This window comes from Lissotriton helveticus, chromosome 5_1, assembly GCF_964261635.1.
Source record: "Lissotriton helveticus chromosome 5_1, aLisHel1.1, whole genome shotgun sequence".
Classification (NCBI taxonomy): Eukaryota; Metazoa; Chordata; class Amphibia; order Caudata; family Salamandridae; genus Lissotriton; species Lissotriton helveticus.
The window spans coordinates 231317271-231389359 of record NC_136065.1 but is presented as its reverse complement, the minus strand read 5'-3'; the positions used below and the strand labels follow the sequence as shown (position 1 = coordinate 231389359).

The 72089-nt window shown below is 46.0% G+C and overlaps 1 protein-coding gene across 1 annotated transcript; it reads right to left on the bottom strand.

Annotated features, from left to right (window-relative positions):
* Positions 1-14081: 14081 nt before the first annotated feature.
* Positions 14082-56274, bottom strand: LOC144753071 (lipocalin-like). The gene is made up of 7 exons (XM_078640861.1): positions 55996-56274; positions 51099-51238; positions 48096-48172; positions 37048-37161; positions 36195-36296; positions 25894-25920; positions 14082-14271 (listed from the first exon to the last, which is right to left on the bottom strand). The coding sequence occupies exons 1-6, from the start codon at positions 56089-56091 to the stop codon at positions 25898-25900; spliced, it is 552 nt and encodes a 183-aa protein (XP_078496987.1). The 5' UTR covers positions 56092-56274; the 3' UTR covers positions 14082-14271; positions 25894-25897.
* Between the last annotated feature and the right edge of the window lie 15815 nt (positions 56275-72089).

The window sequence follows — 72089 nt, the reverse complement described above, 5'->3', positions numbered from 1 at the left end:
TATTATATACCCTGCAACAGCTTGGCATGCTAATTCATTATCAAGTGTACATATACAATTCATGGCATCCTTAAAGAAGAAAAGTTTCTTTGCCATAAAAATTGGCCATAAAAATGTTCGCCTAATATCTCGATAAACTTACAAAACAGCATAAAGTGCATCGTAGACTGCGTGGTTTTCCCATCACTTGGATATCTGCAAATTATTTTCTGCCATTTTTCGTGTTTTCGGAATGCCACCAGTTCATGAATTGTTCCCAGTCGTAGCCTAATCAGGTGAAATCTATCTTGCATATTTGTAACTTTGACTAGGTATTCAGGTAACCCAGACAATGTTATACTAGTCATATATCTTGACACACTTAACTTTTTCTCTTCTCTAATGTCTCTTTCTTGACTTTGTTTCTCCAAGTAAATCTTATTAGTTTCATTTTTGCCATATTGCAGTATTTCTATAGGTTTTATCAATGATAGATCTTTGTCAATTTCTTTCAGTAGCTTATCCATATACGCTAGCCATAGAATTTAATTATAATTTTCAAATGCTAAACAATCCTTGATTATATCCCTGGTAAACTTTGTTGCCTCCTTGCACCAAATGTTATACCAGGAACATAAAGATATAACTTGTATTAAATCAGCGACATATGGAGCATCTAATTTGTTGTTTAGGAGATACACAGAAGTAGACCTTGGTACAGTCAACATGCGGCAGAAAAAATAATTTTCGCAGGTTTGTAATGTAATTGCATTGGCATTGCTAACACAGGCCGAACCATAGGTTGCTACTGATGTGCATTTGCTTCTATATAATTTAAGCATGTCACGTATAGGTCTGCTACCTATCTTATTACACAATCTCAAGATAGCCTCCATAGTTTGAATTAGTTTAAGTCTTGTCTGGTCTATATGTTGGCCCCAATTACTGTTGTAGGAGAACAAAATGCCTAGACAGGAGAAACTTTGGACTTCAATCAACTTATGTTCCCTCACACAGTGGCTCTTTTTCTTAGCCTTACCCCATCCACAGACCATCACAAACATCTTGGTCAGTTTTAATTTTAGGTCTCTTTGCCCCATGTATGAGAAAAAAGCTGTTGTAGACCATTTGCAGTTCTAGATATTAAAAACTGCATTGTCTGCATACAGGAGCAGAGGGGTTTAGTGGGAGCCTATTTTCGGAGCGTTAGTGTTGAATTCTTGGAGGGTTTTGTCTATCCCATTAATGTATATTGAGAAAAGGAAGGGTGCAATGACACAGCCTTGTCTAATACCCCTATACACCGTAAGGCTTAGGGTGCACTCTCCCTCCCACCCATTCCTTATTCTGGATGTTAATCTTGCATATAGTTGTGACAAAAATGAAACAGTCAGTGGGGCGCCCATATCAGTCATTGTTTTCCACAATTTAGTATGGTTTACACAATCGACAGCTGAACGTAGGTCTGCAAAACATTGATGGATATGTTCTTCCTTGACCAACGTGTATTTACCAATAAGTAAATTCAGGTAATGCACTGTTCTACTATCCCCATCTCCCCCTAAAGCTATATTGAGAGTCTGTCAAGATGTTATTATCAGTGGCCCACGCATCCAATCTTCCAAGTACTATTCGCCCCATAATCTATACAGAGGAGTCCAGAAGGGATATGTGGCGGTAGCATCTCCCGTCCCCCCTATGGCCTTTTTTAAATATTGGGATGATTGTGCTGTCTGTCCACATGTTAGGAACGCAGCTTTTAGTGGCTGCGTTGTAGACCTTTGTTTATATAGGTGCCCATAGCATTGTGTGTTTTTCATGTGCATCAGCCAGAACCCCATCAGGTCCCGGGACCTTACCATATTTTATTTTATCGACTGTCAATCTGAACTCCTCTAGACCAATCTCTCATAGAGGTATGGGGTCTTTAGCGGCTAACTCTTTTATATTATTATGGGTGATAGTCCAGCAAGGGTGGCTGAGGAAATACCTCCTACACCCTGATGGACGGAGGGTTCCTGACATACTTGAAATCATGCCCTAAGGCGGTGAATGGTCCTGTTGAGGGAGCCTAACACAGAGAGTGTTTCTGCATAACCACACGTCCAATGTGGGGGAGAAAGATGACCCATATATTGGGGAACCAAGCCTTATCAATTCATAGGGGAGTAATACACCATCAACTATATGAGGTGCGGGAAATGCATCATAAATAACTCAACATTGAGGGGACATATGTGCGTGGGAGAGACGAAGGTCGAGGTTCTACTCAAACACAGAAACATAAAAGGCATCAAAAGAAACATTGGGAACCCATTTCAAGCACTTTGAAACATGATAGGCCAAACAATGGATCCCAGGGCTGTTGGCATGTACCGTCAGCCAGCTGGAGCTCTGATCTGGGACTCTAATCGCTTCTCATCCAAGTTCATGATCAGAGACTTGCACCCTCAAGTCAGCTGGAGCTCTGTGCCTGGACCTGGTCAGAGCTTCTTATCCCGGTGAAGCACAAGAGCCTTCCTAGGCCAGCGTGACACCCATACTAGGCACTTTGCAACAGAGGACAGGTCACAGCTTCTTATCTCTGCAAAGTAGGATAGCCCGCCCTGGGCCTGCAAAAGACTATCCTGGGTACTCTGAGACACAGCGGGCTGTTGCACATCCTCCAGGTCCCATGCCACCTCACCAGTCAGGTGATCCCCCCCTGAGCATTCTACGACATGGCAGGTCAGCACACCGGGACTGTAGCCTGGGGCCTTGGCAGAGCTGTCCCCCCCACCGAGAGCAGGGAATGGCAATTTTGTCGATTAATTTTGGCTTCCAGGACCCTTGCACTATCTGTCAACCAAATGGACAGGAGGTCACCCATACCCTTGCCATCCTAATACGGATGAAGTACACTTGCAATTCTTGCAATATATGCATAGTGAGTGACATGGGGGATATTTGAGCAAATGTATCTGACCTCCTGGAGCCCTGACTGGACCTGAAGCTTGAAATGAGCTCTCATTTGGAATTCCAGGGCAGCCCAGAATTCTGAACACTGCGTCACACCCATACATGATGTGTTTTGTTTATTTATTGTAAGTACAAAACATCACCAGTGATATTGGCATGGCACATTTTGTGTGGTAAATGTCTCACAAGCATAATTAGAAGTCCTGGGTTCAAGGAGATGATTCAAGCAGCAAGGCATGTCTCAAGCAGGAAGACAGGCCTCTAAAGAACATAGCAGGCCTCAGGCAGCTGTGCAGACCTCTGGTAGCAGCAGGGCAGTCCTCCGAAAAACAAGGCAGCCCTCAAGCAGCATGGCAGTCCTCTCAAGTAGAAGGCAGCCCTTATGAAGTTTTCCATTTATCTCCGGTGCTATCCTCTGAAGTGGGGAAAACTTCTAGTCCACCCCTACATCTGATTCTAGAAATGTCCATCTTTCACCTTTCTAAAAGTAGCATTTTCGGTCTAAAATCTGACTTTTTCATGAACGAGGATTTCAAATTACAATTCATTTGGGTCCAATATGATATTTCTACCTGCTCCCAATCAAACGTTAGCACTTATTAAATGTAATAAGATAACCCAATGTTATCCTACGTGAGAGGTAGGCCTCACAGTAGTAAAACATATTTGGGGGCTTTTCACTACCAGGACATTTAAAACTTAAAAGCAAATGTCCTACTTTTTAAATACTATGCACAGTGCCCTATGGGCTATTTAGGGCCCTCTTTAGGGGTGACTTATATGCATTAAAAAGGAAGGTTTATGCCTGGAAAAAGTTTATTTCGCTAGGTCAAATTGGCAGTTTAAAACTGCACTACGATGCAATTACAGGCCTGAGATATGTTTTAAAAGGTGGCTACTTTTACTTGTTGGCACAATGAGTGGTGCTGCCCAGTAGTAGCATTTAATTTACAGACACTTGGTACCGTAGTACCATATACGAGGGATTTACAAGTAAATTAGATGACCCAGTCATGTGTAAACCAATTGCACCATGTTTCAGGGGGAGAGCACAAGCACTTCAGCACTGTTTAGCAGTGTAAAGGTAGAGTTCTAAAGGCCAACAAAAACAGGTTCCTAACAGAGGAGGGGTAAAGGCAAACAATTTGGGAGTGAACCTGCAGAGAGTCCAACAGTTACATGTTGCTACAAACCAACGCAAATCGACATTTGAGTTGGTTTGTAAATCCCAAATAGGTTTTTGCATCGGATCCACATTAAAAAACAAACTCGATACAAAACCTGAGCATGGTTTTACTTACAGTGTTTTATGCAGAGTTTGAAGCAGCGGAGACCATTACCCATAAGCTGCTGGCTGGCGGAGTCCCGACCAATCACAATGCTGCTTGTAGTGTTGTGATTTGCCTAGGCGAAGGAGCCAGGCTGCCTGATACCTGTTTTTTAGTTTTTTAGTTTTAAATTAACCTCTCCCTCCCGCGCCAAATCCCCCTCCCCCACAGTCGAGCCATGCTTGCCACGACTGCGATACTACTCACAAGCCTCCCTATAAACTTAGAAAAATCAGGGGGCTTTGTTTTGACAGACTGCACTGTTTTACACATGCAATGCCGTTAGCTACTTCCCACATTTAGGTTCGGGTAAATTAGTCAGTTTCCAAATCATGATCTGATACTAGAGAGGACAGTAGTCAGCCATAATAAAACATGCACCACCTACAAAAAATACTCTGGGGAATACCAGAATATGCAAATACCACCTTTCTTTGTACTTTTTCAGATCAAAATCAGGATTTCCTGCAGTCACAATACATGAGAACTGCTCACACAGTTAGCAATTCTCCCATCAAGTGACCTGCGTGTGCCAGCGCTGCGTTTCACCTGCCATTCCCATAATAAAAGGGACGCACCAGCGGCGCAAAGGGCTTGTAAATAATCCCCTGTGCTTTTTAGGCTATGGTAGACTGATGTGGATCTAGTGAAAACAGCGAAATTGCCCAAGGATTCCTACCTACTTACTGTACATAAACAAAAAGCCTACCCCTTACTATTGACCAACAGAGCCCAATGAAATCTAGCGCTCTGCGGTACATTGTTGAGCAATTATCATAAGGGCCATATCAAAAGCAGCTGGAACCAATGATAATCCGTTGCCAAAAGTGAGTTATCCCACCTCGGTCATCCAAGTGTTTAAAAGGAGCCTCCTATTATTCAAACCAAGAAGCAGGAGTAGTCCTATTTAAGGAGATAAAATAGCACTGAAATTCAAAGTACTGTAACCATAATGGAAGAAATGGACCAGGAGATTTGTTGATTCTTTAAATAATACAAGAATGGAGTTGCTGTCTCTTGAATAGAGAAAATACTTGTACCTGAGAGGCATTTTTAGGTCTCGCCTACGCAGCGCGCATGCGCTGCATAGATGGGCCTTTAGCCGTTGCTCTGCTCATTTTCAAGCACACACTCGTGCTTGTGGCGGCATCCACCTTGCGGGAGTGGGCAGGGGCGCGCCACAAGCACGAGTGCAGTGCTTGAAAATGAGCAGACTACGTACCCAAGCGCGCGCGGCTCTCTCCTCGCCCACACGTCCCAACCACTCATTTTTTGGTTGCGCTTCTTGTTTAACTTTCAGCGCGAGGCGCCCGTGTTTGTGTTTAACTTGTTAGTTATGAAAATGTTGTCTTCATCCACAATAAGGTAACCCTCCTTTTCCCTTCCTAATAGTTTCCGGAGTGAGGATTTCTCTATTTCAGTCATGTCTCTTTTGAATCTCGAAGATGCGAAGATACTCCATCCACGTCAGTCCGGGGCGCAGTGAGCTCCGCCGTAGGTACCTCCCGGCCACTCACTTTTTGCTTGCGTTTCCTGTTTAACTTTCAGCGCCAGGCGCGCATGCTTGTGTTTAACTTGTTATTCCTGAAAATGTTGCCTTCATCCACAATAAGGTAAACCTCCTTTTCCCCTCCTGATAGTTTCCGGAGTGAGGATTTCTCTATTTCAGTCATGTCTCTTTTGAATCTCGAAGATGCCAAGATACTCCATCCACGTCAGTCGGGGTGCAGCGAGCTCCGCTGTAGGTACTCACATTAGATGACAGATTGGCTCGGTTTCTCATCCGCCAGCATGTCAGCAGCAAGGGCACGGCCCGACCATCTGTTTTCCATAAATTACAGTAATACGGGCACATGCTACTTGTAAATCACCAGCGAACCGGCTTCTCCTTGTGACACACTGCATGAACTTTGCTGTATATTCCAATAAACTCCCATAAACCACTTGATATAAACTCAGGATTATATTTCTGCAGGGGTTGGATTAGAACTCCCTCCTGCACACAAACACACACACGCTGCGACTGCTTACTTGATAGTTCTCTTGTGTGGCTTAACAGAGCGGTCGTTTATCTTTGCACAGCCTGCCACTTTACCAGGGTCTCGCGTGTCATGACTTTGACTGAAAGCCTTGCCTAATAGAGTGAAGAACCAGAAAGTGTGGCGCAAACGTACCATTTTAATAATTCGCCTACGACCCAGTGTGCAACTAGAGGCAAGAGAAACAAGCATTGGTATAGCCAATAAGTCTCGCCATTGGGACCTTATAAGTGTTTAGTTATCCAGCACAATATCCTTGGTGCAACAACATCGACTGTTGCATGGCTAAACACTTATAAGTTCCCAAAGGTGAGACCTATTGGCTATGCCAATGCTTGTTTATGTTGAGGACCTGAAGGAACTGTTGTTTATGAACCTTGTCCTTTTACTTCTCCTCTATGGGTCATAGAAATTGATTCAGTCGTGCAACAATGAAATACTCTTGAGACCTTTATCTCTGCAAAACTTTAAGAAGGGCAGATAGACTTTCTGTGAGAGCCCCGCTAAGGCTGAATTAAGTGGTAGCATGGGAAAACATAGAATGCAGAAACAGCATTGGCCAAAAGATAGACTCCAAGACGAATACTCCCCAAATCTCAGCCTTACATACACATCTCCTTACAGAAAATGTGAATTGGGCCTAATGCCTTTCGTAAGCACTTTACATGAAATATTCCAGGCCTGGAATTTGAATAGTAAATTAACCCAGTGCTAAAATATGCAGGCAGTGAGTCTGGCTGGATTTAGGAATTCAATGTATGTGTACAGTTTTAAGGGATATATTTATGGCAGGGCGAGATTTTGGCAGTCTAGATTTTGGAGTTTGTGTTTGCAAAAAATGGTTGCATGCTACAGGGTGCATGGTGCCTAGATATCTGGATACATATCGTGGATTTTATAAAACTTTAATCTGTAAGTTACATTTTATAATACTTAGGGCCATATTTATCAATCTTTCACGCAGCACAGTGCAGCAAGAAAGCTTGCACCAAAAGGGAAAGGGCAGACATACGCTGTATTTAACATGATACAGCGCATTCCTGTCCATTCCTTACGCTGGCGCACTTTTGGCTTCCTAGTGCCAATGCAGGCACTCTTGAGTCATGTTGCATGGGAGCTTGTGTTGTAGGCAGGATTGTTTTTGTGTAGGAAGCAAGACCTTCCTGCACGAAAACAATCCCGAGAGGCATTCCTCTTTCTATGGGTGCTGTAGAATGCAGTACACAAAGAAATAGGGACAACGCAGAGAACTAAAGATATTTCTCCTTGTTACGCCTCACCTGGGGTGACATAGCATTTTGACGCTTTCCCAGGTCTACCACTAATGGTAAATCTCAGAATGTGCCAAAATCCGTGGGTGAATGGGTAGGGACAGCCACGCTCCACCCATGGAACATCTTCCTGCCACAGAATAATGCAAGGCAGCGATTTAGCATCCCATACATGGTCACGCAAGGCGGGCTTGAGTGGCTTGATAAATCTCACTTAGGTTTTGCATAACCCTTGCACTCCATTGCGAGGCGCAAGGGCGACACAAAATCTTTAGAATCGCCCCTCAGTATCTAAACATTGTCAATGTCATCACACAGTTCTACCTTCCCTGGTTTACTCCTGGTCTTACTATCAGTGTGGAAGGACTGTCTAGAAGCCCAAACCATAAGAGTATAGATGCTTTGCTGATGTGGGCTTGCACTCACCCTCTCACTTCTCTCCCATCTGGCCCGCAGGCCTTTCTTGAACAATGTGGCTTGGCGACGTACTTTGGGGACCCATGAAGTCATTTTCCCAAATACCAGTATAAGAGATTAAGGTGTTATGATAGGTTTCCTTGATCTGCTAGGCACACACCCGTGTACCTACATCATCATAGGGGATCACCGGCTATCTCTTGCTTTCCATGAAAATGTATGGAACTCCTAGACATGCAGCATCAGTCATTCAGCAAAAGATGGCAGCATAGGATGATTTGCTGTAGGTGGCTGCTTTTACTTATGGCCTTATCAGGTATTAATTACAATGCTCTGGTTTTAACACCACTTAGACCGGCAAGAGTCTTATCTCATTTGTGCTTCTGTTTTTCACTTTCTGCAAGAGTCTGGTATTTTTCTGTTTTCCTTTTCCATGGTATCCTCCAATTTGATGGATAAAGCTAAAGCTAAAGCTCCACAAGGCAACCATCTACACAATCAGGACCTTCTCTGTTCATTTCTCAATGTACGGTCTGTAGTTATACACTGACACCAACTGCAAGCCCTTGAGTGGAGCTCTAGCCCAGGAATCTTCTTTGTGGCTGAGTCTTGGCTTACACCCACAGTGTAATTAATAGCCATTTCCAATCAGGTGTCCCCAGGGTATTTAACTCTACACGTAGAAGGGTGAATAGATACCCAAGAGTAGGGGTTTTATATAAAATACCTTTCCTGGTATCCTGAATTTAGGTATTGAGTTGAGAGTAAAATCTAGTTTTCGCAATTTCACCTAAACATTCTTTAACTTGTCTTTTGTGTTACCACCTTCCAGAAACAGAGAGCAGTTCTGTAGAAACTGGCCCCCTTGCCAGTTGACTAGAAAGTCAGGGAGGTCAGATCAAGTCATCATTAGGGTCTCCATCCCCTTGTAAGTACATCTTAGTTGTGGGAATCATGCCACCAGGTATCCAGAGGCAGCACCCTGAAGAACCACAATTTCAAAGGTGGTAGCTAGGACTACCCTAGGCATCTTTTCTAGGGTTGGATTTCCAAAGATAGTACTATCCGACTGTGGAACTAACTTGCCTCATCACACATGAGAGAGATGTGGGAACAAGCTTGGTGACATACCACTTGTCCACAGTATGCCATTTACAAACTAATGGGTTAGGGGTGTGATTTAACATAACCTTAAAGAGCATGAAGGGAACTCTACATGTGAAACCTCAGGAGGAAATGGTACTTATTTGCCTACTGTGAGATTCTGCAGAAGGGGGTTGAGTTTAGCCTCTTTCAGTTTGTTTACGCACCCAGTTAAGGGGACCGCTAACCTAGATCAGAGAGGGGTGAGAAGAAACTCATGAGTCACCACAAAAGTAGGTGAATGACTATGTGATTGGCCTCAAGAAGTTGGTGGTGCAGTACATGGGTCAGGCAAAGGAAAACCTTCAGGCTAGACAAGCGCAGATGAAGAAATGGTATGACCTGAAGTCAATGCTGACTGGGTACCATGAAGGTCTGAGGTGTCAGTGCTAAAGGCTATTTTTTCCAAGAGCACTGGAAGATGGGGCCTACAAAGTAAATGTAAATGTAAATGTACAGGAATTTATATAGCGCAAATCACCAAGCGGTTTCTAAGCGCTTGCTTAGGGAACCCGTCCTGGTATTCCCCTGTGAGATAACCCCAGCAGGGTATCCGCAAGGTGAAAGCCAGGCATCCCACCACGAGGGGCCGTTATGGAGATTAAGCAAGCTATTGCCCAGAGTCGCAGAGTGTGAACCCGTGAAACAAGTAGGCACCGGAGCGAGAATTGTCGAGTCCATGGACATTTTAGGACTCAAGACCCCGCCGAGCCGGGAATTGAACCCTGGTCCCGGGCTGACCTCTGCTTCCAGGTCTGCCTCCTCTAACCAGTGCGCCACACTTCTCCACAGTAGTGCAGACATTATCTTCCTAGTAGACACAAGTGCCACAAGAGAACCCAGGTGGGTGTTCCATGTGAACCTACTTACACCTTACCTCTGGAGAGATTACAGAGTGAACATCATGGCTATGTCAGAGGAGGTCAAGGAAAACAATAAGCCTTGTAGCCTAGTGCCAGGAAAAATAGGATTGTGAGAGAGGTACACTTGTCCCCAAGTTAATTCCTTATTCCGATAGAGTGTAAGGAGGGGTAGTAAAATGTGCCCGCATTTAATGCTGACTTTAGGGTTAACACCTGTCTGTGTCCATGAGATAGACAGAGGAGATAGTCTTCTTCTCAAAGGTAAAACGTATCCCATATGTCACCAAATACAGGAGCGCAGAGGTGGCCAAGATGTTGGACTTGGGAAGGATTGGGCATTTATGTAGACCTTGCACCAGATCAGAGGTGCTGGTGCCCAAGAAAGGTTCTAAAGAATGTTGTACTTTCTAGACTACTACAGCCTCAAATACTTCACCAAGACGGTTGTATATCTGGCTCTCAGATCTGATGAGCTTGTGGACCGGCTGGGTGCTGCAATGTACTTGAGCACCTTTGATCGGAACAGCGGTCACTGGCAGATCACTTCACCTTCAAGTGCCAAGGAGAATACTACATTTTCAAATCCAGAAGGATTATTCAAGTTTAGGGTGTGTCAGATGGCATTTGTAGAACTGAAAGAAGCACTCAGCAATGCACCTGTACTTAAAGCACCCGACCACAGTCAGCCCTTTAGAGGGGAGACGAATGCCTCAGATACTGGAGTTGGGGCAGTACTGGCTCAACTCAATGGCAAAGTGAGAGAGCATCCATTGCCGTTTATTAGCAGGAGGTTGTGACCCTAGGAACTGAAGTTGGCAGCCACTGGGGAAAAAAGGAGTGTGTTGCTATAGTGTGGGATTTGTGAAGATGCCGCCTGAAATGTTTGGTACTAAGTTTGTGGTACAAACAGATTACAAAGGGAGGGGTGGGGGGCCCAAATTACTGGAATGGTCAATCACAATAAAGGGCTGACATTTTACAGTTGAGAACAAGGCTGGATGGAACCACAGGTATGCAGACTGACTTTCTTGTCTATTTTTCGAGTCAAACAACCAGACTTGTCCAATGGTAGAGTAAGGTTCCAAGTAGTCAAAGTTGGGAGGGGTGTCTGTTGGGGTGGGAATGTTCCCTACATAATGTACAGTTGCGTCACTTGCCCTGCTGTGATCCTGTTTTTTTCAATTTTGGGGTCACGCACACACTAATTCCATGTTCCTGCACTGACCTAGGCCCAGTCTTTGACAATGCTAGGTTCTGGACCTATTCCTGAACCAGGAGGTATTCACTAAGCGTATCCTCCTAAGTGAGAGAGAACTACTGTCCCTGTCTCAGGTTTCATGCATGGAACGCAGTGGTTGCAGCATACAGAGTTAAGTGAATAATAGATCTGGCTTCTTTACTTGGGAGTTGTGAATGTGCACCTACGAGTCCATTCACCTACAATTCTGCTGTTCACAATAAACCCAGATTCCCAAACACAAAATGTATGTGTGTACATATTTGCTACAAGCAATAGTGTGCCATGCTGTGTTGTACATGTATGATAGAAGCAGTAGTCAGCTATGTAGAAGTGTTGTAGGATGCGGGTTCAATTTTGCGAGCCCACACCCTGAACGTGATTACAGGATGGGGGGAGAGCTTGCTTCACACAGCATATTTGGATTGCTGGCATCTCTTAGATGAGAGCGGAAGCACCAGGCACTAGGGTGAGGAAAGAGAAGAAAGACTTGTCGTTGTAGTGCCAAGGCCCTTCCTGATACAAAGGTTTGCAAAGGACTGGGATTGCAGCTGCCATTTGGTGGATGGTAGAGGGTACAGGGTGAGGTCTACAGGGAAAGGAGTTCTTTGAAGGGACACAGATCATAAATAGCTGGGTGCAGACTCTTCTCACCTCTTTGTATTTTTGTGAGGGGTACTCCATCTGTAGACTGTTCTACCGAACAGAGAATTCTTGCAGAATGGGACCAGGCCTGGGAGGCAGCCTGGGCAGGACATAAGAAAGGGGAACCGACTCGAACCGGTCCCAAGAAGCAGACCAGGAGTACACATCCTTCATCTGCAAAAGCATTAGAAAGATGTGAGCCATTGTTGTTCGTTCATGTGGCCTCTTCTACAGATGAGGCGGTGCTACGCAGCATATGCAGGGATTACAAAGCAGCCAAGGGCTTGTGTAGCATTGACGTACAACTTCCCAGAGGGGAGTGAATCTCACCTGGAGTCCGATCTGAAGGAGGAAATACTAACTGTCACAGGAACTAAAGGATCCTGCCTGTGAGCGAGGGAAGGAAGTGCCTACCCTGTGTGAGGAATGTAACATAGAAGATCTGCTGTAATTAACCCTGGTGAAGGGTCTATCTGACAGAGACCCATGAATCAAAAGCATTGAAAGAATCACTGAACTGCTGGGTCAGGCAGTGTGATCCTCATGACCAATCGCTGTCGAAGCCAACTGGCCCTTGAAGAAGTGTGCCTGTGTGGGGGGCACGACGTAAGCCCGACTAAAACTGGAATCGGCACCTGCTGGTGGTCCATGTGCCCCATAAGTACACTCTGTACCCGTGACACGGTCAAGTGTTTCATTGGTTTGGGACGGGGAACGACCTTTACAACGCGGTCAAAACACTGCAATACATTTACATTGTTGCTTTTACAACGCAAGTTGTTACCACGACTTGCACTTGAGGGCGCTCTAAACTGAGGAATAATGTGATTTACTATTCCAACACCTTCCCTACTGTACGTAGGCTGGAGTTGGAATAGTAAATCATACTATTCCTAAGTCCAGCACCCTACAGCGCAAGTTGTTGTAACGACTTGCGTTGTAGAAACAGCAATGTAATGTACCGCGATAAAAATGACCGCGTTGTAATATCATACATCCGTTTGGGACCAGTCCTGTAGAAAATGGACAGCGAGACTGTGGTCCGAACCTGCTGATAGCCTGAACTTGGTGAATTACTGATCGTGCCGGGGTGAACTGTGTGTAAACTACATTATCAGAAGGGAGACGGAGGGGGGTGCACAAGCTCCACCCACTAAATTAACTGCTAGACCCAGAACCTTCTGCAAAAGAGTAACCCTGTATCAGATGGGTGGTCCACTAGAGCCAGGGAGGGTCCGGTCAGCAGAGGCCCCAACAAGCACCAAGCCCAGCTCTAGAGAATCTGGTATTCAACTATAATTGATTGTGTAGTGGTTTTCTATATATATGTGTGTAACAAAGTACTTGTCTGTTCTACAAAGAGAAGCACTGGGCCGAAATTGATTTATTGTACTGTTGGAAGGGGGCAAGGGGGAGTGGTATTGATTCTTGAGACTGAGTAATCCCCACAGTAACCTCCCTGAAAAGCCTATGACTGCTCACCTCACTATCACTGAAAAGTCAAGAGTAGAAATGGTTGTACTAGGACCAGTTTGCAAAGCCACAGTAGGGCAGGCCTAGGACAGGTAAAATTATTCAACCCCCATAGTTGTGGCCCAGTAACCTCCGCCTGCCCCTTGGCCTCTTGAATGAGGATAGATAGGTAGATTAAATCAGATAGATAGATTAAATCAGATACATAAGAGAGATTAGATAGATTCACTTGGGCATTTTGTGCAACGTTCCTTCCACAAACCACATCTTAAAAATAATGTCATAAAACGATAAAAAAGAATATCACGAAAACCAGAGCATGACTGATATACGTGGTACTGGATGCTACTACCCCCCCCCCTAAAGAGGACTGCCAGTGTTCAGTTGTGTGTCTTTCTGGGTCATTGACAGGCTGCTTACATTAAGTTTACTATGCTCCAGTGTCTGAGTAGAAGACAATCTGACCAACAGAAGGCTGTTTGGCTAGCTCCAACTTACTTTGGTTCTTTCTGAAGGCGAAATGCACAGCTTAGATTTAGTTAACCTCCCTCCACTTACCATCAACATTCATTCACAGACCTAGCTTAGTCCCTACATTTTTGAGACGGGATTACCGGCTACCCTAGACGCGTATCCCATCTTTACTAACAGAGCTAAAACCATAATTCATAGGAGAAGCTACATATTGGTCTACACATTTCAAAGCACAACAAAAACCCACAGGTAAGTATTGTTTCTCTTTCACAATTTTATTCAATAAAAGCAATGCAAGAAAGGAATCCTTCTGCGATCTCCTGATGGACAAGTGTAGGCACTTCTGCAGTTCTAATGGTTTCTACACAGCAGAGTTGCAACTTTAGTAACTCTTGAACCTGGTTGGACTTCTTGGTATAGAGATATCCGGTATTACCTGGTTTCCTAAAAAAGAAACAGGAAATGAAGATTAGTGAACACATCCAACCTGTCCCTCTCGCGTGTTTGATACTTCATCTTCCAACAACTGTCTATTAGCAGAATTTGATCGCTCTTAAAAACTCATAATTTTAAAGGATGCAGCAAGCAGATTTAAAAGCTGTATGTTGGAGATTAGCAATTGGATGTCCAACAATTGTTTAAAACTAAATGCTCTTGCTGGGCAACAATTCATCTGTCTGGTCTACAACTTGGTGGCTCCAAGAGCTAGGAAATGTATATACTGCAGTCTCAAAAGCCAAAAACGCGGGCCTCACCTTTGATGAAAAATTAACATTTGATAAGCACATCTATCGTATGGCCTCTTCATCTTTCTTTGTCCTTAAAATCCATAGGAAGATTTTTCCCTTAATTCCGCAAGATATGCAGAAGCTGGTAGTCACAGCGCTAGTGCTCTCAAATTTGGATTACTGCAATGCATTATATATTAACCTGCAGCAGAGACTTACGAATAAACTACAAGTCCTGCAAAATACTGTGGCACGTAGGTTACTCAGGATTGGGCCTGGACGAAGCACTACGCTACGCTCGCTTAGTTTGCGAGGTTTGCGCAACTTCGCACTACGCGAGCTGAACACGCATAGCGTAGTGTAGTGCAGCAGTCATTTTTTGCTTGCTCGCGGTCCTAAATGTCAAGTTGGCGACCGCGAGCAAGCAAAATGACATCCTGGCGAGACTTTTTCCTCGTTCGACATCAGCAACATCAAGGTGCCGATCGCGATCATGGAAAATAAACCTCCCTGCGAGATTCTCAACGCGGGGAGGTCTGTTTTCTCATTGCGAGTGGTCGCGTATCCGCGCGACTGCTCGCAATGAGAAACTACCAGTCCGCGTTGAGAAAGCTGCCGATCGAGGAAAAATCTCCTCGAGCGGCAGAAAACTACAGCTCGCACTGTGCAAGATGCCGTTTTCAATGATTGCACAGTGCCGGATGCTTGTCCGCACTGTGCAATCATTGAAAACGGCATCTTGCACAGTGCGAACATGCAACTACGCAGTTCACGTAGTGCTATGTGTAGCTCGCATAGTGTGAAGTGCACTTCGCGTAGCTTCGCAAAGCACTACATCGCAAACTACGCCCAGCCCTACTCAGGATCCCCAAATCACTCAGGCTTTCAAACTCTGGCTCAGCTCCATTGGCTACCCATTAGGAACGCATTGATTTTAAATCACTTTGCATTGCTTTTTAAAGCCTTGAATGGCCTAGGTTCAGATTATTTTATACAGAAGTTCAACTGGTACCACCTGTCTTGAACCCTTTGGTCCTCTTTGGCCTAGAATGTGATAATTCCCAAGGCTAAGAGAGCTCATTGAGAGGCAGAAGTTTAATTCACTGAACAGCCAAAAGATGGAACTTTCTCCCTTTCCACTTGAAGAATTGTCCGAGCCTTCTCACTTTCAGGAAAGCCTTAAAGTTATCGGGGCATATTATCAACGGGCAGCGATAATTATCGCTGCCCGTGCTTAGCGATAATTTTTTTATCGCAGGCTATCTCTGGAATGTATCGCCCTGGTAGCGCGTTATTAACAACGTGTTTCTCCAGGGTGATAAAAATTCCAGAGATAACGAAGTTATCGCCGTTTTGCAGGGAACATCGCAGGTTTTCCAGCGATGTTCCCTGCAAAACGGCGATAACCTTGCTGATACGACCCTGTGGTCGCATCAGCATAATCCACCCCCTATGTAAAGCGTAGGTAAGTCTGGACTTTAGCAGACGTTAGTTTTTGGCGAAAACCATTCATTAGAGATACAAAGGGAGTCGTTGGGAAAAAGGGTGCTAACATGCAATTATGCATGTTAGCACCCACTTGTAAATAGGGCGATATGTTTATCTCCAAAGCCCTTGTAAATATGCCCCATGGCTTTTTAATCAATAGTTCCTCCTTAGCTTCCCTTCTAGGATTTCTTTTCACTATTTCCGTAACCCTGTTTTTCTCTACTCCTGCTGCAGGTAGTGTCTAGACACTGTCGGGCAGTAGCAAATTATATAAAAAATGATTTTCATTTCATAATGTTCAATGTATTTAAGGGACTTTTTCCAATGACCCAATTTAGCAGTAGTCAGAGGTAGCAACTAGTTTGTCCAACATCATAACCCGCAACCCCCAAGGGATATGGTGTGCTGTTCCAGACAACAGCTACAGTAGTGTTCACAGTGAGGACTAGCCATCAGGGCGAGCCAAGATTAGCCATCAAACTCAATACGTGCCCATCGACCCTATAACTCATACGTGCCTCCCTTATTGCCAAGTAATCTCTGATCTCGATATTGACCAGGATTCTCCCTGAAATGGATGCAAACACAGAGAATTACAAAAAGTTAAAGCCACCCTATTAACAGGTGCATTCAGAGATGCATGCATGATGTGTATTAGTTATTGTCCCTCCCCAACCAATATGTGCCATTGCTCAAGTGTATTGAATCCCTGGTTGAAGGCAGCAAAGCCTAGCAGTAAGCTTGTTCAATAAAAATGGGAAGAATCAATTAATGGACTCCGCACAGGGCTAAGGTGATGCAATGATAAGCATATTTGGAGGACTTTAGTTTCCATTAAGATACTCTGTATGATTCACCCTCCCAAGCCCCATATCTGCCTCTTAGGTTCAAAAAGCGTCTTCTCTATAATATGAAGTATTTATGTGAACAATATTCTTCCTAAAACGTCTTGGATAGCAATGTAAGACAATGTGACAGTAGCCATCACTACGCCGAACCGTGCATTAAGAATGTTCTATCTTACACCCTACCAGTCACGGCCAGCACTGATCGGGGTGGCGGAGCAAGGGGGTGGGGGTTAAGGAGGATAAAAATATTAATAATAAAAAAACTTACGGTACCCCCAAGCCTCTCATCATCCCACTGCACCGCCAGAACTGAACATGAAGCACACCCAGGCTCCCTAAGCCAATCACAATGCTGTAATGCAGCGTTGTGATTGGTCTGAGCACTGCGATTCGTAGCTCAGCCAGGGAATGGAAGCCTGGGCTTGTTCTCCTACCAGGTTGTAATACAGCCTGAGTGGAGAACATGCTAAGTGAGTATGAATGTTTGGTCGGCCCCAGACGACCGGCCAAACAGTCATGCGCACTTGCAAAGTATGCTCACCACTCCCCCTGCTCCTGTGTCAGAGAAGCCCCGCCCCAACCTGCAAAGCTGCCGCAGCAGTACAAAATAAAATGATAATAACCTTGAGTTATTATCATTTTATTTTTCCTTTATTTCGCTGCTGCCCAGCATTGGGGTGACGCTCCTCTGCCTTAGCGGAGGAGCCGCTATTGCACTCTACTTCCCGGCCAAAAAAATGAAAGGCTGCCTAAGTTATGATCAAGTCTGCATTAATGGGCATTACCTTCTGTGAGCATGCTGAACAATGTAAACACACAATGCTATGTTGACATTCTGTCTAAGTCTACATTAGAAAGATAAACTGAATAGAAGAAATGCAAAACACTCACAACCATGAAACATCACATACAAACATTCAAAATAATTAGGAAGAATACCTCAATGCACATCTCAAAGATTTCTTACAGCCAATAACACCAGGCCTAGGCTATCCATATTCTCGAGGCAATGGGCAAGCAAAGAATGACGTAAGCAAAAAAGACCCACAGCAGACTACTCAGACACTAAACATCAAACACTCACACACTGCCCATTGAATATGGCACTACCAAAGACTGAGCACCACCCAATACCAGTAACATACACACAGAAATTGAGCACCCCCAGGCAACAGCGCTATAAGGACATACTAATGGAAGTCTCTGTATCATACCAAAACCAATAAAATAGCATTACATACCATATGGGGTCCCATGTATGACCATTTCATTTGGTGACTTGCAAATTGCGATGTTTAGCGACTCACAATTTGCAAGTAGCAAAATGAAATGTGAAACAGTGTCTCAGAATCCGTTTGCAATTCCCAGATGGGTCACAAGCGACCTGCCTCATTAATATTCAAGAGGCAAGTCGCAATGTGCAACGCATTGGGAATGGCCAGCAATCACAGGGATGGTGGCCTGCTGGAGTCAGCAGACTATCAAGTCTTTGACTTATTTTTAAATAAAGCTGGTTTTTTCCAAATGCAACACGTTTTCCTTAAAGGAAAACGGGATGCATTTGAAAAAGAAAAATGAAACATTTCTGTTTTATTTTTTATGAGTAGGCAGTGGTCCGTGAAACCACTGCCTGCTCTTAGCAAACGTTTTCACTACCAGTCGCAAAGGGGATGGGTTCCCCCTTTCTGTTTGCTACTGGCTTACCAACTACTTGAAGTAAGTGGTAAACTGTGTTTCTTTTACGACCTCATTCCGGTCACAAAACAATTGTACATGGACTTGAGACTCGCTAATGGGAAGGGTCTTGCTAAGGGCGTCCCTTCCTAATAGCGACTTGCAAACCCTATTTTGTGAGTCAGTAAAAGTATTGTGACTCTTAAAATAGGATTGATACATGCTACAACCCCTTTTATCTGTCACAAGCGCCCCAAATTTAAATTTGCGATGGCTAAAAACGGTAATACATGTGCCCCATGGTCTCTTATCCTATCCAAGGCTAAGGCATTCTCTTCCGTGTACACATGCTACAAGTGAAGGGCCAAAATTGCTATTTTTTGAAGCAATGCAGAGGAGCAACCAAAGTTGCGCCACTGTGTTGCGTGAAGGGAAGGGAGGAGAATAGTGTCACATTCACCAAGATATGGCACTGTTACAGTCATCGCCTGCACTGGCGCACTCTCTCGCTGCCTACCACTTTTGCAACAAAGTGTCTAGCATACGTTTTATACTGGAAGGGAGTCCATCCAGTTCAAAATACTATGCTCAGACATAGTTTAAAACTTTTCTCAATTTGCAAATGTGCTCTACAGTATACTACAAATGCAAAGTTAGGCAAATTTTGAAAAAAGGAAACTTCAACGTTGCACCTGCCTCAAGTTGGTGAATACTCTGCTACAAAGCGCTACGTACAAATGTCAGTAGACAGAACTTTGCACTAAAAACCATGGGTGGTTGTATGGTAATGATCACCTGCCACTTAAGGGACATACTCTTGACGCAAATTAGTGCAAAATGCTACTTTGTGTTACTTCAGGTCTAGTTTCTAGTGCAAATACATCTCATATTAACACTTTGACACCGGTGTCATGACTTTGTACCAGCATAAAAGAGTTGACACCAATGTGGCCAATGCACCTCAATACCAGCGCAGGGTCCTCTGTGGGAGCGGAGGAGAGATAACCCCCAACACTAGTGGGCAGAAAGCATCATAAATGAAATGGTAATAAAATGATTGGTTTACCATTTTGTCTTTGACTCCTTCTGCCAGCAAAAGGAGTGCAAGGGCAGGCCGTGCGTCACTGCTGCCAATCATTGGCAGCAGTGAGGAGTGGTCACTTAAGTTTGCATTGTGCATGTTGGTTTGATCGGCTACCTTGCTACGGCCAAACTGACATGCACAATACAAGCCTCTCAAACCCGGCTGTCTTAGACAGATGGGTTGGAGAGCAACACAGGCCTACAGTGCCATTTGGAGCGTAGAGCTAGCTCGCTACAAACCAATCAAGATGCTTCAGAACAGCGTCTTGATTGGATGAGAGAGTTGGTTGTAGGCTTCACGCCTGGAGGACATGCTGCACAACAACGAGGACGTACTGCAGAACAGTGGGGGGGTAGTGTAATGTAAATGATTTTTTTGTCTATTTATGTTAATGTGTATATTATTGTTTATGTGTTATGTGTATAGATGTGTAGATGTTATGTGTATATTTTTTGCGCCTCCCAATGACATTTGCCACCAATCGCCACTGTTCAATACTGACTTTTTCTCTTCATGACCATGTGCTCCAATCACTCCGATTCACTTTTCAGAACCTTGATCCACAATTGATATCATGTTTTTGTAAGTCCACATTTGATTCATAATTTTGTGATACCATGAAATCAATGCCCTCATGTTGGGCAGCCCAGTCCACCCAGGTGAAATGTACAGTCTGTGTGGCTTCATGCCTGCTTTTGACAATGCCATGGGGTCATTAGTTGGTACTTAGTTCAGATAAGGTATTGTGACTGGAAGGGACAATCAACTCACACGTGCCGACACAAAGCTCACCTGCAGGATACCGAAGTCAACACCTGGAGGGGTTCCTACAGTTCTCAACAAGCATTTACAATGCAACGGTTTCGCCTTTGCAAAAGTTAGAGCTATTGGCATTGTAAATGACAAACGTTTTATTTATGTGTTGTTTTTGAAAACAGATAAATAAATGGCATTGTCATTTACAATGCCAATAGCTTAATCTCTCGCAAATGCGTTTTCTATTGCATTTGCACCCGCACACACACAGAACCACACAGAGCCACACACCCACCCACCACACAGACCCCCTGCTTTTAAATGATATCGACCCCCACTAACATGCTGTGCCTGGACAATTTATAGGTATGCTATGTCACAAGGTTGTTAGAATCCCGACCAGAGGTCCTGTTTATAGAACTGTAGTTGATAAGGTGGGACGCCCTTCTCACAAGGAAATGTTAATGTGTGTGGCTAAAAAGAGAGACTTGTGTTTTGGGAATGAGAAAGTAGTAATTTTATGTCACAGCTTGTTAAAATATTCAGAAATTCAGCCCAAGTGTGCTTTCCCCCCCTCAAACATAAACATAAAATAGCAAATACTTGAAGAAGTTACTTCAAAAATGTTACTTATGTCTAAACAAGTCCTACACGATTACTGAAGCAAGTAGAATGCACTTTTGGACTGACAAAGCCTATTTATCCCATTTTAAGATCAGGACCACATGTTGCATAGTGCCAAAAGAAAACCCTTTTTGTTTATCATCATGGTTAGTAGTAATTACAAACAAAGCAGGATTCATATCGGGATTGCCCCATTGATTACCAAGGACACACATGCTGGTCAACTTACTCTCAGATGGGGCAGGCATCACCCTCTTTTTAATGATATCACCCACTTAAAAATGAACGCGCCTTCAATGAATTTGATAATCTCACCATGTTTGCAAACCTGCCTCACACTCTCCAAATATATTTTTTCTCCGTTCTGATGGTATCAACCTTTTACTCTAGCGTCACCCTCGTGTGAGCTCCAGCAGGTTGACAGTGAGAAATACCACTTTTTCCATTGAAAGATACCGCCAACTGTACCATTTTAAGATTTTGCAAAGGCCTGCAAAGTATTAAGCAGAAATTGGCATTAAATTGTTTGTTGTCATTATGATAGCTGTAGAACCTATTTTGAAGCGTTTTCTCTTACATTTGACGTTTTAAGTATGTACCGATAGAGGGAAAAATATCAGCTTTAGGTGGTTCTCTTAATTGTTGTATCCGCAAGGATATTCTAAATAATTACGCCTATCGTAACATTTTTTTTTTATCAATAGCAGCACAGTGACCCTTGAGCTATTTCAGAAATGTGGCATGTTGGAAGGTGAAAATAAGCTTTTTAGGCTGAGCCAATCAGCAGTGAGAACACTGGCGCGTGAACCTGGTCTTACCTACAACGAGCATTGGTTCTCCCGGAGCGTGAGAGCGAGCGATGAATGAAGCAAAAGAAAACAAAAGAAGCCTTCAGCCTCGGGCCCCTTCTGAGGGAAGCCGCCGGGCCGGGCTGACAGGCCGGCCGCGTGCACGTCTGTTGATCTAGAAAGACGTCTGTTTATCTAGAAGGACACCTCACGCGCAGCTTCTCGTCGTGCGACTTAACCACATCTGGAACGACTTCAACCCCAACTCTCCCCCTAACACGTGCTTTTCCTGAGGGGCTCTTAATATAGGGCCCTCTCGTGGGAGACTGCTGTGGACGTTGCCACCCTTCAGGAACATCTATCGTGCATACAGGCACTTCTTTTCTGTGCACAAAAGTAGTCAGATTTTTTTTGTTGCTTCTAGCATACAGAAACTCGTCATTCATAGTTCAAATGTCTTAATTTTTCTTCGAACTACCTAAAAGCGGGTTCATACACGGTCATGCTGTGTTTTTCCTCGCACTTTCATTAATAATGTGACGCCACGTAGTATAGAGATAAACCTAACGCGCCGGCAGTAATTTCCTTCTGTGGACATATTTATATTTCTTGTATCTGTTTCTGCAGGTTCTGCGCCTGTCTGGGCTCGGTAAACATTAGCAGCTGGTTGCTTACCTTTCTTCTGGCCCCCAGCTCCTGTCCTTTGCGGTCACCACCCAGGCAGGAAGGCCAGCCATTGTGCCCTGGGAAGAGAATACTAGCCTGGCTGCTGCCTTCGATCCTCCTCCTCGACGCCGGCTCCTCCAGAGCAAATTCCCTATCAACAATTCCTCAGCAGGCACCATGGACGACGGAAGAGGCTGCAACATCCACTCCCACTGGTGTCAAAGAGGGACGGCGGCGCTGCCCACAGGCGGCGAGGTGGGGGAGAGGAAGGAAGAGGGAGGAGGGTGGAAAGAGGCCGAGCGAGGAGGCGGACTGACAGGTTACGGAGGGTGCAGGGCTGCCGGCCACCGAGTGCTGCTGCTGCAGGCCTGTGCTTTGATAAGGCCCCAGGCCTCGCCTTCTGGAATTACAGCTCCATGGTTCCTATTCACGGTGCCCACGCAGACAGGATCCCAGCCCTACCGCTGGAAAAGGGAAAGCAGCAGGGAGACAGAAAAACAAGTCAGGTCCCGGGCCGGCAGCCAATCACAGCGCGGCCCGGGGAATGATGTCACGGAGGTGTCCCGGGCCGGCAGCCAATCACAGCGCGGCCCGGGGAATGACGTCACGGGGGTGTCCCGGGCCGGCAGCCAATCACAGCGCGGCCCAGGACACACGGCAACAAGAGACTTAAAAAAAGACCGAGAAACGCCCCCGAATCGCGTTCCGACGGGGAAAGAGTGATTGACAGCCAATCTCTTCCAATGGCTAGCCTCCATTTATGGAGCTAGCCAATGGAAGAAGGGGCGGGTTCAAGTCCCCCATACTGTTCTAACATTAGATTTCGCCTGCGCGAACGCTGCTGCACAGCGGACGCTAGGCGAAACCTAAAAATAGCTCAAAGGGAAGCCATGGAGTACGCTTTTGCTGAGATCCTGTGTGCAAGAATAACCAACAAGACCCTGGTTGTGGTGCTAAAATAACCCACCCTGAACACTCACCATACCGAATGCAGTGAAAACTTGACATTGTTACTTTAGTTACCTCTCAAAGTTTATTGTGTATTTATTGTGCTTTGGGCAAGGACATTGAACAGCACACTGCATTCCAAATGGATTATTCATATCCGAATCTGTGGCCTAAAACCATCCTCGTATCGGATCACTGCATTAACATGCGCTCTTTGAGCAGCCTAGACTACTCCAAAGTTGGAAACTTGAAAACTCCATCTTTGTTCAATTGGCAAGACAGCCTGGAAAAAAGATATCTGGGGGCAGAGTGTGTCTGATAAATTCAGTACACAACTGTAGTTTCAATACCCAAAAGCAATAGGGCTTGTGAGCCAGTCATCAAAGAGAGAATGTGAAGCTGGATAGTGAAAAATGGGAACTAATAGAGCGTGGTATCCACTTTTAGAACCAGACCAATAATGAATGGACCCTTCCAATGCTCCGCCGGCCTCAGTAAACATTAGCATCTTCATAAAACTAGTACATTTTTCAAGACATGCATAGAATGGTGTATAACATTCTGAACCAGTGATGACCGTGTTCAATCATGCAAATTTCCCCGAATTCTGGCACCCAGTAAAACATAGAGGGCCAGATTCTGAGAATCTGGCCCTTTGCGAGCGAAATTTTTGCATTTGGGATTCATCATCCCAAATGCAAAAATCGCAAAATGCGAAATCGCTATATTGCGAGGAATTGCATTTAAGGAATCTCTATTTGAGATTCCTTAAATGCAATTCATGAACCATTCCATAATTGCGAATTCGCAATTTTTGGCCGCTATTTACCGCGAAGTCTGACTTCGTGGTAAATAGCGAAAACTTAGAAAAATGCACTTTAGTGCATTTTTCTAAGTTGTATGTTATACACACACATGTCCAAAGGACATGTGTGTGCGCAACATCAGTCTACATTTTCATTTCAGGGGTGCTACAGCGTGTCCCTTGGACACCCCTGGCACCCTTGAAATCGCATCCTTATTTGCGATTAGCAAATTGCTAATCGCAAATAAGGAATGACTCCCCATACATTCCTATGGGCCCATAGGAATGAATGGGGAGTTATTCCTTATTTGCGATTAGCAATTTGCTAATCGCAAATGAGGAAGCTGTAGGAATCGCAATTTTTTTTGCGATTTCTACATGAATCCCATTTTGCGAGTCTTTAATAGCGATTCCTTAATAATCGCTATTAAGGACTCGCAAAACGGGACATTGATGAATCTGGCCGAGAATCTGGTAGGGAGCTATCCCCGCCCTTCACCAGAAATCCCTATCCACCCAATTTGGAATGAGGCCCTTAATGGGTGATTCTTTGCCCAATGCTGAGCCACGTGTGCAGCAATCATTGTTTCCTGCACTAGTGTGTTTTTAGTAGCCTGGGATAGCATCATATGCCGTCCTGCAGCCATCTGCAGATCCATGCACAGAGAGCTGCGACACTGTCCATGAGGGGACAGTGACATATGTGCTTCGGGGAGCGGCAGGTGTGTGTTCCAGCTGATGGCCTAATGCAAAAGTGGATATGTCAGCTAAACCTTGCCAAAAATTGGTAATGGATTTTCTTGGTCGGTTTGACATACTACAAAATCAGAGACAAACTGACTCCTATAGGTTTTTACATGCAATAGGCTCAAATCAGGTTTGTCGGGGAGCTGGGACACATTTTTCAGGATTTGTTTCACTACCGATTTTTTCCAAATTATTTCATGGTAACTGGGTTTATTTTTGTGAAAAGAATGTTGTATGTGCAGTGGGTTGTCAAGACTGTACCATACCGGTGGTTTTGCAGTCACAGGTCAGGGCTTATAGCACGACATCTAACTTCATGAACTCACTCAAGCTCTCTGGTTGCTAAGTGGCAGGAAGGTCTGTATCATTTTATGTCCAAGATGGAAGGAGAGTGAAATATGATCTTGTGAATGAATACAGATTGGTTGTGGATATTCTCCCTGGAATACCCATTTCTTTACATCTGGATATAGCTTGCAACTAGGGAAGCTCTGCATATATTGCATAACTTCAGCTTTTTCAGATAAAACCTCTGCATTTGGAGGCTTTGACTTTCTCTCTCACACTTGAGCGTGGAAGGCTTTGTGAAGCAGGTGCACAGAGCTCAGGGGAACTCAGGGTCAATTTACTATTGTCCCACAGGTAAACAGGAGTGAGGGACAAGGTCATATAAGGGCACCACGTTAAAAAATAATGGACAATCTCTAAATGCATAAAGGAACATTTCAAATAACTCAATGTATGTAAAAGCATAATTTCTGACTTAAGTAGTTAGGAATTCAAGGAAAGACTACAATTACATAAAGCTTCCCAGGGTAAAAATAGATCCTTCTTCTCCAACCAAGGAATACAATTTGAGAGGTCCTACCTTGGAATCCCAAGCATTGGCTACAAATTGGATTGTACCCACCTCTTTATGCATCTGTCATGCATCTATCTGTGAAAGAAAAACATCAAATATGAATTGTCAGTATGCTTGCTAAAGACTGTCTGTTTACATAAAAAGGCATGCATATTCAATGCTTTAATGTCTTTCCCAAGGCCTACTGGAAAAACCAGTGTTCTTAAGTGGAGAATCCATGTATACTGCTTTCAGCCTCTTTGGAGCATTAGCAGTCACCAGTTTAAGGGAGCATCTAGTAAATATTGTATCAGGCAGACTCATATCCCAACCAAACGCCATCAATCATCTGGAATCATTATTGTTATGTATGGCTTCCAGAGGAAGTCATCATTCAAATACAGCCATGACGCTCCAGGCCACAAGGCCCATGCTCTTAAGCGATGCGGTCCACCGGCTTCCTTGGTTCTCAGAAACATGAAGAAGGCGGGAGAATGAAGGTGGCACACACTTTGTTCATTCATTCATTACCTTTGTGTGGTTAATAAAAACCATTACAAATTCGAAACTTTTTTTTTTTTTAAGCAATAAACATTTGGTCAGTTGTGGTGGCCTTAATGCAGAAGCTATAACAATTTCAATAGTCACGCAGGCATGGACCAGATAGTTGGACTAAAATCGATCTATAAGAACATACATTAAAATCAGCTACAAACCATAACACAAAATGCCCTAGTTGTAATGTTAGACTGTGGGTATGTTGATGAAAATTGCAGAAAGTAAAACCATAGTTACAAATATGGAATCACAATAAACACCAAGGACAGTACAATCAATTGTGCGGGAATACAGTAAGACTGGGGGCATGTTAAAAAAAACTGGTTTAGGCATCTTATTCCTTCATCCGTGCATGCCGTTGCTCCTTCATTACATCTTGCTGATGAGCAGTGTCTTGTGGGCATCAGTTACCCACAATGGTCAGCCTACAGCTCTGTGCATGTAGGAATGTGAGGGCGGTTCTAGAGCCTGTTATGGTTCTACGGGTGGCGGCTGCACCAGCTTTTTGTTTTTTTTAAATATTGTAACTAGGTAGGAGAGGGAATAGCTGAGGGTGATGAGGGTCATCTGCAGATACTAGGTATTTGTGTTTTTTTTACATAAGAGGGGATGGGAGGGTCACAGGGCGGTAGTTTTTTTTTTAATAAGGGGAGGCCTAGTACCCTTCCCAGGATAAAAACATACCTGCCCACCCACCCCAGAATAGTCGGATTCGTGAGTGGTAGGAGACACGATTTTAAAGTAATGCTAGGTGAAGGAGGCCTCAGAGAGGTGAAGTCATGTGCATGACTCCTCATGGCTGCCCCATGTGCATGACTTCTCATAGCTATGGCTATGGCTACTCTATGTGCATGACTTCTCATGACTGCTCCATGTGCATGACTCCTCATGACTGCTCCATATGCATGACTCCTCATGACTGCTCCATGTGCATGACTCCTCATGGCTGCTCCATGTGCATGACTCCTCATGACTGCTCCATGTGCATGACTCCTCATGACTGCTCCATGTGCATGACTCCTCATGACTGCTCCATGTGCATGACTCCTCGTGGCTACTCCATGTGCATGACTCCTCATGGCTGCCCCGTGTGCATGACTCCTCATGGCTGCTCAATGTGCATGACTCCTCATGACTGCTCCATGTGCATGACTCCTCATGGCTGCTCCAAGTGCATGACTTCTCATAGCTATGGCTATGGCTACTCTATGTGCATGACTCCTCATGGCTGCCCCATGTGCATGACTTCTCATAGCTATGGCTATGGCTACTCTATGTGCATGACTCCTCATGACTACTCCATGTGCATGACTCCTCACGACTGCTCCATGTGCATGACTCCTCATGACTGCTCCATGTGCATGACTCCTCATGGCTGCTCCATGTGCATGACTCCACATGACTGCTCCATGTGCATGGCTCCTCATGGCTGCTCCATGTGCATGACTCCTCATGACTGCTCCATGTGCATGACTCCTCATGGTTGCTCCATGTGCATGACTCCTCATGGCTGCCCCGTGTGCATGACTCCTCATGGCTGCTCCATTTGCATGACTCCTCATGACTGCTCCATGTGCATGACTCCTCATGGCTGCTCCTTTCGCATGACTCCTCATGGCTGCTCCATGTGCATGACTCCTCATGGCTGCCCCGTGTGCATGACTCCTCATGGCTGCCCCGTGTGCATGACTCTCATGGCTGCTCCATTTGCATGACTCCTCATGACTGCTCCATGTGCATGACTCCTCATGGCTGCTCCATGTGCATGACCTCTCGTGGCTACTCTATGTGCATGGCTCCTCATGGCTGCTCCATTTGCATGACTCCTCATGGCTGCTCCATGTGCATGACCTCTCGTGGCTACTCTATGTGCATGGCTCGTCATGGCTGCTCCATTTGCATGACTCCTCATGACTGCTCCATGTGAATGACTCCTCATGGCTGCTCCTTTCGCATGACTCCTCGTGGCTGCTCATTGTGCATGAGTACTCGTGGCTACTCCATTTGCATGACTCCTCATGGCTGCTCCATGTGCATAACTCCTCATGGCTGCTCCATGTGCATGACTCCTCATGGCTGCTCCTTTCGCATGACTCCTCGTGGCTGCTCATTGTGCATGACTACTCGTGGCTACTCCATTTGCATGACTCCTCATGGCTGCTCCATGTGCATGACTCCTCATGGCTGCTCCTTGTGCATGACTCGTCGTGGCTGCTTCTTGTGCATGACTCCTCGTGGCTGCTCCATGCACATGACTCCTCGTGGCTGCTTCGTGCGCAGGACTGCTCTTGGCTGCTCTATGTGCATGACTCCTCCTGGCTGCTCCATGTGCATGACTCCTCATGGCTGCTCCATGTGCATTACTCCTCATGGCTGCTCCATGTGCATGACTCCTCCTGGCTGCTCCATGTGCATGACTCCTCATGGCTGCTCCATGTGCATGACTCCTCATGGCTGCTCCATGTGCATGACTCCTCATGGCTGCTCCATGTGCATTACTCGTTGTGGCTGCTTCTTGTGCATGACTCCTCGTGGCTGCTCCATGCACATGACTCCTCGTGGCTGCTTCGTGTGCAGGACTGCTCTTGGCTGCTCTATGTGCATGACTCCTCCTGGCTGCTCCATGTGCATGACTCCTCATGGCTGCTCCATGTGCATGACTCCTCATGGCTGCTCCATGCGCATGACTCCTCATGGCTGCTCCATGCGCATGACTCCTCATGGCTGCTCCATGCGCATGACTCCTCTTGGCTGCTCTATGTGCATGACTCCTCATGGCTGCTCCATGCGCATGACTCCTCGTGGCTGCTCCATGTGCATGACCTCTCGTGGCTGCACCATGTGCATGACTCCTCATGGCTGCTCCATGCACACGACTCCTCATGGCTGCTCCATGCACATGACTCCTCATGGCTGCTCCATGTGCATGACTCCTCATGGCTGCTCCATGTGCATGACTCCTCCTGGCTGCTCCATGTGCATGATTCCTCATGGCTGCTCCATGTGCATGACTCCTCGTGGCTGCTCCATGCACATGACTCCTCATGGCTGCTCCATGCACATGACTCCTCATGGCTGCTCCGTGTGCATGACTCCTCATGGCTGCTCCATGTGCATGAATGACCTCTTGTGGCTGCTCCATGTGCATGACTCCTCATGGCTGCTCTACACTTGTGCCATAGTACCAGCAAAATCAGGAAGAGAAGTTTTTTTGAGGCGGTGGACATAGCTGGCATAGAACTGTACGAGTCGCTGTTAATACGGGGGAGCTTTTCACCTCGGGGGTATTACAAATTACATCATACAACTTATGCTTTGCTATTGTTGCCTCTTCGATGTGAGTTTGGAACCAGTCAGTGAAAAACAACCCTGTTATTGACAGCTAGGCTTTTATAATTCTACATGTCTTATAGACACCCGGTTATCTACAACATAATTATGGGGTTGCCTTCAAAATGCATATGTTAAATTATTGCTGATATAAAGTCTCAGTATCTTTGCTTTTTCATGGACTGCCACCCAGGTCTTCCTTTACACTAATAAAAGGTTCCCTCTTTCCGTTCTTCCAGCCCTGAATTCTGCATCTTTAGGGCATAGTGATGGCAATTGTTCATGAGACAGCTACTTGTGTAGGCAGTCCATCACTTCTTTCCTCATTCCTTACTTTCAACCATCTCCTGCTCCTGCCCCAGGAGAAGGAGGTACTTTGATTCTGGGCAACACACTGCACGGTTTGAAGAATGTTTAAAGCCTTTAGAGCAACATGAGTTAAAAAATATCCAAATCCCTTTCGACTTCACACTGTCCAAACGTGGCCCCATACTTTCAACAGTGGTTTATATTTTAGGAAAGTTCTATTTTCAGAAATAGTGCCTAAACTAACCATACCTTAATCATATTGAGTTTCACTGTTAATAAGGTCTGAGTTATTGTTCTACAGGCAAATTATAAAGACATAGAAATGGTTTCCTTCAGATGCATGCAACCCAAAATTTGGAATTCCAAAAGTGTAAGAATGGGAGCTCATGACCTTAATTCAGAGTTCACTGGTACATTCAAAGAAAGTTAGCCTGTGCCTAACCTTAGTATTGTTTCAATAATCATCATCACAGCACTCATCTTTTCCCAGTGGCTGGAGGCCAGGCACCAATGCCAACCCAAGAAGCATCGATATGAGGTCTGTGGACTGAGGGGTGTGCCGTTGTTAAGGTAACGGGCATCAGGATCTCAGACAGCAGATTAGAGGGGCTTTTATGAACAGGTCGAAAGGTGATGCCCTTCTGAACTTGACTTGGTAGTCAAAGTGCAGCTTCACTAGAAACATGGCCACCTTGTTACATTTTGGTAAACATGTTGACAGTCTGTGCAAAGAAGGATATGGCTCGTCATGTATAGATTCAGAGGTAAGTTTTTTTTCTTTTTCTTAAGGGTGACATAGACAGTGGCTGTCCATATTTCTATGCCGCATCACTGGTCTCTTTGCGTCAACACTAATTTACACACAATGGTAAAAGGTCCTTCTGCTGGATTAGCCATGAGCTAGAAGACTCCTGAATCTCAGACGTGTTTTTTAGTGGAAAATCTGATCAGCACATTGGCATGTGTTAGTCAGTAGTCAGTGTCACTTACAGCCTATTTGGCACTCACAATGTTACTGTAAACGTCTTGAAATGCTGGACATCCTCAAACAATGAGGACACAGGATCAGAGCAGAATAAATAGAGCTCATTTTCCAATACTGCAGGATTACCATTAGAAAAATGTGATTAGAGAGTACAAGTTTATTTTACAGGATCCCTCCCAGCAAATCCGGCAGCAAGAAAGCCTCGTGGTTCACCAACGACCTCAAAGACTCCAAGAAAACCTGCCGCACCCTCGAGAAAGCCTGGCGCCGCGACCAGACAACAGAAAACATGTCGGCCCTCAAGAACGCAACCCGCAGACACCACCAGCTGATCCGCACCACCAAAAGGACAACATTTAAAGAACGACTGGACAACAACACCCACAACAGCAAGGAACTCTTCAGCATCGTCAAAGAGCTCTCCAACCCCAGCGCCTGCAACAAGGACATCACACCCTCGCAAGACCTCTGCGACTCACTCGCCTCGTTCTTCCACCGCAAGATCGCCAACATACACAACAGCTTCGGCGCACAGACCACCGCGAACTCAACCACCGAACCAGCACCCCCCACCACCACCCTCTGCACCTGGACCTCAGTCAGCACCGAAGACACCACCCGCACGATGAACACCATCCACTCCGGCTCCCCTACCGACCCATGCCCACACCACATCTTTAACAAAGCCGACTCCATCATCGCACCCCAACTCCGGGACATCATTAACAGCTCCTTCGCATCCGCTACCTTCCCGGAGAGCTGGAAACATGCCGAACTCAGCGCCCTCCTGAAGACACCCACCGCGGACCTCAAGAACTTCCGCCCCATCTCGCTCCTCCCTTTTCCTGCCAAAGTCTTAGAGAAGACCGTCAACAAACAACTCTCCGCCGTCCTCGAGACAAACGGATCCCTCGACCCTTCGCAGTCCGGTTTCCGAGCAAACCACAGCACCGAGACCGCCCTCATCGCAGCTACCGACGACATCAGGTCCCTGCTAGACAACGGGGAAACAGCTGCCCTCATCCTCCTGGACCTCTCAGTAGTCTTTGACACTGTATGCCACCGCACCCTAATACAGCACCTCAGTAACACCGGAATCCAAGGAACGGCCTTGGAGTGGATCATCTCATTCATCGACGGAAGAACCCAGAGAGTCCGCCTCCCCCTGTTCCGATCCGCGGCCACCGAAGTCATCTGCGGCGTCCAGCAAGGATCCTCGCTCAGCCCCACCCTCTTCAACGACTACATGACCCCCCTCGCAGCCATCGCACACCAACACAACCTTAACATCATCTCCTACGCTGACCACACCCAGCTGATCCTCTCCCTCACCAACAACCCCGCCACCGCCAGAGCCAGCCTCCAGGAAGGAATGAAAGACGTCGCAGAATGGATGAAGCTCAGCCGTCTGAAACTGAATTCTGACAAGACGGAAGTCCTCATCCTGGGACCATCCCCCTCGGCCTGGGACGATTCCTGGTGGCCCCCTTGCCCTGGGCACCGCCCCCAAGCCAACGGACCATGCACGCAACCTGGGCTTCATCCTGGACTCCGCCCTCACTATGACCAAGCAAGTCAACGCCGTCTCGTCTTCCTGTTTCAAAACCCTGCGCATGCTCCGAAAGATCTTCCGGTTGATCCCCACTGAAACCAGGAAAACAGTCACCCAGGCGCTAGTCACCAGCCGGCTGGACTACGGGAACACCCTCTACGCTGGAACCACAGCCAAACTCCAGAAAAGACTCCAGCACATCCAGAACGCTTTGGCACGACTCATCCTGGACATCCCCCGCCACAGCCACATCTCCGCCCATCTGAAAGACCTGCACTGGCTCCCCGTCAGCAAGAGGATCACGTTCAGACTCCTCACCTACGCACACAAGGCACTCCACGACATGGGCCCCAAATACCTCAACAGCCGCCTCTCATTCTACGCACCCACCCACCAGCTCCGATCCGCCAGCCTCGACCTCGCCACTGTCCCACGAATTCGCAAATCCACCATCGGAGGAAGATCCTTCTCCTACCTGGCGGCCAAGACATGGAACTCCCTCCCCACCCTCCTACAGCTTACCCAGGACCATCTCTCCTTCAGGAAACAACTCAAGACCTGGCTGTTCGAGCAGTAGCATCCCCCCCCCCCCACCTCCGAGCGCCTTGAGACCCTAGTGGGTGAGTAGCGCGCTTTACAAGTTTAATGGATTGATTGATTGAAAGTGATTCCTACATCGATCACATACTTTATTCCAGCAACCTTAGTCCCTGAATATCTGGTTTTAAAATCTTAGAGAATTTACTGAGTGACCACAATCCTGTTTGTATTTATTTTGGAGGGACACTCCTCAATGTACTAGAAGAAAGGCCAGACAGTGGGGTCCTAAAATGTATGGACGGTAATAGACGTCTAAAGTGGGAAAGGATGAACTCGGCCGAACTTTATGAAAAGATCAATAGGACATGTAACACTGAGTTATCCACCTGCGTATCTCCCATACCATCAGCACAGGAAATTTTATTAGCCTTTGAAGGTATAGTTACTAAAGTTGGGGGAATGCTAACAGTAGCCCCTACAGGCCGGATCTGTAATGCGCCAAAGTGGTTTGACAATGTTTGCTCTAAGGCAAGCCGTGACCTAAAGTCAGCCCTTAAGGCCAGTCCAAGGGACCAGGTAAACATCAGGGCAGCTCAGCTCGCCTATAAAAGGGCTCTGGTTAAACGCAAAGCAGAAGTAAAAGCGGCCATTTGGGAAAACCTGTTAGATCCAGAAATACTTGGTAATAGCTCTAAATTCTGGGGCATTATAAATACACCTCTCTTTGCTTCCACAGGTGATTCCCCCCTAGGTACCAACATTTCAGAAGATGATTGGGTCTCTCATTTTAGTTGTATTTTTAATAGTGATATACCACAACCTATATATGACAAAGGTGTCCCAGGTATTAAACCCTTGCGTTTCAACATTTGTGAGGTGGAGAAGGGCATCATGGGTTTAACCAGCAGGAAAGCACCCGGGCCCGATGGTGTGCCTCCGGACCTTTTTAAATCAAAGACATCCCTTTGGGCCCCCGTTCTCTCTGCTGTATTTAATGCAGCCGCTGACCATGGATGCCCAAAGTCCTGGGGGTTGTCCACAATAGTCCCCGTTTTTAAAAAAGGGGACCGTAACAGCACATCCTGCTACAGACCAATATCCTTAATTGATTCGGTCGTAAAAGTAGTAGGCGGTGTAATCCTGAATAGGCTAACAACCTGGGCTGATGAAAATAATATAATCTCTCCAATTCAATATGGTTTTAGACCAGGCCACTCTACCATCTCCCAGTGTCTCAACCTATATATGGTGTTAGGAAAATATACGGTGGCACGTCAGGGCACAGTCCATATGGCTTTCATGGACCTCTCTTCAGCCTTCGACTGTGTCAATAGGGGCAAATTATGGGAGGCTATGAGCAATATGGGGGTGGAGCAGACCCTGGTCAATTTCCTGGCGGATCTACACCAGGACACCCGAGCTAACGTGCGATATACCCAGGAACTGAAGGTGACCAGGGCATTCGGAGTACAACAGGGTGTAAGACAGGGTTGCATCCTGGCCCCGTTTCTTTTTAATCTTTACATTAATAATCTGGAAAATACCCTCTTAAAAACATGTGCTGATTATCCCTTTGTTGGACGTAAAGGGTTACCTGTTTTACTTTATGCGGACGACGCCGTTTTGTTGGCAAGGACCGCAAAAGGGCTCCAACTGCTGCTTAACACATTTTTTATATTTATGAAATCCCGTGATCTCTCCATTAATAACTCAAAATCTTTTGTTATGAATGTAGGTACAGCACATAAGAAGGAGTTTTCATTTCATGTAAATGGGGAGAAGATTCCCACGACTAAAAATTTCTCATACCTGGGGGTCCTGTTTGCTAACCAACTGAAATGAGGCCCCGCTGTACAGAAGAAAAAAGGGGAGATAACACGAGCAAATGCAGCAATTTTTAATTTTGCGAGGAAAATGGGGAAACTGCCAATTGCCGCTTTGTTAAAAGTATATCAGGCCAAGAGTGTGGCAATAGGCTGCTACGGAAGTGAGTTATGGGGGCACACGAATGTTAATGACTTGGTGGTAGCAGAAAATAATTTTTTGAAACAGCTTCTGGGGGTTCCAAGAGGAACTGCCAATTTTATAGTGCACGAGGAGTTAGGTTCCCCATATCTAGGTGATACCATTGCACTTCGGCCTTTACCATTCTGGCTAAAATGCTGGCTAAATAAGGACCTCCCATTAAACCACCAGCTCCTGAGAGAAGCACTGACATGGGAAACATGCTAAAAATCCCGTGGCTAAAATACTTGAAAAATTGTTTCACTGCATTGGGGCGTCCGGAACTCTTCTCAAATCCCGACTCAATTACTGTAACTGACGTAAAGTTTGTGAAAAATACTTTCTTTTTTTCACAGCTATCCCAGCGGGAGGAGGTGGACCTAAAGAAAAGCAGCAATAGAAATTATGTTGTCATACAAACTACATCATGTATGGAATCATATCTGACTTGGCCAATGTCGAGCTTTGACCGTTTTTTATTAATTAGGTTTCGGCTGAACCTCTTTCACTTACTGTTAGCCGTTCCAAGAGGCAGCCATCAAGGCCAAGTGTTACCTACCTGCGGCTGCGACTGTGTGTCTCCGCAGGATTTGGTGCACTTTTTATTCTTTTGCCCTTTTTATGATATTCCTCGGAGGGTTTACCTTAAGCCTCTTCTTAAAAGACTGAATTTTACCCAGATTAAACCTGCACTCTGTTACTTACAGCTGCTAAATAACGAATGCACTTTATTTGTAATCAGTTTTTTAAAATTAGCCCTAAAATTTAGAATCAGCATGGAGGGGTAATGCTTGACATTGTTGTATATATTGTTGTATATATTGACCTACAGATCAATTGTGTTTATTCCTGTGGACAATGTGCTTTCTTTTTTATTAATTTGTTTTTATGATGTATATTAAATTGTGCTTTTATGGTTGTTTTTTGCAAATAACTGAATAAAGATCTAATTGAATTGAATTGATTGACAAAGCACAATAAAAGAGACTACATTAGATGAACATTTCTGTTGCATTAAACAGTTAGCATGGAGAGGATGTGATCACCCGAAGACCATATACACTTATAATCGTTTATGGGTCATGTTCTTACCAGTTTGCGGCAGAGTAATGATACTGCTCTGGGGAAGTCCCTGGTCCAGGGCGAATCTTTCGAATTTCTCCAGCAGTTCAGGGCGAAGGGTCTTTGATCTTCCTACAATCAGAAATAGAAAAGCAAAAGAATCATGATTGTAGGTAAATTAAACCTCTACAACACATTCAGGTCAAGATACATTCACACTACAACATAAATACGCATGAACCAAAACCCCTGAAACTATCAAACGTGCAACATGCCTTCAAGCCGTATGGCGGCTCAGTCTTTGCCAACTCAACTGCACGTCCATTTAAGCTATACCGACATATCTATATTCTCTCACCATTCTAAATATCATCCTTCCTAATGAAGATAACGTAACCCTACCACAATCGCATGATAGAATGGTATCAAAGCGACGTAAAACGCAAAGACGTTTGGAAACATAACAATCTTCTGAATTTGAGCAATGGGCAACCATACTCCCCAACTGAATGAAATAAAGTGCAATGTCCCTCAGCACACAAATCCATACACATAATGGCCCATGCAGATTCATAACAGGATCTTGCAATTCACAATAAATGTAATCAGTTGCTAAACATGCATTAGCCTTCTTGGTCAGCCACTATTCAATATTACCCGCCTCTAAACAACACTCCAGACAAATAAATAGAAGTTTGGCTGACCACTTGGACTTTGATCACTGACAATGCCAGACCCGTAAAAGGCATTCAGATTCCCAGTATGTGGTGGTGTACAAATAATTGGAATGCGCTATACAAACACACTTAACATAATGTAACATCATTTTAGATTGGTTCCAGCGGGGAAGCAGATAAACTGCAATCCTTTCTTAGATACGCACCATAGAGGGTCACCATAGTGAAGAAGTCTGTTCCCTTGGCCTTGCGATTGTACACCAAAGCGTACTCGTCATAGTTGGTAGAAACTATGCGGATATCATGCTCGCTCCCCCAGCCTGCAAAGTGCATAAAGGAAATGACAGAGAGTAAATGGACATAGAAAAGCAAAGCATGAAACTGAACAGCTGTAACACACAGATGTATATGGAACCCAAAAAGGGCAGTCATCTGGCAAACTGGATCTAGCCCACTCAGAGAAATGCCACTGAGAAATAGTAATTTTGCCACTGCTCAAACTTGACTCTCTTATTTTAAAAATAAAAATAAGATTTTGCTAAGTATATCATATATTGTGCTGCTAGTGATGCCTTACCATTTTGACAAACCAAGCATGTGAGGGTTATCAGAACACCAAGAGCCTCTTTTAGATACTGAAGGGTAACAATTTGTGTTTTGGAAGAAGGTACAACACATTCCTGAAGGGCAGGGACTATCAACCTGCTCTACGGTTTTAAAATGCCATGTTCATAAACTGTGGCTTGTGCTGGATATTTAAAAATGTTAAGTTATTATATACACTGAAAAAAAACAAAGGTTGCAGGGACGTCATAGTTAAGCTCAGATTTCATTCGTACAAAACCAGTGAAATTCAGCAGCTAGAGTTAGTGAACTAACTATAACTTGCGCCCCTGCAATGCACTGCTTATGACCTAACATATTACATCACTCATGACATGGTCAGTGACATCACTCATGCAATCACTGATGGCATCTCAAATAACATCACTGATGGCACCATCCACTGACTGTGTGTTTTTAAAAAGCTTATGAGTGTTAAATATATATACACCAAGGTGTATTGGTGAATCATAGGGTGTATGAGTGCCTGTAAGGATGATTCAGTGGGTGTGGTACTGACTGTATAAGTGAGTGATTATGTGTCTCAGTGAATGTATGGGTGAGTAACAAGTTGTGTGAGTGTCTGTATCAGTGTGTCAGTTGGTGTCTAAGTAGCTGTATGGGTGTGTGAGTGGGTACATGAGCGGCTGTATGGGTGAGTGACTGGTTGTCTGGGTATCTGTATGAGTGTCTGAGTGGATGGGTGAGGGGGGTTGTGACTGCCTTATGTATGAGTGAGTGGGCAGGTCAATGGCTGTATGGATAGTGAGTGCATGTGTGAGGGGCTGTTTGGGTGGCTGAGTGTGTGTATGGCTGTGTCAATGAGTGAGTGGATGTATCAGTGGTATATTGGTGACTAACTGCATATGTGAGAGCCAGTATAGGTGAGTGTTGGAGTGTGAGTGGTTGTATGGGTTAGTGAGTGATCTTGAGAGTGGCTGTATGGGTGAGTGTGTGCTTGTGTCAGTGACTGTATAGGTGAATGAGTATGTGTTAGTATTTGTATGAGCCAGTGAGTGGGTGTTTGTGTAGCTGTATGGGTGAGTAAGTGGCTCTGTGATTGACTCTATGGGTGAGTGAGAAGATGTGCTTAGCTCTATGGGGGACTGACAGTGGGTGAGTGGCTATATGAGTAGATATGTCCGTGGCTGTATTAGTGAGTGAGTGGGTCTATGAGTGGCTTTATGGGTGAGTGAGTGAATGCATGTGCAGATCTATGAATCAGTGAGGGGGTATGTAATTACTAGTATGAGTGTGTGAATGGGTTTGAGAATAGTAGTGTGGAAGTTGGAGTGGGTGTATGAAAGGTTATATGGGGTGTGTCAGTGTGTCAGAGATTCTGTGGATGATGTCATCAGTGATGTCATTTGAGATGTCATCAGTGATGATATTATTGATGTCACTTACCATGTGATGAGTGATGTAATATGTGGGGTCATAAGCAGTGCATTGCGGGGGCGCAAGTTATAGTTAGCTGTGTAACTTTAACTCATGAGTTTCACTGGTTTTGTAAGAGTGAAATCTGAGCCCAACTATAATGCCCCTGTAACCTTGTTTTTTTTAGTGAATTTCTACTTTTTTTAAATGCTGATTCCTAACTATAACGTCCTTCTAACCTTTGCTTTTTAAAAGGAATTTCTAAGGTTTTTTAAATGCTAATTCCTAAATATAAAGTGACTTTTACCTTTGGTTTTTTCAGCAAATTTCTAGTTTTTTTAAAGTAATAGTTGCGTTGCAGAGTGGTGGAGAAAGGGGGTTGGGCCTCCAATCAGCTCGAAGGAATCCCGCTGTGTAGGGCTTACAGGAAGTACAAGGAGGGCTTCTTGGCCCCCAAGTAAAGTGGACTTCATTCCCCAACCAGTAGTGTGCAAGGAGGCGCGTTTTCAGAGTGGTGGAGAAAGGAGGCATGGCCTTCGAAGACCTCTTAGCAAACCCATTGTGTGGGACTTACTGGAGATAAAAGGAGGTGACGTTAGCCTCCAAGGACGTCCTTGGGGGCCAAATACCCCTCCTGTTACCTTCAGTAAGTCCCACAGAGTAGGATTGGAGAAATGTTGTCGGAGGCCATGCCCTTTTTCTCCACCACTCTGCAAACGTGCCTCCTGGGCCACTACTAGTAGGGGAATTAAGACACCATGGCTATTAAAGGTTCTTGGGGTCCAACTAACCTTCCTTTTACCTCCAGTAAGTCCCACACAGTGGGTTTGATGAGAGGTTTTCAGTGGCCTTGCCTCCTTTCTCCTCCACTCTGCAAACGCGCCTTCTGGTGCACTACTAATTGGGGGATGAGTACCCTTGCTCTTGAGGGTCCTTGGGGGCCAACTACCCCTCTTATTACCTCCAGTAAGACCCACACAGCTGGATTGCTGAGAGGTCATCAGAGGCCATGCCCCCTTTCTCCACCACTTTGCAAACACGCCTCCTGGTGCACTACTGGCTGGGGGAAAAAGCCCACTTTAGTCCCGAGGCCCTCAGGAGGCAAGAGCACTTCATCTCCCAACCAGCAGCGTGCCAGGAGGTGAATTTGCAGAGTGGTGGAGAAAGGGGGTGTGGCCTCAAAAGACCTCTCACTCAGCAATTCCATTGTGTGGGGCATACTGAAGGTAACAGGAGGTCTTGTTGGACCCCAAGGACCCTCAGCAGCAAAGGGGACTTTATACCCCAACCTGCAGCGCACCAGGAGGTGCTTTTGCACAGTGGCGGAGAAAGGGAAAGGGCCTCCAGCAAGTTGCTGGGTGTTTTTTTTTCACTTCCATTTTTTGTTTTGGGGAAGGGGGCTGCACAGCCACTCCTTCCCCGGGCCGATTTTGGCCCCAGGGACCCCATCCCCCACTGCCAGACCCTTTAAAAAAATGATTTTAAAAAGAAGGGAGGCGAGGTGAGGCAGCCCCCTCTTGGGCTAAATTTGGCCCAGGGGACTCCATCTCCCAGGGCCTGGCCACAATACTGCGTGCCCTGGTCCCACCCAAGGCACCCAGTCTTTTTTGTAGGGGACCGGGGGGGGAGCCTGAAGGCCCCTGTTGTCCCTGCAGGTTTCCTGCATCCTACAGGTGCCGTCATTGCTTTTGGACAGAGGGAGCTGCTGAATACCCAACTCCCTCTGTCCAAACGCAATTCAGTTCTGCTTCGAGGAAGCAGTAATGCTCCAGCCAAGACATAGCAAACTGCAATGTCCGAGGGGTGGCCACCCCGGTACACTGCAGGAGCCGTAGGGGTCCCCAGGGCCATTACTGTTTCCAGGAGGCAGGCTGCTTGCCCCCCCTCTTTTTACTTAGAAGGGCCTCCCCGGGAAGGTGTTTGGGCCCATGGCCATAAAGGCTCGGGATGGGGCCGTACGGTCCCCCCTCCCAATTTGGTATTTTAGCCCCGGAGAGGTGGTGGTCCCTGCCACCAGGGGGGTCCTTGAGGCCCCCAGTACAAATATCTAGGCCCGGGGAGGTGGTGGTCCCCAGCATAGGTGGGGGTCGTAAAGCCCCTCCAAATTCATTTAAAATGGCCCGAGGAAAGCGGTGGTCCATGGGGAGTCCGTGAGGCCCCCCATTTCTTACAAAATTACCCCAGGGAGGTGGTGTTCCCCGGGGCCCTGCGTGGCCCCCTATACTAAAATAAACCTCAGGGAGGTGGCAGTCTAAAGTGTATATAAATACTCTAGGAGGGGAGCCCCATATGCCCCCCTCCTATAATTATAAGTTGATCATGCTCGCTGGATTTAGTCCATTCAGGGGCCTATTACAAACAAAGCGCAGGAGCCCGTGCTTCATTATTTCAAAACATTTTAGTGCAGCCGTGGATCCAGCGCAACTCCCACCAAAAATGTTTTAAAAAAATACTTTTTAGGCCTTGCCTGTGGGACCACTCCCACCCCAAGAGGCCGAGGCCTAGGCCTAGGGGCCTAGGGGGTAAGGGTGTTTCTACTCTGTCCCCTTTTTTTAGGTCTCGCGACCTATCGATGCGCGCAAGCGCATTGAGGGAGCGAGAATTCAAGTGCTCAAAAAACTCCGGTTTTCTTTAAGTTCACGTGAATCACGTGAGCAAACAAGCACGCGCATTCACGGCCGCACAGCACATCAAAGGGCTTCGCCCAGCGTGCGCTCTGCGGCTTCTCCTCCCCTAACACGCTATCTCAGCTCTCCTGCCCCCGGCCGCACAGCACATCATCAAAGGGCTTCGCCCAGCGTGCGCTCTGCGGCTTCTCCTCCCCTCCGGCCATTTGCCACACTCCTTGATTTTCTGCCTCCGACCCCAGCACTTCTGGGCTCGTCCAGGCAGTGAGGGAATGGAATAAAAACAAGCACTGGCGTTGCCAATAGGTCTCGCATTAGGAAAGTTTATGTCATTTACAATACCAATAGGTTAAACTTTCCTAATGCGAGACCTATTGGCAACGCCAGTGCTTGTTTTGTTTTATGTTTTTTCCTGTGACTCGATCCAACTGAGTCATAAGATGGCTGTCAACACTGTTGGCAGCTAATCAGAACTCAGCACAAGACTGGGAGGGGGTCACGAATCCACCGCGTCTCTATAGATACACAACTGGAGATTTCTTTAAATAAGTTCAAAACTGCTGAACTGATTTACACCAAATAACAACAAGCATTTACAATGCAACGGTTTCGCCTTTGGAGAAGTTAGAGCTATTGGCATTGTAAATGACAAAATTTGTATTTATGTGTTGGTTTTGAAAACAGATAAATAAATGGCATCGTCATTTACATTGTGAACAACATTGAAGAGTGGTGAGATGCACACCATTTCTTTAACAGTCTTTTTAATGTTCGTACTGGTTCTCTATTTCAGCTTATTAAGGCGTGCAAGCACAGATTTGCGCCCTGTCCCATTGCGCTTTTCAATGAAACCATAACACTAAGGAACCCCATTCAGGAACCTTTCCGGCTGCACAGCCAAACCTGGACTGTGTGAATCCAATAAATCAAATGTTCCCATGCTTTTCTTTGTACTTCTTTTTATACCGTGTCGTTTATCAATTTTTCACTTCATTGTTATCGATTTATTTTACGCATGCATCTGCCATGCTCTAAGTGATGACTCGAACACAAATGGAGCGTACGTTTCCACATATCACAGCTTTATTTGCATCACCCAATGCATTTCGGGAATTTACATTCCCTTCGTCAGGGGTATCTACAAGGCAAAAATATCAAGTACCACCATCAGTATGCTGTTGCTTTGCTGATTTAAATGAAAAGCATTCATAAAACATATTGGTTACATTTAATCAAATTCCTCGATTTTACATCTTTATCATTATTGATTTCGAACATTTTAAAAATGTTTACCATTATCCTATTCCTCATGTACCTTATCCCCAACTGCACACCCCCACCTCTATTTTACCCGCTCTATTCACCCCCACTGGCCTGGGTTTAAAACATCCATCCTTAATGCCCTCATTACACAACCTCTTCACAAGAGGTAGTCCCTCCATTACACTGAATATCCCCTTCATACTAACTAATCTTCCCTCCACTCACCGTGGCATGCTAAAAGATTTCTTAAAAGACGACTTCCCAGAGTCTTTCGAGACCATTAGTCGCTCAGTTACCACCACATTGCTGCATCCTCACGGCGTGCCGAAGCACACTTCTCTGTTTAAACAGAAACCTCATTGGTTTCTCCGAGTTAACCAAACTGTATATCTCCCTTTGATTTAATTATCAACAGGTGACCGGTGACATATGCAACCGCGGTACCTAAACTGGGGTGCGGATTCCATGCCTCTCTTTCCTATTCTAAATGCCCAAAACTACGTATCCCAACATGCCACTTATCCTGAACTTGCCCATTCGAAACAATTCATCCCCAAACCCAGTCATCAAAAAGGTGAACCCCCATCATTGAAATCACTAAATTGTAGTTCTGCTACGTATGTAAACTGATTCAGAAGGTGATCTTTTAACTTTGAGGATTTAACATTATGGCGTGCATGTAAAAAATTATTCGTAATCTTTCTTTTCTTAAAGTCTTTCTTTTCTTTAAAAACAGCAATCATTTTCCCTTGTTCTGAACAGACCATTACTGACAGGAAACGTCACTCCAAAGCTGTTTTTGCATGTTTGCAGACAATCCCATTTCATTCAGCGTTAAACCTCGAATGATCGTCATTTTGTCAACTTGATTGGGTGCAATCTCTCCGTGGGACGGAAAAAATTGTGAACAACATTGAGATTCACATCCAAGGGGCCTGCCAGAGGTGTCCTAGAGCTGCCCTATGGCCTGCAGTCTGAAGAAGCTGATTGGTTGCGCCACTCTCAGCATTCCAAGGCATTGCCAGCCAAGGCAAGCTAAGCTATCCTCATTGCCAGCCCACCAGTAGGGGGCAGCAAATACCATTACAATTCTAGGAGGAGCTGCAATTACACTATTTTTGAGAGGGATGTAGGAGACTATGGCACCCATATGGTTAGGTTTGTATAATTATGAATATTCACAGGAGAAATATGTGCTAATTGAATTAATAGCAACACATGAAGAAAGCCGATGCATCTCCAGAAAATGATTTGAGGGCAGAACCGCGTCCTAGCACTATGAAAGGTCCGAATTAGAGGAGTCGTGAATGAATGAACACATACAGTGCCACGGTCTGCATTGCTACTATCGGAGAATATCTGAACCGTAAACCTAAACAGCCCCGCAGGCAAAATGTCAAATGGCTGAGTTTGTCACGGAAGAACAAAAAGATGTGTTTCAACACCAGCCTTATCTTATCTACCAGGTATGAGCTGCAGGGACTGGCCCTTAACTCCTAATGCATAAAAGAGTTCACATAAAGGAAGTGTTATTCACTACAGCACGGATCCAAAGTGCATCCTCCACCGCCACCAGGGGGCCTAATAAACACGCTTTCAAGTGTCTGCAGGCTCTGGAGACAGGAAGAGTCGATCGACCCTTTTGTTTTATAGCGCTTTACACGAGCACCAGTTATGTTACACAGGTATACATTCATTTGGTAGGCACGGGAGATTAAGTGATTGGCCAGGGAAAATAGGATGTTGAGCCGAGACTCGTACCTGGTTCTCCAGTTACAAGGTCGGCAGCTCTGACTGTTATGCCACATCCCCTCCTCTCCATGTCAGGCGCAGGTGACTTGCAGCCCAGGTGACCTCATGGAGGTTTGACAGCAGGAGCGGATTGGCCACTTCTACCCTTGTTTGGTCTGATAAACCTCTAGAAAAGACACCTCACCATTGACTTTCACCTGACACCTCTCCTACGGACATCATCACCAGGAGGCCTGCATCTCTCAGTCCCGCAGCTGCGCACATCTGTCATGGGCAGTCGGTGCGCCATCGGTCTAAAATGGCGTCCCCCACACCCTACAACCTGCCTCAGACTCTCATCGCCCTGAGACATTTCTTCACAGACATGTCTGCCGTGGGGCCGCGCCTTGCCCCCGAGAAACGTCCAAGTCTACACGGGCCGCTCAGCGCGCATTCTTTTCAGGCCTTGACTACAAACAGCGGAAGCGCTCACAAAGTGCATGACAAATACCTTCTAAGGAACCGTGCATTAAGCAAGTGCACAAAATGACAATGGCCTCCGGGGAGTGGAGGAATTTTCTCACAAACACCGAAGGCCCCTTCGCTCACGGTGACAGATTGAAGAGGTGCTTAAAAAGCAAGTGCACAAAACGACAATGGCCTCCTAAGAGTGGAGGAATTTTCTCACAAACACCAAAGGCCCCTTCGCTCACGGTGACAGATTGAAGAGGTGCTTAAAAAAAAACAGAAGCCGTAAAAATAAACAAGTCAGGCCCGGGCCGCGCTGTGATTGGCTGACGTCACGGGGGTGTCCCGGGCCGGCAGCCAATCACAGCGCGGCCCGGGAAATGACGTCACGGGGGTGTCCCGGGCCTGCAGCCAATCACAGCGCGGCCCGGGACACACGGCAACAAGGGGCGGGGCTTAAAAAAGCTCAAGAAACGCCCCCGATTCGCGTTTTCCCCGAGAAAGCGCGATTGACAGCCTCTGTCTCCCAATGGCTAGCCTCCATTTATGGAGCTAGCCAATGAGAGACAGAGGTGGGTCATCGATCAGATATAGAACTCAAGAGGTTTTTTAGCGCATGCGCACTACGTGCGCACTTGCAGGCAAAACCTAAAAAGGAACATCCCTGAACTAACATCTACCTTTCTGCCAAATCTGGTGTAATTCTATTCAGTAGTTCAGCTGTAGCTGTGTCTAAAGGTCCTATGGGAATTAACATGGGGAAAACATGCTTTTAAGCACCCTCTGGCTCTCGGTCCCCACTTGATGGATCACCCCAAAACTTTCAGGACAGTAATCACACTGTGTGCCCCGGGAGCAAGCTCCACCGGTACCCAAGAAGTGGCTCCTCCCACACCTGGGCTATGAACTCAAGCTGTTTGTGGGCAGGGGTTTTCAGAGATGCACTCCTACTTATTAGTAGTAAGAGGGTTCTCTGCCTGTGCTGTGGTTGCTTTTAGTATATGATCAGTGAGCTCCTTTTTTACCTGTAGAGTGGGGCCCTAGTGCACCCAAGCACTTAGTGGCTTTAGTAACAAGCCAGTAAGCATTTCCCCTACCTGGGAAGTTAGCCCTCATTATACCTGTTCAATACAGTCCTTAAACCTCTGCTATGAAGACGCTTTCCTTGTGCATCCGTTGTAGGGTCCTCCTGCAATAAGACCCCTTTACATCTGAGAAGTGAGTCCATCCCAAACCTGGGCTAGAAGTTCTTCTTGTACATGGTCGGTCAGTACCGGGGTCTGCACACATGACACCACTTCCGATTTAGGCATGAGACTTCCTCCATTCCAATCTTAGTTAATGGGGAAACTAAATTCACACGATTTTATTTCTTCACTTATTCCTCAAAGATGTTCCCAAATGTTGGCATTTATGGTCACGAGGATATGGCCAGAACATATAAAACCATGACTTTAGATGTGAGACTGTTTCTAAGTCGGTGAAAACTGCACAAGTGAAAACCATAGTTCCTTAGATAGAATCACAATAAACACAGTCCATTCACTTGTGCGTAAATACAATGAATGTAAGACTGAGGGCCATATATACAATGCAGTGGCAGAGAGAGGCGTTAGCCTTCCTGGCTTAACGCCTCTCTCCGCCACTTCTGAAACGCAAGGCTGCACCATATTTACAAGAATGCGGTGCAGCCTTGCGTCCGACTGCGCTAAGTTAAGTAATTTAGCGCCAACACAGACACCCTTGCACCATAGTGCAAGGGTGTCTGCGGGCAGGTGAGGATTGTTTATGTGTAGGAAGGTGCCCATTCCTGCAAATAAACAATTCTAAAATGCCATTCTGTCACTTTCATGTGTGCTGCTTCATGCAGCACACATAAAAGTGACAAAATTGCATGTTTCTTTAAAGATTGTTTATGTACAGGACGGGACACCTTTCTGTACATAAACAACCTATTGCAATTTGCTTTTTCCATGTGTGCTGCACATGGCAGTACAAGTGGCAAAAGCAAAAACGAGAAGAAATAATGCATTTCTCCTCATTTCGTCAACTTAAGACCAGGATTTACCTCGTCTTAGTTTTGGCGCTGCCTCCTATGTGCGCCAACCTTGTACATAGGGGGCAGCGTCAAAATAAATGGGTGTTGCGATGGAACGCCCACCGCAACACCCACTGCCCACCCCTTTCCCGCTAACATAGCTTGAAAGGGAGCCTTATTTACAAGGCAGCGTTAAGCCACGATAAGTGGCTTAGGGCCAGATTCATCAAGCTTAAATCCGCTCGCAGAGGGCCAGATTCTGAGAATCTGGCCCTTTGCGAGCGGTATTTTTGCATTTGGGATGCATCATCCCAAATGCAAAAATCGCTAATTAAGAATTCGTTAAATTGCGATTCTTTGCATTTAAGGAATCTCAAATTGAGATTCCTTAAATGCAATGCATGAAAGTGAAAAAAATAGCAAATTCGCTATTGGGGCATGCAAATTACCATGAAGTACATCTTCGTGGTAATTTGCAAAAACTTTGAAAAATGCACTAAAGTGCATTTTTCAAAGTTTCATGTTGCGCACACACATGCCCTAAGGGCATGTGTGTGGGCAACATATGTGCACACATCAATTTCAGGGGTGCAACAGGGTGTCCTTTGGACACCCCTGCACCCTTGAAATCGCAATCTCAATTTGCGAATCGCTAATTGCGATTAGCAAATTGAGATTGTCTCCCCATTCATTCCTATGGGCCTCTAGGCCCTTAGGAATGAATGGGGAGATATTCCTTAATTGCGACTCGCAATTTGCGAGTCGCAATTAAGGAATTATTAGAAATCGGAATTTTTGTAGTGATTTCTTGATGCATAGCATTTTGCTATTCCTTAATAGCGAATCGGTATTTTTCGCTATTGAAGAATAGCAAAATGTGTTCTTGATGAATCTGGGGGTTAATGCTGCCTTGTAAATAAGGCGCGGCCCCTATCGCCCCCACAATGTCGGTAATAGGGACGTTGTGGTGGCGGTAGGAGCTTGTACATATTCCCCTGAGTGCATTATTCATAAACTTTAACCTTGAGATACCATACCATACTGTTGGTATCTCATTCCAGTCAGAGCACAGTGGACCCCGCTGGTGCACCAGGAACCGAATTCTATTGGGCGTGTGTCACTCTGTCCATTCTCACAGGACACTTACGTGGACTGGTGGCGCGGAAACGGCCAGGCTGCTCTGTCTTGATGAATGTCATGCTTCTGGTCTCACACCGGTCAGCCCTAAAATGTATAAGCAAGTTCAAGAAAGAAATGATCAATGCACTGCAATTACCTCTTGAAACACAACTTCCCTGTCAAGTAACAAATCAAAACAATTGTTTTTGTTTACCATTTGCTTTCGACCAATGACATTCGCAAACCGAGAGAGGTACTCTACCTTTATTTATCATAATTACACTTCAATTGTAGTGTTACTCTGTTGTGGTCCTTGTTTGAAGCCAAAACAAAGCCACCAGATTTGCATTATTTACTACGCTTCGACCACTACGCCTTGCTTCTCTTACATATCACTTAGCCTTGCCTGCAGTGAAATGTCCAAGCACCTAAGTTTCATTTTTTCCTTAATCTATCCTAAACAGTATCAAAAACAAATGTTTCTCTTATAATTAATTTAATTTAGAAGATTCACACAATTTACATTTAAAATACACTTTCCCACAACATGTTGCTTGAATGGGGCACCCCGCCCCCGTCTCCCACAATATGTTGCTTGAATCCGCTGTAGACATTGTCTGGTCCTGGGATCAAATTTAAAATTCAGAAGGTTTGTTTATGTGTTGTGCACTTTTTCGTTTCTATCTGCCTTTTCCTTTGGTGTCAATTTGACACTGCCCTGGTGCAATGAAGAGGCAATGCACGTCGTGGTGGCTCTTGCTTCCAGTTCCAGACTGCTCATATAGGCACTCTTATGCAGCATTGCCAATATTCACAGGTTCATGACAGCCCCCACGCCTCCCCCCCTCGCGGCTAGGGAGGGGGGCCCTTAGTGGCACCTCGCGCGGGAGTCGACAACTTCTGGTCCAGAGGGTCAAGGGGGAAGAGGGGGCATCTCATGGAAACAGGGAAGGTCGGAGGGACGTCTCCAAGGTGCGCTGGCGACCCTCCTAGAACAAAGGGGATAAAAGGCCGGGGTCACGAGGGGGAAGCCCTCTTTGTCCCTTCACTGCGGTGTCTGGCGGATCAGAGCCACAAACAAGTTACCCAACCATCCCTTAGATTAGAGGTTTGTCGGAGGAGTGGCGGGGTCCGCGGTCCCGGGCAAGAGACATGGCAGGGGCTCCGGGTTGGGAGGACTGTCTGATCCTGAAACAAACAGGGCGGGCTGTCTATGGGGCTCCAGCTGGCGGGAGAGGGGGCTGACCTGCTGGTGGTCCTGGACTCTCCGGCCCTACCCGAGATGCCGGCGCTTGTGGTAAGCAACTTTGAGGGAGCTGGCACGCAAGAAAGGCGCCAAGCAGTGCTCTTGTGGCCGCGTCTAGGGGATAGACGACGGGTAGTTATCCCAAAGGGGAGCTGTGCAGAATTGGTTGTGGCCTGCTGGCGTAACACGCAAAATAATTGGTTGTGGACTGCTGGCGCACACACATTAAGTGTGGTTCTGGAAATTCAGAATGTAAATACAATATATATCAACCTTGGGCTTAATTATGTATTTCACAAGCCTATTGCCTTTATCAATATGTGTTGAGTTGAAATTTTAATAAAGATGGTCGAGAGTTGACTCTGCATCAACAAAGTAAATATTGCGTTTTTCTGAAGTTAATAAAGACTACGCAGTGAAGACCACTTACTTGCCTGGTTTACTTTGTGGGGGGGTGTAACAAATGGGAGATGTGGGCGCTATGGATGGGGCGAATCGCACGCGGTATGCCCACTATGCGTGGGAGCTCATCCAGTTGGGTTTTTCTTTGGGATTGCAAGGACTGCAAGTCCCAGAATTCAAAGTGAGGAAGCCTTGACTTGCTGAACTACTCGCTAATAAAAAATTGTACACTCCAAATTGGGTGTCTTGTTCAAAACATCTTTTTGCAGCAGATGCGGTCAGACGTTTTTAATGCTTTAATCACAAGCTTCTTTGTTCTGTTTTCTGCTGTGCATGGTCGTGCACAGTGCGTGAAACAAGTGTCCTTTCATTTTCGACCTAATATTTCTTAGTGTACCATAATTCTAATCCTGGGCAGGCTGGAACAATGCAGCCGGTGGTACTCCCTCGCTTTAGAGCAGAGTGTGGGGTCATGCTTTCACCCCAATGGCACCCTTTTATTGCATAGAAATATATTTTAATATTCTTAACGTGCTGCAGGTCATTCATATTATGTTTTTATGCATTTGTAAGCCCCCAAAACAAATCTGCAAATGTGCACTATTGAATTCACATTTGACTACAAGTACAAAATATTACAGCTGATACCGGAGCTCCCAGCTGGCATCAGTTCATAATTTCGACAACATGCATGATTATCACACATTTGTGTCCAAAAACATAGTCTAGAGCATTATATCGAGATGCAGGTAACATCTGCCTACTTATATCTCTATACTAAAATATTTACATATTCCACCCTCAACCCCAGGCATTGCCAAAGCCAATAGATTTCGCCTATTCGAAATCTATTAGCTTTTTCAATACTTTGTTACATGTTGCACAGCAGCTCAGCTTGTGGAATATGGCTTAACCCCTTCCGTGCGGCCGCGATTCCCCCCGTGTGCGGCAGCCGCACAAACAGGGCGGGGCCGTGACGAACCCCAGCTGTCATCAGCACACGAGCACCGTGGAGCGTGACGGCTGGGGTTCGTCACCAGCATGGAAGGGGTTAAAGTAAATAAATGCTATAACACAGTCAAAACTGGACACATCATAGCACTTTTTGTTTTGTTACTTTAAGCAAGGTTTTACAGCAGTAACGAGTAACAGCACAACATATTGCCCTTCTCATAAACAAATCATGACACTTTAACTGAGTTTCAGTAACTTATATTGCACAACTGCTCACCAAGGTACAATTTACAACAAAAACAGCTTATTATTAATCACACAGGCGAAACGTATTGCATTTACTAATGCTTGTTAGCGGCTTGTGACTGTGGTTCTCCCAGCTCATAGAATTGCTTACACACAGATTGACACTGAAGGTGTGTGGGTTACCTGGGGTAGGTTGAGGTGAGCTCCAGGGCGCCCTCTGCAGTCTGAGTGATGATGGAGGTGCACATGGTTAAGGCGTCCTTCTTGTTCAGGAACCACCTAGAATTGGACGCCAGGCCTATGCTGTACCATTTCCCCACAAGCTGTGGAGAATTAAAAGTAAAATGAGAGCCATGTTTGTGGTTTGCTTTGATTGAAAAAAAACTTCAACTCGGAATCAAACACAAAACTGACCAGTAAGCAAGTAAATATAATGCATTGATGCAACAAGTTCCACTGAGCCATACTTGTAATGCCTTGTGCTCTCTATCATTGTCTTAAGGGGCATTTTTTTACTCGCACATTCGCAGAGCTACGGAAGTCCCACATGAGAGGCAAAGTGAGTGACGGCCGAGTCCGTCCAATGAGGGCATGCAGCAGTGCTTTCTACACAGATTCCTGGTCAGCCACTTGGATGCTGCTACGGGCACCCTAGGTGCTAGTGAGCCCGCGACTGTATCATGTGTATCTCTTTTGAAGAGGCACTTCAGAGACCTTGCGAGATAAAGCATCCACCTCATGTTATGTTTACACTGGTTTAACCTAACGAGATGCAGTACTTACCTGCAATCCGATCACTGGTTCAGTTAACCACCAAGCAGATCACTTGAAAACTGATTCGGATGGGCATATTGATATTATTTTGCTACTTTACAAAGAGATTCATATGTGCTAAATGGATCAGTGCCAGGATCAACAGCTTTTGACAATTCAAACCAATAGCTCTTTGGACTGTGGGATTTTTAATCCCGAACCTATAAGGGTAAAAGCAAAACTACAAGTCCCACAATGCAAAGTTGCACTGACTAGTTCAGGGCCACATGAAGGTGCCACAAATTACTTAGGGTCACTTGGCATCTATGCATTGTCTCCAGCAGGGACTTGAGTTCCATTTCAGCATTCAAATTGACCGCTGATTTTCCTGTCCAGGGACTGACTCCTTCAATAAGCAATACTTCCTCCCCTACTGAAATGACACACACACACGCTCTGTTGGAATTGCATGATGTTCTTTCTTGTATGGTGAGGAAGCGGGTGGGTGGATCTTGTGAGGTGGGCACAAGATGTGAAAGGAAACTGTGTGGTGGAGGTGAAGAGTGATGCAGTATTGTGGAGTTGAGATCTGAGGCAGGCAGAATGGTGATGAGGGCAGTGTGGTAGAGGTGAAAAGTGATAAGGGGTGCTGGATGTAGTTTTGTCTATTGGCGAGGTGAGTTGTGCTGAGGTGGTGAGTCATGGCTGAGGTGACTGGCATGGTCAAGCTGAATGATTTGCTGGAGGCAAGCTGTGTGGAAGTGGTGCTTCGCAAAGTAGAAGAAACTTATTCAGAAAGGCAGAGGTAAACCAAGTGGTGGTTGGGTTATGGTGTGGCAGGGCTGATTCAGGAGGTAAGTGGTGTGGTAGAAGAGTATGTGGCTGCAGTTTATTGGAGGTGAGCCATGTGGAGGAGCTGTCGGATGTTCTTTCTGTAATGGCGGAGATCAGCTGTGAAATCGAAAGAAGTGGGGATGAAGTAACTGGTATTGTGGAGCCCCCTGATGTAGTTTCTGGTATTTTAACACATGTGCGGGGCTGTGGTGGAGTTTGGTTTAGGGGATTGGTGTAGTGAACCGGAACATATGGCGAAGTGGGGTGCAGTACGGCTGTAAAGAGGGTACAATGTCTCCTTTTTGTCGGCTTAGATTTTGGGCAAGAACCAGAAGATAGACCATGTATGTGATCACACGTTTGTTTATTTGGAAGTTTCAGATAGCGCTGTGTGTTGTCTGGTGGATACTTCAGACCACGGTACAGCTGGCAATGGATCTTCTGCACTGTATAAAGCAGGAGTCCACTTGTCCACGAGGCCAGAACACTAAACAATATTCCTCACCAACTACCACCAATTCTGTGATCTAGTCAAAGCTTGCCTGAATATATTGGGTTTTTCTGCCCCACAGTGGAGTCATTGAGCTGGGGGTGCTTCTATTGAGCCGGGTGGCAACACCACCCCAAGTTATTTCCACCCTCCTTACTCAGATGGTGTGGTCACAATAGTGTCACCATGCCCCACCATCCACGCACATGCTGTGCCGCAGATGATGGCCTGCGCTGACATCCTAGTCTTATTGATCTGGAAGGTAACATTAAGCAGTAAGACTCTTTCAAGTTACCCACTCACCACCCATTCAGTTTCAGCTGTTCTTCTGTCGTTGCTTTGCTTTAACTATTGTAGGTGAGGGGTGGTACCAGAGAAACACCTGGTTGCACTAACTTGACCAGTATACAGGAGAGGACCAGGTAGAATCAATGAAAGGTTAAAGTTAATGTATATAAAAATGCAAGTGTCCACCTTAGCAAATGGGTTTATGGCATTGGTAGTAACCGGCTGATCGGAAGAGGGTCTGGGGAAGGGTGCTGGTTAAACCCCACGGCAGCCAAAGGGGCAGCAAGGAGCTATCAGGGACTATAAACTCGAGGACACCCTTCAGGAAATCTCCAGACGCACACCGATCAGGGGTTATTTCTCTCTTTTGAAAATGTGTAAATATTGTTTTTTATTATTTCCAAGCCAAAGATGTAGCATCTTTGTCTCCTAAAGGCTTCGGTTTTGTGTCTCAAAATGAATGCATGTGCCAGAAGTATGATAAACATCTTTGACTAGGAGTGGTGGGTAGGAAGTGGCAGCTGGGCAGTTGCCACCACCCCTTCCAGTACAGTAAGAGTTTCCTGAAGTGCATATGTTTGGGTTCTGCCTTCGAGGTCTGGTTCAATGTTCCACAGCTTTGGGCCTTAACCTCCTTGTGATCTGCCTCTGTTCTTTCGACTCTCGAAGGCCTGTTGAGTGATCCGATGCGATGTAGAATACCGGAGAGCAGCTTGGGATATAGTGGGAAACAAGGTGCTGTCTATATCCCAGACTTCTCTTCCAGTATGCTTTATGAATCACACAAAGAACTTTACATTTGATTCTCTGCTCTGCAGGCATTCTGTGAAGTATTTGCAATGCTGGCTTTACATGGTCCTACTTCTGGAGGTTTAGACATAGTCTTGCTACAGGCTTCTGCAGTTGATGCTCTAAGGAAGCATCCCGTTGTGTGCTCCCAGAAGAAAGCAGTATCTCCCACCCATGCCTGGCCTCACAGAACAGCTGCACCCTCCTCCCCTCACATTCTCCTACACCAAAGCGGAATCCCAGCCTGCTTCCATAAGTAAACTGCTTCACCTGCCTCATTGCAAAGCAGGGTCTGTTCCCTGCTCTCATAAGAAAACGGTTTCACATGTCTGAAGACTTATAGTAAGGCATGCTCGCCTACCTGCCATTAACTCATAAAAAGAAAGCACGCATAAAAAAAGCTGTATGCCCTGGTATGGCCACATAAAAATCAGCACCTTCTGCCTACTTCCACAAGATAGCTGTATCCCCTCTCTGGGTCTACATGGTAAAGTAGCATCCTCTGCTCGACCCCTAGCAAGGTGTCTCCCAGGTTAGCTACTCACTACTACACAGGTCAGTATTATTACTACTTGCTGTCACATAGTAGAATGGCAATCCAGCAACTCCAAAGAAAAGCAGCAACATCTATGAGCTGCTAAACACATCTTATGCCATACAGTAAAGACGTATTACCTGCCTGCAACTGTGACAAAGCGGCACCGCTTACCTGCAAGTGCCACCCCAGTGTGCAGCAGCAACCCTGTCTTCATCCTTGGCCACAAAGTGCATGCTGGCAGCACTTATAGTTCACATCCAAAGATCTCTGATTGGCTGATCTCGAAGAGTCCCCAAAGGAGTGTAAGAGAGATGGTGGGACGTTAACCCATACTGAATACCCCTGTACCTGTCCAGATGCTCCTGGACAGTCCTGGACTGTGCCTGTGCAAGCAAACCTAGTCCTCTCTACTGACGTCATATTTTACTGCAGTAGAACATGCTCTGCTACATGCTTAATCTGTAATAAAAAAAAGGTGGCGTGCCTACAATCGCAAAAATATCTGTAAAAAAATAAACTGTTGCAAAAATCAAATTAAAAGTAAATTAAATAAAAGCAAAGATCGGTCTACCATTAAGAGTACAGAATTGGACTACTTTTGTGCATTTGAGCTAAGTGAAATGAGCCAAAGGGCTGAAGTGGGCTAATTGTTGCCCGAATGCTGTATGTTGTGGTGCACACACACACTCACACATTTTTATTATTAAATATTTGAAAAATATGAGGCTGGTGAGTTAACTAGGCCAGACAAAAAAATAGGTACTGGCTTACCCATGCGTTGCCCTATATATCACATAATTGTGCAGAGATGTCCTCAGAGGGTACAGTTAGAACAGGAAGGGCTTATCTATTTGAAGCTAAAATATATACATATGTATACATCACAGAGCCACAGAGATGCCAAACTGCAGCCATCACAATGGGGTCTTCGGCAGCTGACTTCATCTCCCTTTCGTCAGCAAACTACAGGGGACTTCCACAAAATTTTACTTTTGTGTTTTGAGACAAACTGACCCAGAAGTTTCACTATGGATACAAGGTGTATTTTGGTTTTCAAATGTAAGAAATTGCAAAAAAAATGCATGATATCGCGGTTGGCATTATTACCAAGCAATCATATTTTTGCTGCTTGTCAGTCACTTCGTTTTCGTGTTTTGCCTCATTCTAATTAGAAGCGCCCAGCAAAATTATTAATATGCCATGAAGTTCAAGAGAAAAAAAAACTTATTTACAGCTAGATTTCGACTCCAAGCCGTATCATCAATATTGTAATATTTAAAATTATTTAAAATGTTTGTCTCGAGGTATGGCTGGAAAATCCAAAGAACACTGAGGAAGAAAAACTCAAAGCAACTTAAGTGTGCAGGTTGCACTAAAGCAGTAATTACCTTGTCATCCTGGAATTCAGGCTGCACGGGCACCTCGGCGTAGGCCTGCAGGCAGCAGACAAGGGCCAGCCCCAGGCTCAGTACGGTGGCCTGCATGTTTCCCTGTCCGGCGCGCGGATACTGCGAGGGATGGCGCTGCGGGTCCTTGGAGAGGTCTGCGGCCTCGAGCTGTGAGTCAGTAAACGATAGAAACGGAGCCTGCACGAGCCGACAGAGCTTGAAGTCTGACGGGGCCAGGCGGTGTCAGGCGCCTATTTATGGGCGTAGCGCGCACAACACCCCCCACTGTGCGTGACTCCGGCTCCAGCTGCAGACCAGCCCTGCTCCCCCAGTCCCCAGAAGCCGCTGGGCAGTTCCAGGCCCAGAGTGCTTGAAATGCACAAATCCTGGGGTGAGTTGGCCCCCCTCGGGGTGGGCGGGAGAGAGAGGAAGCTGCTGGCAGGGCAGATTAACATTCTACTGGCAGGATAACTCTAGAATATTTGTACAGTTGAATAAACGTTCAAAGAAAATAATAGGTGTCCTCCCCGGCGTCCACCTCCCCACCGCGTGAGTATTGACAGCCACAGGGACTTGCGTTTGAGGTTTTGATAAAGGTCGCTTTTAATAAGGGGGTGATGGTAAAGCTGACACTGCATCCTCGGCCTTCTGCCTTACACAACAGCAGTGTCCCTCGCTACAAACGAACAGACTGTATTCACTGTAACTCTACCCCTCCCATCGCCCTCCAAACAAATCAACAGCCCGCTTTAGGCTATGAAGGCTCCGCCATTCGCATTTTTCTTATTAACTACTTTTAACTTTTCCTGGCTTACCCGGCTCTACATGACATAACGGCCTCCACTTGTCTTTCTATTCCATCTTTTTTTTAGGGAATTCAGATCTGTCTTCTCCCCAGCCTACATCCCCCTCTGTATGCTTCTGCTACACCTTGGTCAGTGGAGACAAATCATCTGGCCCTTTACGCAGCTGCAGTGTAGGAAAAGCCCTAACCCTTTCTTCCTCATACCGCCTTTTTCTAGCCCCCCAAAAGAGACATTTTGATGTTCATTCTGTGTTCCGCAACCCAGCTTTAAACCTGGCAAGCCATATCTTGTCACTACCCCATGGTAGGTTTGGGATCAAGAATAGGCACCCTGTTCTGGAAAATATGGAAGCCATGGTTGGCACGCTATGGGTTGTCGCTCTCTGATTCACAGTGATCTCTTGCGAAGGATTTGTGGGTTATGCAACTGAAAGATGCTCCCACCAAATGTGTAAGACTCTGGAGCAGTTACTAGATTATCCGCCACTGTTGTTCTTATATGATGCTGATGTCTCGCTTAAGGTGCCACTGTGTGCTGCTATTACTCAATGTATTTGCAATGTATTAAAGAAAATGTTAATAAAAATACTTATAAAAAAAAAAGAATAGGCACCCTAAAAAAGCGTCTCACATATGCGGAATGCACCGTTTCACAGCACACTGTTTCAGTATTTTAAGTGTGATAAATAGAAGGGGGGGGGGGGTGTTTCTCTAAAAGAGGCGTGTTTGCTGAACCTCTCTGAGATAAAAAAAAATGCAAATGTTTCCAAGTCTCTTTGTCCACGGATTAATTCACAAGGGTAAAACACACCTGAATGTAAGTGCGGCCACTTCTGCTCAGGCCCTTGCCCTTGCTCAATCTGCATATATTAGTGGGCCAGACCAGGTAGGGACTGTGAATGACACCTCCGCCTGGTAGTAAAAGGGAGGTAATAGAGGCCCATCTGCCTGTGGAAAGGCCGTTCAGACCCCCACTGTGCCACTTCCAGCATCTGAACAGCACAGACAAAGCCCAAATCAGCCACCACGCTGGCCCAAAAAAATAGCCCACAGCTGCAACTGAGATACCAGCCCATTGCCCGCCCTACCATTCCGACCCTGCACTAAGCCGATTTCCTACAGATTGGTCAAGACTTCACACCACTAATAGTCTCATCATAACTTAACCCCTTCCATGCTCATGACGAGCTCAGCTCGTCATGCAGTACACTGCTCGTGTGCTCATGACGAGCTGAGCTCGTCATGAACAATGGGAAATCTGGAGTAACAGCACTCAGGGGGAATTGCTGTAGCATTGATGAGGTTAAAGCCACCGCCCTGAACCCAGGTGATCATCCCCTCCAAGTAGCAATTCAGCCGGCCCATCCCAAAGCTTTCTTCCTTCTGGCCAATTCCTGGGCAAGTAGCCGTGTCAAATCACTTATCACAATCTAAGACTTCTACTTTAGCCGTGGCCAAGTTGCCAACCCTTTGCCAGCTCAAATAAAGTCTATATCAATTATGCTTTTGCACACCCTCATCCTGTGCATGCCTTCTTGTCACAATGTTCCCCCTGCAAGATCCCTTTCCTAATCCACTGCCATGCCTGTCTGCCCCCTTTCAAGGAAGAGGGGAAGGAGAGCATTTGTCACCCTCCCAGCTCACCCAGCCAATCCAAAGTAAGCCATCATTCCCTTTCACCAATCCCAAAAAAGGCACTAGGAAGCCCTACAAAGAAAATATCTCCACATCACCAGCCCAGGTCACCCATTACCCCGTGTTGTACTCTAGCCAATGCAGTCAACTTCCATATTTGGCCGCAGGAGTCACATCAACAAGAACTCTAAGGTAGCCAACTGCCAGTCAGCTGGCCTCCTGTAAGCTGTAGATACTCCATTGATTTGTGACTACAGTTGCTGTAACTCGTCCCTGCATGCCTGTAGTACACTGTCTCTCCCCAGTAAGCATTTCTTCCAGAGATTCAAGTTGCCACCCAACCACGGTGACTGACGGCCAATGTGTTGCTGCCCAGGCATCCTCTTAGGTCATTCCTAACTCTCAGAATTTGAACTCTTCCAAAAGTTTTCTCATTTATTGTAACAACCTCATAGCTACCTCCCTGTCCGGCATGGCCTCAACGACTGCTAATGAGTGAAGCCCCAACCTCTGGACCCCACAGCTCTCACCCACACCCCTATCAAAAAACAAATATCTTAGGACTGTTGCCACACCCTAAAACACCGGGCGCTGTTCAACATCACCATCCATAACACCTTCTTGCTGCTACAGGCAAAACCTGTGGCGTGCAGATCCACTCATAACTGCAGAAACGAAAAATACTGCAAACCCTTCACCTCTATGGTGAGAGATATAGTCCACTCCAACTCCCCCAACTTCGCTACCAGACAGCCACTTGCCATACTCCCTCACTTCCCCCTTACAAGGCACCACATTTGGTAATGCAGCACATGCTCTGACGGTTTGCCTCTATGGAACCCTACTAGGGAAGCAGCAAACATTGCTATCCTGCCCAAAAACTCTGAAGCATGCCTTCTCTCCAAGTGCGTGAATGCCCTCCAACCTATGCAACCTCCTCAGACCCTTAAAGAGTGAAGGTCACTAACATTCTCCCATCCTTTACTAAGAACTCAACAGCGGAAGCAAATGTGAACCCCAAAGAATCACTTCCATCTGTCTCCTTGCACCCTTGCACCCTTTCACCATTCACAACTGCGCCGCCCCATTTGCTCCCTACCGATGTCACCATCACTCAGAACCACGAGTCGTACAGTGGTCTCCCCGGCCACACAGAAAAACTAGTTTAAGGATTGATTCTCACTTATGGGCTGTGCAGTATTCTTGTTTTTCTCCCCAATTGGTTCAAAGCTTCCTTTACCTTGTGATGCCTTCCTAAGCACATCTCCTATTCCCCCACCTAAGCCTCATTCCGTTATCTTTCACTAAATGCACACCTTTCAATAGCAATATAAAACAACTGCCCGGCAGCCTACTCTCATCTCATTCATCGTAACCCATGTTGCTTTCCCCATCCCTTATTGCCTGGCACCAACATGTTACCCCAGTGCTCCAAGGTCTTGTCACATGCAATCCAAGCCATTGCTCTCGTCTGTGACTGTCAGGTCCACCACTTTCCTTTCCCAGTTTTCTCCCCGTTTCCTTATAAAGGCTATCAAAATGCATCTCATCGGCATTTCCATATTGACCATGTTCCAAAGGTAGGTATCCCAGCTAGCTTTTCCAGTGTCTAGCCATCGAGTCTATGACATCTTACACCCTCTTTGCTTGCTCCTCCAGTTTACCATCCATTCAGTCTGTCCTTACTCTCTTACATCTACTTTTATCTTCCACACGTGTAGTCCCCACCTGGTATGCTTCTTTCCTTGTGTGTTCCCCAGACTTTAGCCATCCGCTGCTGAGGTTTACCACTCATTGCCTTCCACAACTATTCTGTCTATAGCCCAGTCATCCACCATAGGTCTGGAGCCCTCCCTTTATGGTCCAGGCAGTCCCCCACAGCAGAACATACTTCTTTCATTCATAAACACCCTAAACCCATTTGGCCACAGCCAGCTCGCTGCACAGCGTCTCCCTGATTACACGGAATATTAACTACCTCCTGGTAAACCCAGCCCAGTGCCTTTACCCCTCTGTAACTCATGACTTGTTCTTCATGTCCCTCACTCTCAAAATGCTCCTAGCTTTCTCAAGCTTTCAACAAGATGGCCCTTCACAGCCTTCTGCAATCGTATTAAATTTCTTGACCCTATCGGCCTGTGACTTCCCCTGTTCCAGGCTCTTGAACATTCCTTCCTCAGCTTTAGGCACTACACAAACCCCTTCAAACATGCAGCTTGTCGCTGCCAACTAACCCGGAAGCCCCCCCATGATTGGTTTTGAATTCTACTTTAAGCCTGAGCAATAGCCATCATCTTATTCATCTTGTTCTTAGGGGGTCGCATACCCTTTCTTCAGCCCATCCCAATTTGTTTAATGTGTATGCCCTTCAGATGAACACTACACATTGTCCTGGGAAAGTGGGCGCCCAGGTCTCTGATATCCCGTCTCCACTTCTCCAGCCAGCGTCTCCTTGTCAACTGTCTTCATCCCATCCCACACATTGGGGGCAGCAGTCTGTCCCCCGCCTGTTTCAATGAAGGGTGTGCTCGTTCTTTACTTGTACTAATGATGTCCAGAGGTGTGACTGCTGAGATAGATACCGCTCCCTAAGCCCTTTCTCATAAGCAATCAATCTATCCTTCTCACAGCTTTGTAATAACCTGAATTCTTTTTTTTTGTTGAGAAAATAAAAAACAATCAAAATTGCATTGCCCCCACTAACTGTAGCTATAGGAAAAACATGGATAATTCCAATTCATGGTTTCATAACTCCCTCCCCTTGATGGATAAGAAATGCTACATAGACCTCGTAGTTAAGGTCAAATCAGGCTCCCCTATAGAGGAGTGCTCCATCAACGTCTCAAAAGTAATCTATCGGTCCTTTCCTAATATTTTTCTTAAATTTCTGAACCACTCACTGTCCCTTGGCATTGTACCACTTGCTTTCAAAGAAGCAGTGGTCATTCCACTTAAAAAAAAGCAAGGCATAGATCCCAATAAACTGGAGAACTATAGACCTATTTCTCTTCTCCCATTCCCAGTGAAAGTGTTGGAGACCCATGTGGCCACTTGCCTCAGCTCTTTTCTGGAGACTACTAAATTCCTGGACAACCATCAGGCAGGTTTCCGTCCTGCGCATTCCACCGAGGCAGGGATTCTATCAGTACTGCACGACCTCAAGGGACAGGCCGATGTGGATCACACTCAGGCCCTGATCCTCCTTGACCTGTCTGCTGCATTTGACACCTTGAACCACAAAATTTTGCTGGATCGCATTGCCACAACTGGTCTCGGGGGCTCAGCGCTCGACTGGTTTGGCTCCTTTTTGGAGGCCCGTAAACAGTCAGTGTTGCTATCGCCCTAAAAGTCCAGAATGGTAGATCTGAACTGTGGCGTTCCTCAAGGCTCCTCCCTTTCGCCAATTCTGTTCAATATCTATACAAGTCCCCTGATTTTGGGTCTACGACAGATGGGTGTAAAGATCTTCAACTATGCTGATGACATGCAGCTTACCCTTCACCCTTGACAACTCTACAGAATCTAAGGACTTTGTTAGGAGGTCTATGCTGTACGTCAAAACGCGGATGAATAAAAACCAACTAAAGTTGAATTCAGAAAAGACTGAGATCATGGTTCCCCACAGTAAACTGGACTACTGGACTCCCTCCTATTGGCCCCGTGATCTAGGTGTGGCACCTACTCCTAAACCTGCTATAAAAAGTCTGGGTCTTCACATTGATGCGTGTTTATGATGCTAAGAGGATATGAGCTCTTGGCAGTTTATGTTTATGTTTATGTTTGTGCCATTTTTAGAGCGCGCAAATACCCGTGGGTGTCTCGGCGCTAGGATACCGAACCATTGCTGAGGTGATAAGTTATGCTGGGAAGAGCCAGGTTTTCAGTTTCTTCTAGCTGTGTCTAGGCGCCGGGAAACCCTTCTTGGGTAGCTGTTGCGCCCTACAAATTGACAAAATAAATAAATAAAATTTCTTCAGGTTGCGTCTCCCTGCCATGCTACACCCCTGATCTCAGACCTGCACGTCTTATTCCCTTCCCTGTGCTCCTATCTGGGCTTCATTCTCTGCACTGCTGTGGACAGCCTTATGGCCGCCACCGCGGTCAGTGCCTACCTGTCTTATGGGGCTACCCACAGTCCTTGTTGTCACTTGTCATGAAGCTTGTGAAAAAGTACTGCATGGTTGTCTACCTTTTCCGGATCATAGGAGAGAATGATTTTGCTCCCTTTGTGAAGAGATTCCCCAGCCCCTCCACCCAGGACCCTACTTGGGAAGCACCGGAATCCATTAACATAAAATCTTACTTCCCTACTACATGGGCATGTCTGAAACTACAAAGTGCAAGTCTTCTTGTGTTTATGATGCTAAGAGGATATGAGCTCTTGGCAGTGACATCCAGGACAGTTTACCTGGTCCATGAGATGTTTTAGGAAAGTGTGGTGGCGTGCAGTGACATTCTTTTGAAAGTAGGAAAATTGCTTGACATATGTTGTAGTCCTAGACCCTGGCAGGCCTGTAGAGCGTTAGTGTGCCAGGAAGTGCGTTACTGTGTATGTACATGAGAAATAGCTATGCAGTCAGTGGTGGAGCTGGTCAGCCAGTCTGCCCTCCTGGCTTCCTTTTGTTCTTGAAGAACCCCAATTGCTGTTGCCTGATCATGGGTTCCAGTCATGCTTCCTTACCCAGGGCTGGTTTGTGAAGATTGTGTTTTGATTGTTAAATGGTACCTTTTCTACTTGTCTGGCCTTGCTTTGGGGCATACAGGCTAGTGAGAGAGCAAGCCGCATGGTCCAACACTTTTACTCCCACTGCTGGTTGGTTATTTTGCAGTCCTCATTCTGTCAGTCACGCTGTGTGTGAGAGTAGGGCTTGCTATTGGGAAATGGAAGTTGGTGAAAAGGAGCGTACTGCACACCATGTGCTTGAGCCAGAGTGGAGTAGGGAAAAGGGTTAAAAAAAAAGTTTTTTCTATGAGTGTTTAGGGTGTGCATCTGTGCGTTTGTGTTCTTATCTGTTTTTGCTTGGGTGAGTGCAACAATTCCTGGTTTCTTCCAGGTCCCTTTGATTGGCAGTATCCAATGATGATCTGACCCTAGCATGTTGGACCACTGATGCTTTCAAGTTGCTCCTACATACGGGTGGAAGTCACCTCTGGCATGATGGGGCCCTACGGTGGCATCATAACGGCGATAACTGCCTCAATGTAGCTTTCTAGGCATACCGATGTCCAGCCCTGGCATACTAGTGAGCATGACAGAATGGTGGCAATTCCTGTGGTACTTTCAGCATCCATCTCAGGCATCATTGAGCCCACCTCTGGCAAATGTTGCCTCTGGCATAATGGAGGTAGTTCTTGGAATGTATGTAAGTGTTGGTATTTGTAGAGCACAAACCTAAATCGATAGCAGCAGAGTGATGAGCAAGGGGACCTTGTGAAGGTTCATTCATTGGGGTAAAGTGAAGGGCAACCTTTTGGGTCAGGATTAGTGCTATTTGAAAAAGAGGTGTCCTCAGTTTACTTTTTGAATTGAAGGAGAGTTGTTGCTGATGTTGATAGAGATACTATTTATTAGACCTGGCATATTTTGGCGTGCTTTGCCCTGACATTTTGTCTACCAACCTCTTGTTTTTGCTTATGTGCTGAACTTCGTATTTGTTGGCTCTAGGACTCTGTGCACCTTTTCACTGCTGACCAGTGCTAAAGTGCATGTGCTCTATGTCTAAATTGTAATCACATTTAGTTTCTCCATGATTGGCATGTTAGATTTACTGATCCCTAGTATAGTGCACTGTATGTGCCCAGGGCCTGTAAATTAAATTATACTAGTAGGCAGGCCTGCATCACTGATTGTGCCACCCACACAACTAGCCCTTCAAACATGTATCAGGTCTGCCACTGCAGAGCCTGTGTGTGCAGTTTTAAACTGCCATTTCAACCTGCCAAGTTTACCTACTTGCCAGGCCCGAACCTTCTGTTTTATTGCATATAAGTCACCCTTAAGGTAGGCCCTAGGTTGCCCCATGGGCAGGGTGCAATGTATTTAAAAGGGAGGCAATGTTCTTTGGTGATTTACATGTCCTGGTAGTGAAAAACATCTAAATTCATTTTTCACTACAGCCAGGCCTATCTCTCCCATAGATTAGCATTGGAGCTGCCTTCTAACACTTTACAAGTGTAACTTCCATTTGGGAAAAGATGTGAAGAGTACGTTTGGTGTCTCTGGACTCACAATTTAAAAACACAACTTTCAGTGAGTTTTTTATATTGCAGGTCTGAAAATGCCACTTTTGGAAAGTTGCAATTTTCTTACTTTAACCATTATGTGCCTCTCCCAGGAATACACGTCTGGGCTGAGTGACAGCTGTGCTTTGTGCATTCCCTCTAGATATTCACACACAAAGGGAACAGAGTTGTGCCCTGCATATCCTGATGGCCCATCACCAGGCTAACGGGTCTACCTGAGCTAGAGTGAGGTGCTGACCCTTGCATGTAAATAGGGCTGTGCCTATCCCTACACAAAGAGTTGCATACACCTCTGTAGTGTGTCTGGAGCCAGGGCAAGGAAGGGCAGGGCCGTGTGCACTACAAAGACCTTTCTTTGAAGTTTCCTTACTTCAAAGGCTAAAATGGGTATAAGTATCAGTCCTCTGACTGCATATACCTAGAACACTTCTGGAACCAAGGACGTTCTACCAAGAAAAAGAGTTGTTGTGCTGCCAGGAGGGACTGAGACTTTGCTGCTTGCTTTGCTGTGTTGGCCTGCTGCTTCTTGCCTGGGAGTGAGAGGAATGGGCTTGACTCTCTACATCCTGCATCTCTAAAGGTTCTCAAAGGGCTTGTTGGGCCATACCTCGTGTCTGTGAAATCTCAGGAATATCAAAGACTTCAACTGCATCTTGCTACTAGCACCTGGGCTCCTCTGCTGTGAGACCTGCTCTGTCAAGTGGTGCCAAATCAAGTCCTGGGCCATTGGAAGTGAGTGTTTGGTGCTGCAACCTCGGAAACCAATGCATTAGCACTGCAGCATAGTTCAGAAGCAGCACATTTCCTGCAATTTCGACGTATTGATGCAGCCTGCACCAAAGTCATGGACACAGCTCACTGACTGCGCGATACAATGACCAAGACTTACAATGCAACCCCAACTTTGCCAACGCAGCGCCTCCGAATCATCGCTGCTGTACGACCATATCCGACTCCGACACATTCCCAGCCCTGCACAGCTTCACATCAATGCATCACCTACAGCCCAGCGGTTCAACATCAACACCTCGGAACTCATGCATGCCGCACTTGACATCGATGCATCAACGACGTTGACCGGCTTCAGAATTGACGCATCCCCTCCATTTTGCAATGCATTGTCCCTGAGCATCAACACATCTAAGCTACAATCAGCGGGTCTGCATGAATTCTGTAGCTGCCCTGCACTCCATCCTGGTTGGGCTGAACTTTGGGATTTTCCCAAGTCAAGCGTGACCAGATACCCCCAGTTGGAGCTATTGACTTCTAAGCACTGCATTCTGATATAATCTTGCAAAATTCATATTATGACTTGTGTATGTTGGATTCTTGTCATTTTGGTCTTGTCTTACTCGGATAAATATTGGCTATTTTTCTAATCGGTGTGGAATACTTTTGTGGTGTTTTCACTGTGTTACTCTGTGTGTGTGCACACATACTTTACACATTGCCTCTTTAGTTTAGCCTGACTGCTCTGTGCCAAGCACAGGCAAACATTTAGTGTGCATTGCACTTACCCTGACTAGGATTGTGATTCCTGCTTGTACAGGGTGCATACCTATGCCAATCAGAAACCTAATTTCTAACATTATTCCAGATCCTTTGAGCATGAACCACGATGGTATTTACCTTCTTTCAATATTTTGTCCCAGGTCTGGCAATATCTATTCTCCTGATCTGGTGTTGACCCCTAGATTTGGCTGGTTTGCTTGCCAGGTAAGCTGGGGTCTTGTTGTTAAAGATTTTATAGATGATACAGCTAATCTTGGAGATTATAATGTGGGGGTGATGTGGTCCAAAATCTTCAATCGCATGATGAGCCCTTCCGCTGCGTGTAGGATACATATCAGAGGTGCTATGGTGCTATCTAGGACACCGCTGAACAAGACATTGTTCCAAACTAAATGGGAAAGGCTTGTATGGTCATTCTGAAGTCATCTATGAGAAATACATTCTGTGACTTAAAAAGGGAGAGCTGAAATCAAGCTGTCTTGGTCTTCCTTTCAACATGTTGCTTGAATGAGGACTGTGTTGAGGATGAGTGTCAGAGATTTTTATGGTCTGACAGCTGGTATTGGAAACCAGGGAAGTTTACGTTGGAGAGCCAGGTGGGGTTCAGTTGGTAAACAACAGTAATTCAGTCTTTGTGGGATGTGGCTTCATGAAGTTAGATTACATCCAAGATTGGATGAGTTTGATGCAAGATTTGAGTTTCGGTATATCTGTGGCTAAGGATATTTATAGGCAGAGTTTGCGTCATCAGCGTATTAATGGAGCTTGATGCTACTGTCTGCAATAATGATTCCATGTAACTTTTAAAGATAATGGGAGAAAGAATGAAGCCCTGGGGTGCTCCACAGGAGATGTGGAGTGTCTGTGATCTTTTGGAAACTATTTGCACAAGCTGGCACTGGTTGGTAAGAACCCAAAAAGACAGTCACCCAAGCACTCATCACTAGCAGACTTGACTATGGCAACGCACTCTATGTCTGTGTCACCCAGAAACAGCTCAGGAAACTACAGAACATTCAATAGGCCGCAGCCAGACTGGTCCTCAACATCCCTCGCCGCAGCCACATAACTCAACACCTTCCACAATTCCACTGGCTTCCAGTCAACAAGATAATCCCCTTCAAACCCCTCATCTGCACCTACAAAGCTCTCCACGATGCAGGACCAGCATATCTGAACCCCCACTTCTCATTCCACACACCCGCCGGACAACTCCGCTCCGCCCAACTTGCCCTGCCCACCGTCTCACTGATTCACAAGACCAGAACTGGATGAAGATCCTTCTCCTACCTCACCGCCAAGACCTAGAACACCCTGCCCCTGCACCTCAGGCAATCTCTGTCGCTGACCCAATTCAGGAAGGATCTCAAGACCTGGCTCTTCAATTAAACCTCCAAGCCCAGATGGATTATCAGCCCCTCCCAGCACCTTGAGACCCACACAGGTGAGTAGACCCGCTTTACAAACTCCTGATTGATTGATTGTAGAGGAGGGTGTGAACCTAGTTACACTGATGAAGAGAAAGTAGCGTTAGGTGAGGGTTTCAGCAATGTCCCTAGATTCGCCGTGGGACAAGATTCAGATCACATACCACTTCAACCTCGATCGTCTAGACCCTCGGGACTTCGCTAGACTTTGCTTTTGGAACGGAGGCTTCATGGGGGGAGACTCCTGCTGCTCCTGGTCTTGTCGTCTTGCTGCTCTTCTGGAACGTCTTGGTCTGTGCTCCATACAGGTTCTTCACCAGGCATGTGGACATACAAGGACAACTGAAGGAATCGCCCTTGGAGTGTAGGAGTAACTCCCCTGCATCTGCAGGTACCGCAACGCAGCTGACCAGTCTGCTGATCCTGGGCTCCCACGGATGATTCCAAAAGGCTCAGCAACACAGGTGGTAGTTCTGCAGCTCCCTCAAGGCCTGCACTGTCTTCATACCGAGTTTGCGGCCAGTATCCCTCGTCGGAACCGCTGGAACAGTACCCCTGTGCACCGCGTCATCTTGCCTTTGCCAAGGCTTGTTGACTCTCTCCTCTAGACATCTTCGGGCTCCAAGAAGCTCCACCCTCAAGCAACTCCTGCAGCCAAGATCTTCGCCCTCACTGCTCCCTCTGTACCGTGGGCCTTCTTCATTAGTGATCTGCCTGAGGTCCTCCTGTGACTCCTGTGCCTCGGGCCCGTGAGTCCTCTCAATGGCCTTCTTTGGTTCCGGTGGGCTCCACTGCTTGCTCAGGCCTGCTCTGACTTATCTGATGGTGGTGAGTCACTTGGACCTTGCTGGTCCCACCACTGCACCTTTTTCATTGACTGTGTTGTTTGTTGTAGCCAAGGCTTGTTGGAGCCCCTGCCGGACACTGACCCCCTGGCTCTCGCCATCCAATGTGGCACTGCTCGTAAACAGCTCCTGTTCTTCCACAGCTTCACCTGGTCCGCCCAGCTGCAACTTGAAGGGCACAGTCAACCTCTCCTGCATCCCGACATTGTTGGGAATTCGTCTTCCTTGCCTACTGGTCACTCCTGAGTGGCATAGACTCTGTCAGCTCTGCTTGCAGCTACCTCTCATCTTGAATCCACCTTTGGGTTTCACCGGACTCCTTCACCTTCTTCTCCAGTGGCATCTTTCCTGAAGTCCTCCATTGTGGTCTGCGGCGGTTTCCAACGTCACTTGACACCTATGCACCTGTCTTCCCAGGTGTAGCTATTCTGGTTCCTGGGTATCCACAGGTGGGGTGACTCTCGGACCATACATCTTCCACTGGTTTTCTTCAGGGTCCACTGAGAAGGGTCCTTCTTCTTTAAAATTGCAACCAGGACTTACCTGTTGACTAACATTGAGCACTCTGTAGTGTTCCCACTCTGCACACCACCTCCGTGGGTTTCCTAGATACTCACCTTAGGTGGTTCCTTGGGTCCCTGGCTCTTCTACATCATCTGGGTCCATTCTTGACTTGAGTCATGGTTCGTTTTCCACTATTTGAGTATATGGTTTGGTCTCCCCCTGGAGACCACTGTGTATTTGTGCTGCTTACGTGCTCTATTTCCTAAGTATTTTGTGTATTGTGTTCATATCTCCATGGTAGGAGATAATACATTGTGTTAGTGAGTGTTTGTAATAAAAATAACTATTTTTATAACTACACTGTGTGATTCGTTTTCACTTAACCTATACCATAAGATTAAGTACTGGTAAAACAAGCTGCTTTACACTCTTTCTGGACTAAGCATGAAGGCTGCTCTCTACAGCTACCACTTAAGGAGCTTTCTAAGGTTGTCTAGGACCACTAAAATAACAATAAGGGTTGTCTGTATTAGTGCAGGGTGCTACACTTACATATGCATAGGAGGGAGGACCTGGCCTGGCAGTTCGGGCTGGACTGTTCCCATAGGGCGCAGGGTCAAGACTGATTTGAATATGGCTGGGTATAAACTGGAATGGCATGGTGAGAAAAAAAACGATGGAATTAGGCCCAGATCTCTGTACTAGGGTGAATGTATGACATTGTTCTGCATTCTGTCCATCAATTGTTCTTTTTACATTTTGAGCACCATATACTAAGCCACCGTCTCACAAAGTGGAACTCTAGTCTAGGAGATAGAACCAGTACCTCATTAACTCGCTCCCAAGGTGAGGGGGGCTGGTGCCGATGAGTAATGTGCTCCTCCTAAAGGCCTCTCAAGGTGGTCGGTTCAGAAAGTTTTACAAGGCACAGCCAGTGTAAGATTTGGGTACCATGGATAATTACACTAGGTTATCTGCAGTCTGGGCGGGGCACACTTGGTAGGGACTCTGTTGAGTTGCAGGGAAGAAATGAGGTCTGTGAGAGATCTTCATGATCCGAGAAAGCAGTAGAAGATGACATTATGGAGGAAGGGGGGTATCAGAAGGAATCTGCCTGTAAAAGAGCTGCAGGATGATCCTGAAATGCTTGCACTGGGGTAGGGGGTGCATTTGGCAGCGACCTCTGTAGTGCCTCCTACTACGACAATGGTTGGCTCTCTAACTCCGAGCCCTGATTCTACAGACATAGTAGATGACCGCTGGGGAGGGGTGGGAGCCTTTGTTCTGCACCCAGACCCAAGCCACTGCTGGATCAGTGAAGAAATGTAATTTCTGACCATGGGTAATCTTGAGGTGGGTGGGAAACAATAATGAGTATTGGACTCTGTGTTCCTGAAGTCACCTCTAAACTCCCAAAAATGGTACCTGATGTCGCTGCAGGTCTGTGATATAGTCAGGAAAAAACATTATTCAGGAGTTGTCTTTTGCGAGAGAGCCCACCTGTTGTGCCGCTCTTAAAACTGCGTCTCTTTCTCAGTAGTGTGGGATCTAAACCATGAGTGGACACAAAGGAGCTCCAAGGGGAGTGCTTCGGCTGGTACCTGGTGAGGACTCTCATTTGAGAAGAGGGAGAACATGGATGCCAGTGTAAACTCTCCAAACCATGATACAAAGAAATCTACAGCGTTCAAGGCCCCCTCACCCTTGGGCATTACAACAACCATAAAGTTATTGAGTTGTGAGTGCCCTTCGGTGTCTTTGGCTCCGTGCTCCGACACCTGGACCCCCCCTGTGAGAGACTGTGGGGCATATTAACATGGACAAGCGCCAGGGCCACTGGAAGGAACGGGCCAGAACTGTAGTACCTTGTGAACCCTGTTGGTGGGAGGGGAAAAATAACATGTAGGCCTCGGAAAGGTCCCAGGGGGCACCGTGCACCCAAGACACCCCACTCGGTGTGGGCGGGGGGGTTGCACCTGCCACCTCGGTCCAATCGAGGCACAGGTACCTCTGTAGACATGCCCTCAGGTTCCATAGAGGCGCCTAAGTTTGCGCCACAGCCTGCCACCCAGACCCAGTTACTGTGGAAGCCCTAGGGATCATGGTGGTCATCCTCTCTCATTCAGGGAAAGGAAGAAATGCCTCCAGAGGGTGCCTCGATGCATTGAGCACTGGGAGCATTACAGCCCAGGATAACTCAAGATGAGCCAGCAGTAGGAGCCGTGTTACAATGCAGCCCCCATGTTTCTTTGCCAGCCACACACCTTTCTAGTCACTATTTAAGATGGAGGTTATGCCTAAATATTCTGTATGTACAAGGAGTATTTTACAAGTCCAAATGCTGCAATAAAGCTTATGTTCTTTTCCTAATCTGCACAGTTCACTAATTAAATATTGTCACTTCCCAGAATATAGACATTTGAGTAGGTAAAATAAAGTGTTTTTGTGGATCGGTGTGTTTTGCTTGCTCTTTGCCTACACCAGTAGTCTCCTAGTGTTCCTCTGCTGTTTTCCATAATATTTAATAAATGGAAACCTGCAGAGTTCCCTTCAGATCCTTGTACTGCAAAATCCATTTACCTCGGCCTTCCTGTTCGAGTACCAGGTGTGCCAATCTGCCCCTCCTAACTAGTGTCTCTCAAAAACATTTAAACATGCTACTATGACAACCTCCTTAAGAATCCCAGCGTTTGTCCAAATATTCTTGCTAACAACCAGCCAATCACCTGCTTTACCACTACTGGTGAAATCTTTAGAACATATGTTATCTCTCAACTTCTTGCTCACTTGGAAAACTTAACAACTTCCATCGCAACTTTCAATCTGAATTTAGACCTTGTTGGAGCACTGAAGTGGTATCACTGAACATCAGAAAGCTAATTCAATACACCAACACAGACTTTACAAGCGGGATCTCTTTCAGAAAAACTAAGGGCACAGGAATACCCAGAAAGGAGCATACAAACAACTATGAAAAGAGCCAAAATGAAAATAGGGAAGCACTACTGGAGATGACTTTGAAAAGCAAGGATGACCACCGGTTAACCTGTGAGACAACTTTTAACATAGCATCCAACAGTATTAAAAAGATCAGCAATGGGAATTTGTGCTTATTGAACACAG

Bases quoted from the DNA above. Each gene is read 5' to 3' on its own strand.
- LOC144753071 (XM_078640861.1), bottom strand. From the start codon at position 56,091: ATGCAGGCCACCGTACTGAGCCTGGGGCTGGCCCTTGTCTGCTGCCTG. The intron at 51,239-55,995 runs GTAATTACTGCT...AATTCTCCACAG, and splicing joins CTGAATTCCAGGATGACAAG to CTTGTGGGGAAATGGTACAG. The intron at 48,173-51,098 runs GTAACCCACACA...TATACATTTTAG, and splicing joins CTCACCTCAACCTACCCCAG to GGCTGACCGGTGTGAGACCA.